Here is a 72,089-nt window from a genome sequence, read left to right as displayed (position 1 = left end):
GGCAATGAGGGGTTGGCAACTTTTGCTAGTTGGTTTACCTATTATATGTTTCCGGTGTATTTGATGGTTAAACCAATTTGATTCCAGTGGTAAGACATGTAGGGGACTTGTAAGTAATAATAGGCTGTTGGGCTATAATCATCTTCAGCGATGAGCAGTTTGCAACTTTTGCTAGTTCGTGTACCCATTATTTGTTTCCGGTGAACTTGATGTCTATCACGGGAGAGGGACTTGTAAGTAAGAATTTGCTCCTTTTGGGCTAGAAATTTGTGCAAATTTGTGCAAATTGTATTTGATCTCTTTAAATCTGACAAAATTAAGTGATTACGCAACGGGTAATAACGATAACGTAAAACAATGAGGTAGTTTCGTAATAATTCATGTAACCTATGGTATTTTAATCCATAGAAAGAGTATTCGATCTCTTTAAATCTTACTAAATTAAGTGTTTACGCAACGGGTACAAACGATAACGTTAAACAATGAGGTAGTTTCGTAATAAGTAGTGTAACCTATGGTATTTTAATCCCTGAAAAGAAACGGATAGCTTTATAATACCAACTGGATTATAAAAGATTTTTTTTCAAGTTTTCATCCGTCACGATATCTACGACTGAAAAGGATAAAGTTCAACTGGCTTCAAAGTTAATTTAGTCCCTGCTTTCGCTATTTTGTTGTTGTTTCTTCAACGCTGAGGAATAGCCTTTGGTCATGTGATAACTGATTGCGTTCTTGTTTGAACATACCGTTTTAAAAACTTCGATATGCTGACAATTTCATCATTGAACCGACAGTGAAGAAACAAGCACAAACGAGAATGTAAAACAATGAGATTGTTTCGTGATAATTAATAGAATGTCATCTAAGGTGTTTTGATCGTGATAAGTTAGGGATAGCTTTATAATAACAACTAGATTATAGAAGTTATTGTTCCGAGTTTTTGTCCGTCACGATGTCTACGATTGAAAAGGATGAAGTTCAACTGGCTGCAAAGTCAATTTAGTCCCGTCTTTCGATACTATTTTGTTGTTGCTTTTTCAACGCTGAGGAATAGCTTTTGATCATGTGATTACTGATTGATAGCGAAGAAACAAAACCAAAGTTTGGTTCTCGCAACACTTTAGTCGGCAAAGCCGGACAAAGGTTGCCACAACACTTCAAGTTGCCCAGGCTCGTAGGTCTAGTTCTTCTTGTTTTTTTTTGTTTTTTTTTATCAAACTCGAACATTTATCTATTACAAATCAGACCACATTATTTCTTCAAAATTACTGTTTTCATGGATAGAGTTCCTGGTAAATTCACTGTTTTCTCCCGATCAGTTCTGTGAATTTTTCCCTATTGTTTCAACTTTGAATTTTTTTTAAATACCAGAATATAATTAAATATAATTAAACTCACCGTATTGTTACATGTCGGTTTAAATGGGTAACAAAGATCTAAACAGGACGAGCACGCAATAGCTGCAATATAAATGTAGAGGTTAGTGAAAATTTTAGAGCCCGTTATAAAGAGGATATTGCACTGAAATATCATATACACAAAATATGCTAAAACATTTGTTAAAAAAATCTAGATACTGTGATACAGCGGTAAATCTGATCTCGCAAAAATGTAAATTAAGCAAATAAAAAATCTTTTTCAAATAGTAAGCCAGCTGATAGGAACCTTTCTTATATGCAAGTATTGGATCTGTTCTTGCTGCTTTATTATTTTTTATGGTATTATTAATAATTTATTATTTGTTACTATTATTTAAAATAATCTTATATTATTATTATTAAGTAATATTATTTAAAATAATATTATTTATTATAATTTGTATTTATTATTAGTTATGTTTTTATTATTTATTATGTTTTATTACGATAAAATTGAAAGAACTGACGGTACAATTATTAAATTACATTTTAATAGAAACAACAATCAAGAGCTCATAAGGCACTTGTGACGAGGTCAGAACCTAGTTCGAGAACTGATTCTCGAACTCGCCAAAGCACCACAAATCACCAAAATCCCCCAAAGAGATCGTATCTGGTCCGATTATATCAATCACATATCTTGAACTTGTGTTTATTCTTCCCATTGAGTTTCATCCCGATCTCCCCACACAGAGTTTTTCAAGGTTTCCAGTTTCCAAGATTTCTGTTTCCCCCCTCCATCTCCCAACGTCCCAAGATCCAATCCGAATTGGATCCGAGGGGATCCAATGAATTAGAATGGAATAGTTGTGGGCATCAAGTTATGGGTAATTGTAGAAAAAAGCCAAGACAGATAGTCCAATTGAGTGAGAAAAAAACCTGGCATTAATTCCCCCCTCCTCATCGCCAACGTTACCATTTCCCACCTATGCTACACCTCTCATGTCACTCCACAATGCCAAACTAGAATCAACTATATTTGGTTCTTGTTCACGGATTTGCAATTATAATGGAAAATTATCCATTATAATTTCTAGTGGTAATTATTGTAGATAATACGGTGGGAGAGTGGCAAATATATTGTAAAGTTGGACTTATACTGAAAAATGGATTTAAATTCCTGTCAAGAGTCTCATCAACAAATCACAAATTATTGGAGAATGGTCTGAAATATCATTAATCAAAGCAGTACTTTCATGTTCAACCAGAGAAGAAACTATATTATTTAATAAAGTAGCTGACTTATCAGTAACTTTAGTTGGAATCATGATCGTGGGTAAGAGGGAATGAGTCAGCATTGCTGAAAGAAAATCAGCCGGAAATCATGAGGTTTATGTCAAAATCACCCATTAATATTATTTCACAAGGCTGCTGATGCATAGACTCAATTACTTTATTAAACACTTTAACAAAACAAAACAAAGAAGAACCACTTCATGGTCTATACACTTCTCCTACAATTATCACCTCCCGGGATGAAGTATATACCTCAATGAACAAAGACTCGAAAATACGTTCAACATTTTTTGACACATCTTCGCGTACCTTATAATTCAAAATATCTAATATATAAATTGCAAGACCATCTTTGTGTTACGGGGGGTGGGGCTTAGGAAGATTTGTTAACAGGATGTACGAATCTAAACATGGGAGCAGGGTAGCTAAGGGATATAGACTAAGAGGGTTCTATAAACAAATCCCTATAACCATGGAGACAGAATCATTATCGTCATGTTCAGGTCTCCTGAGTTGTGCAGATTCCCATGGGAACCATCCAACAGACAATAGGAACTGTACCTGATATCTCGACTCATAGACAAAGACAATTACTGACAATAACTTTATTTTCTTACTTCAAATACAACTTCAGACAAGATGACTTCAGTAAGTGTTAGCTGTATGTAGTGCATCAACGACAGAACTTTACTGAATACTCTCCTGGCTTCCAGGTCCGCCTTATATATCCAGAATCAACCCGGATTTCTAAATTGAGCACTGGGTAGATTGACCTCAGAAATGTTGCGATACAACTGTTCTTTTTATTATCAAACATATGGTCTAACCTCCTTGCAAAAGATTTATTTTTACAACGAGGATTTTCACCTCTAGTTCGTTGACCAAACCAGTAATAGAAATCTGGTTTCTAGTTGGCTTTATTCAAAAGTTACATTTTTGAATCTAATTTTGATAGTTTAGAAAGTATAATTTTTTGCTTGCTGTAGAACTTGTGCCAAAAGCACGAATCCTATGGGATGATGAATTTTAACTTTAAAATCCTTAGACGTTTAAAAGAATCTTATTTTAAAACTTTCTAAAGTGAACAAATGAGGGATTTGGTTCTGAGTTCTGTAGGGGGGAGGGGGGTTGTTTGTCACATTTGCTCATAGTTATGCGTAGTCGCTTTTCGGAAACATACCTTGTAAACTCAAGAATTACGTCAGGTATTTTTGTGACAAAAATTTTGCAGAGATCGATGATATCTGGATAAGAACAATCCACACATAAAAGTTTCAATTTATCAAACAATGACGATAAACCTTGTGTATTAAGGTGTAGAATCACGACGTCTGGAAGCTTTTTCATTAACCCTGAGTTTATACTTAGCATTAAGCACATTATCAACCATTAAATTACAAACATTAGGGTTACTTCCCACTCGTCCATTTTAAATTTCAACTAAATTCAAGGTATTTTTTTCACGTAAATTTAGATAATTGGATCTCTCTAAGAAAATATTTGCGAAATTTCTACCCAGCTCTTTCGCTTTTCTCCCATCTAAGCAGAATAACATCATGTGTTCGCTTGTTCTCTTTCTGCAGCCACAGTAATTTGACTGTGATATAGATAATTTAAAAAAGAGTGTTATTGCTAATAAAAAAGGAAATTTTATTTTGGTTACTTTGTTAAAATATATTTTGAATCACTAAACTGTGTTTGTAAACCTTTTGAGGTTTGTGTTCTAGAATGATTCAAGAACATATCTTTCTGCAAACTTTTTTTCTAACAGGATATAATTGCTTTAGTGGTAGATAATCATGGCATTGAGCTTGATATTCTGCACATTTGCTGTAGAAATATCTTGTAGTAAAGATGGCTTTAAGTGTTATGTACATTGGGAGTGTTTCTTTTTTGATGGTTGCTAACTCGGAGAGAGCTACAGTTGATTAATATCATGTATAGGGAAAAGTGCTATTTCAGGGTTACCGGAAGAGGGTTGACATTTTGTGCCGCCTGTCTGTGGTTTCTGTAGTATACAAAGAGGTGACATTTTGTCAAGTCTTGAGATGGGAAGAAGTTCCATCTGGCTCAAAGAAGGATATTTAAGAAAAGACATGTGATTTATATAAACATTAAAAATTTATACCAGGTATATAAACATTGATACAGCAGAAATACAATTTAATTGCAAATCAAAAACATATATTGATTTTAAAAATAGATGTAAAATGTTAAGCCAAAAATTGATATCAGGAGGTTTTTCTGCAAATAAATTAACTTGGCAATTAAAAGAATTTAGTTTTCATTATAACGAACTTTTAAATAAATATCAAAAGAATTATCTAGAAATACTTAAAGAAATTTTTAACTAATTTCGGAGGTTCGAGAAATGTTGTCACAGCGCCATTTATTTTGAATTGTGTTTCTAATTGAGCGGATTTTCTAAAAAATTAGCCACATGGTAAAGATGAATTCTATAATTGTTTAGTTCATTCAGGTTTTTTGCATTGTGTTAATATTTGTGATTTGGTAAAATTTATAATATTTAGTTTACCTATTGTTGCTAAAGGGAGGGATATATTAACAAGATAAGCTTGTTTTTGGTTTTACTTGGTTGTTTTACATTTGCTGTTTTTTTTTTCATAGGCATGTATTTTGGGGGTGATACCTGACGCGGGGATGCCATGGATATTCTGTGGTAGCCACACCACTGTGCTGGGTAGAGAATTTAGAGTGGCGAAACCCTATATAGGCCAGTGTATTCTCCTGATGAGCCCTTATGTTGGGTGTTGCCTCTGAATTATTTGTCTATATTATTTTTTCTATTGTTTGGTAAATGACGACTTATACTTATTGACGACATGACTGCCTGTCCATGGATTATTCTTTATGGTTGATTGTGTATGGCTATGCTGTTTGACCTATGTGATTGTATAGATGAGTAGGGTTAAGGCCTCATTCAAGTGCTGGTCTATATTAATCACTAATTTAGGAAAACAGTCTTCCTTTTCTCCTTTTGTCTCCTTTTTTTTTTTTTTTTTTTTTTTTTTTGTGTTTGTGCTGTAGCATTGGTGATTTCTCTTTTCATTATATATTTCCAGGAGCAGAAGCCCAAACCAATGAAAAAATAATTTTCAGGTGTCATTGGAAAGCACACATAAGCCAGAGAGACTATGAACTAGTTATACACGGTTGCCAGTAGAGCAGCGCATTGTCCAGCATCACCAGGGGTTAGACCTTCAATTGTAAGATCACCATCACTTTTTAGGTCAAATCTTGGATTTGGGTTTCTCTCTAAATACATAATATTTTGCACTAGATTATCAAATAATATATTAAAACGGACTCCTCCGTTTATAATAGAGTCGTTACAGTTATTATAGTGGACTTTTCCTAGTTGCTGTATTATTCGAGAGCTATTGTGCTTACCATTTGATAAATCGTCTAAAATATTTTTAGTTTTAGCTTTTAACAATAGTGAATCTGCATTCCCTTTCTAAACTTTAATTTTTCCCTCCCCCTGCCATTGGAGCTTACTCAAATTTAATAATATTCCAGCATGATTTTCTTTATGATTTATATAAACATTAAAAATCTATACCAGGCACATAAACATTGATACAGCAGAATCACAATTTAATTGCAAATCAAAATCATATATTTCCAGGAGCACAAGCCCAAAACAATGGTAAAATAATTTTCAGGTGTCATTGGAAAGCACTTACATAAACTAGAGAGACTATAAACTAGATACACACGGTTGCCAGTAGAGTAACACATTGTCCAGCATCACCAGGGATTAGACCTTTAATTGTAAGATCACCATCACTTTTTAGACGAAATCTTGGATTTGGGGTTCTCTGAAAATACATAATATATTGCACTAGACTATCGAACAATATATTAAAACAGACTCCTCCGTTTATAATGGAGTCGTCTCAGTTATTATAGTGGACTCGTCCCAGTTGGTGTAGTATTCCAGAGCTATTTTGCTTAACAAATGATAAATCATCTGAAGTATTTTCAGTTTTAACTTTTAACAATAGTAAATCTGTATTCCCTTTATAAACTTTAACTTTTCCCTCCCCCTACCATTGGAGCTTACCCACATTGTAATACTATTTCTGCGTGATTTTCTTTAAAATTTCTAATATTTTCAATTTTCCCATGTAAAAGAACCATATTGGAGTCTATGATCGTGAACAAAGTGAAATTAGGATCTGCAATGATTCGGGCATATTCTTTTGGGTTGGTTACAAGGTGTCAATAAACGTCTTCATATGTGGCTTTTGATCAAAATGGAGGACTTTATGGATCTTTTTGACTTTTAGACCGTTGGCCAGCATCCACCGGAAAAGAGCATGATGTACAACAATATTCTGTTTTGGGTGAAGGTCGGCATTAAGCTTTTGTTTTGAAGGTGTTCAGCTCATACCCCCATCCTCTGCCAAAAGTGAATTAAATCAACTTGATGAATCCCTAGGGACCAGTATGCTTATGTACAGGAAAAGAAAGTCCTTCAACAAGTCATGAAGTTCCCCTGTGTTATGTACATGTATTTGTCATTACATTAGGCATTTTTTGTACGTAACTTCATCTTTACCCAACCACTTCTGTTAAATTTCTTTGCCTGCACCTTTAGTTGATGTTCTTATTAAACAAGAATCTTTAGTGATATGATTAGGTCTAATTGCAGGTTCTATAGACTTAATTATTTTAAGAATAGTTTTCAATTGTCTGAAATTCCTCTATTCTCACTAAAGTTCTTCCAGCCATCCTGTTTTGCTTTTGATCTCTGATATCTGTTTTGCTTTTGACCTCATATTTGTTTCTTCCGTACTTCATATTTTTGTCGCTTTCCCATAATTTCTCAATATTTTGTGACTGTGTTAGGCATGTCTATAAGGTTTACGTTTTGAAGATAAACCTTTATTCCACAATCTCGATCCTTTTTTGAACTAGGGATCATGGGTTTTTATTTCAGTTGATTCTACTGTTGCTTGCTGTATTAAATTCTTAAAATTATCTAAAGCAAAATTAATATTTTTTGTAAAAAGTCTTATAGTATGAACACTATATCACACAAAAGAAATGAACTAAAATTATCACAAATCGACTTCATATAATCAAATTTGCACTAAAGATAATTAACGTATTTGAAGCCTACTCCAACTAACACTCTTTAAGTCATGTTATTTGTTATCAATTACTGTTCTTTTATGTTTATCCAGTTTTCTATTAATGTTTTTTATTGTTCAGATTAGTCTTTCTTGGTTTGGTTAATCTAAAACTTGTTCAAATCATAAATTCACTTTTGCTGCCTCGTAATGGTTTATTCTACTCTTGAGTTCCTCATTGTTGCTATACATTAAGTTCTATAGGAATAACACAAGAAAAGAGAAAAAAATGCATTTAACATCAACACAAATAAATAAATATTACACTCAATGCGCTATGGCTACTCGGAGAAGAGGGTGGTTAACACCTAAGGTGGCAGAATTATTCTCTTGAAGACGGCTGCATTGTCTAAAAAAAACTTACAACATCTGGAGCGCCAAATATCCGTATAATCTTTCTATTACTGTATCTGCCAGGCATATACAATCAAAACTTGCAATATCGAAATACATAATTCTAATATCGATAATATTTCCTGGTTGAAAAAGGATATGAAGGCCAGATGCGAACAAAACTGAATGGTCACAAAAACTCGAGTGCAAATTAGGCAGTGCTTTTCTCTTATATCTTTCCCTATTGGAGAAAATTTTCGCGTACCCCAGTTTAAGCTTCTCTTTAATATCACTCAATACCCGAAAACAAAATAACGTAAGCGATTTGCAAATACTGATGTCAAGCCATTGGAAAGATTCGGCGTTGCAGAAGATTTTGAATTGAACACTAAATATTCGTATTTATCAAACAGTTCTTCGTAAAGAACTATAGTAAGGAGTGACCTGGCTCAATTTTTAACGAAACCATAAAACGGGTTATTACTTTTTAGCTGTTTAATAAAGTAGAATTGAGAGAAAGAGTCAAGCTTTAGCATAAAGAGTTGGGCGTTGATTCAAATTCTGAATATTTACTACTTTTTTTTCTTTCCTTTTGCTTTATTCTCCAAGCCTTCGAATATCGAATATATTAATGCTCACGAAATACTCGCAAAAAAATTAAATAAGAATCAAAGAAATTAAATAAAATCTTACTTGTTTAAGTTAGGTGTGTCATTTGTTCCACTATTTTGTGCTTTTTTTTAAACCTTCAAATTAAAGCACAAAGTAATTGTGCAGTATTTTGGACATTGGTAAGTCTAAACATTTTTCATCCTTAACATATGGTTTTAGTTTTAGATAAAAAGTGGAAAATGTTACCTCATTTGCTACAAAATTGTTGTGAATTTCATGTTCCTATAAAATGGATTTTTACTGTTTAATAAAATCGAATGGAGTAAAAGAGTCAAACTTTAGAGTGAAGAGTGGGGCGTTGAGAATGGAGCAGTCCCTTTCATACACAGAGTAATTTCTGTTTGTTTTAGGTTTTAATGTTGCTCCTTACTTTCAGTTAAAAAAAACTAGTTTCTTTATTTAATCTAGCTGGATGAAGCTGAGTTTCATCCATTCAATGATGTTGTCTTCAAACATTTTATTTAATTAAATTCAAAAACATATATTGCCAGGATCATAAGCACAAAACATTGCACAAAGCACTTACATGCAACATAGAGGCAACGAACTAGATATGTTTTGCAGCGAGTGGATACTGAGCAAACATATTGTCCAGCATCACAAGGGTTTAAATCCTCAATGATAAGGTTACCATCCCTTGCAACGCCCAATCCTGGATCTGTAGTTATCTGTAAATACAAAATAAATTGAACTAGATTATCGATTAATATATTAAGACGTTCACATCTTAATGAATGCACACAGGGAACTCAATGAAGGCCCACCTTGAAAAAACCTGTCTAAAATTGCAAATTTTCAATTCGTCTGCTTACAAAGATCCTTCAATGTCTTCAGTTCTAATTTTGGATATAAGTATATCAATGGCTATTTTTCTACTCTAGTAATAGTATGAGGCAACTATATGCATGTAATTTTTATTTATTACATAGTTGATGCTGCATAATCCATCTTATCTGAAATGATTTCCGCAATAATCATTCATTTTATTATTTAACAATATTCATATTGTGCTGTCTATAGTTTTCAATACATATTAAATTTTCTTGTATCCTAAATTATTAAAAAGATATTTGGGGATTTATGTTCAAAAATTTCTAGGTTTCAAATACTGAATATTTACGACTTTTTTTTCATTCCTTTTGCTTTATTCTCCAAGGCTTCGAATATAATAATGCTGACGAAACACTCACAAAGAATGAAATATGCAGTTTAAGTTAGGGGGGGTCATTTGTTCCACTATTTTGAACTCTTTTAAGCCTTCAAATTAAGCAGACAATAATTGTGCTTTATTTTGGACATTGGTAAGTCCAATCATTTTTCATACCTAACATATGGTTTTAGTTTTAGATTAAAAGCTGAAAATGTTACCTTATTTGATATAAAATTGTCGTGAATTTTCTGTTCCTACTACTTACTCAGTGACCCAGATTTGTTTCAAAAGATGCAGTAAAAACTAAACTGAAAGCTTTTTACTTATTATAAAACGAGAAATTTTAGCCCAACTGCAAGCAGCACACAAATAGAGAGGAAGAGGAGGTGTTGGAGATTTCAACAACTCCTTTCATGCCTTCAATAAAACAGATTGAGCCTACTTACATAATTTTGCTTTGAACAAGGAGAGATTCACCTGCTTTCCCGTAAAAAAAAGGAATGGTAGAAAGAGGAATAAGAGGACACTAGAGAGGTCATAGGACCAATTTGTGTTTCCTAATAATATTTACGTAAAACTTTTGTGAAATTTATGTTGAAACCAATACCAGCATATATTGTCTTATTGGTCCATGGTATCCAGTTTCAGCCACCAGTTTTAAAAACGAAGGATGTCCTTGGTCATTTTTTACCAGAGTCTTTACATAGTTTTTTTCTGGTACGTATTGCTACAAAATGTATGTCAAATTTCCAATTTGACAGCGTTAAAATTGAAAAGCGACATAAGCTATTTTCTAATATTTTAGGAACTTACACAAAAGATAATAGAAGAGAATGGCATGTAACCTTACCCTTTTTAACAAATGTGATTAATACAGCTTTCTCACCAGTTATACGTTATAACCCATTTTATAAAGTATTCGGACAAGATTTTCGAATACCGTACGATGAGTTTATAGAATCAAAACAATATTATAATGATTCCGTAGATTATAAACAAGAATTTATTAATAGAATGAGAAAGACTTATAAACTTGTAAGAAAAAAAATCGAAAAATAAAGAATAAAACAAGAAGCCAAAAACATCCCAAATATCAAGGGCGAATTTAATTTTCAAATAGGAGATTGTGTTTACATAAAAAAAGGAAAGAACAGCCGACGGGTAAAAGCTCTCTAATCGATATTTTGGACCTTACAGAATAATTAAAAAGTATGACTATAATGTTACATTTAAATTTTTAAACCCTAAATCTGGAAAAATCTATAAGATTCATATTAGTCGTATGAAAAGGGCGAAATTCTAAAAAGCATGGACCCCATGTCCTACAACATCAGAATCCTCCAATGACGAAAATAAACCACCCCAATCCATATTAAGGGAACTAAAACCTTTTCATTTTAAACAAGAATACTTTGAGAATAGTACTGACGAGGAAGAATTCGAAGAATTTTTAACAATGACAAATATGATTGCACCCAAAGTTAAGACCCCCATCATGCTAAAACGGAAAGAGAACGATTCATCTTCAAGCGAAGAGTCGGAAGAATTGAACTATACCATTTCCCCGAAACCCCGATTTTTTCACGATAGAATGTCAACTCCTTACCCCCGAAACGATTCCCAGACGATATGGTACCCCCTATCACACCCATAGATAGACCCCTAACATTATATGATGAATTAAATAAGTCTATAGAAACTTCCGGTGACAAAAAGTTAGAACAAGTCAAGCAAACCCAAAGAAAAACATTGCGAGAGGCCATGGACTTGATAAATTGTCCAATTAAGACAAGACTAAGTTCATTTGGAGCAAACCCGGTTTTAGAAAGTTTTAGAAAGTTTTAGACAGTTTTGATATTAGACTGCATTGTAGTTAGGCTGCTCAACCAAAATGGTAATAGAATCCATGTTTCTGATGAGCCTTCATTATTTTTGTTATACGCAGGAACTGCTGCACGACTCCTGCGTAGTCAAAGACCTGGAAAGATCTTGGACTCATTGACTCGGATATTGGTGTTTTCTACTGGCTTTTACCAATTTTCTCCATCTCATGTAACGTAAAGATTTTGTTACCAAGCAGATAAGTGGATTGCTACATTTAAACTGATGCTAAAGTTGACAATTGTGTTTAGTTCAATTATACTTGTTATGTCATCTCTTACCACTGCTTTTATTTGCTTTCCTTGCTTTGAACGTTGTAAAATGGTCCAGTAATGCAAAAGATAAATTACTTGAAAAGACTAAACTTTTGTTAATATGTGACAGTAGTTTATTGGCAAAAGTTCTACCCTCAGCTGTATTTACCAGCTACACATCTTTTATTGGATGTAGATCAGGGCCATCTGCTCTTTAAATAGATCAACACTTAAAAATATTTGCAGAAAAAAGGTTTTTAAAGAAGACGGGTCTACTTGTCCTCTTTGTAAATATGAGAATGATGATTCGATTCATTGCTTTACCCGGTTCCTGGGATTTCTACGGTAAAGAAAGGTAAAGTCGAAAAAAATGGAGTTGATACTTCCAAAATATCTTACTAAGTACGTGTCCACAGTTTATCATTAGAACAGCAAGGTATAAGGAAAATATGTTAATTAAAAGGAAATCGTATTTTACTGATTTAACAAAGAGTTAACTCTAACTGGACCTAACAGGGTATAAGTAGAAGTGAAAATCTATAGTCCATGCAAAACCGCTCTTAGATTTGGTGGTAGCCGGGAAAAAATTAACTGCAACACCCTCTCCCAACTCAAAGATAACAAAAAAACAAATCAAAGTGAAAAGTTGATCAAAATGATGTGTTAGGCCTGAAAAAGAGAAATATGCATAAGAGCGTTTGAGGTAGAGAAATTCTGTCACATTTGCATCCCGATAGAACTATTTCTCTCATCGATGACGGAACAGGTGGTTTCTTATTGTTCCCTTCTTTTGTTGTTGTTACCAATTTATTTATGTGAAGGAATGACACTAACTAAATAATAGGTTATTTTTGCCTCAAAATTGTCTTGATTATTACTTAATACTGTATTTGGGATCACAAAATAAAAAATGTTCTAGCAAGTGCTTTGCTCGTGATATATGCACTTTGGTTTTTTAACAATTTAGCAAACATAAAGCCAGAAAAATGACTTATTACTGAAAGTACGCAAATATGTCCTTTATTAGATGTGGGTAATCCAACAATAGTACCGTACAAATCAAAAGAAACTATATCGAATGGAAACCTAACTTTAGGTGTTCTTCCCATTGCTGGATTAGGGTAAATCTGAGGGTTTTTCCTAAAGTTACATGTTTCACAACTATTTAAGTAATCCTCCAATTTTTTTAAGGCTGAAGTAGCGAAAAAGTGCTGCTTTAGCTTATGGAAGGTTTTATTTATTCCTAAATGTCCGCCCATTTCTGAATGAAAAATTCTAACGCGGGGTTTTCTAGACTTTGGGGTAAAACTAGTATCATGGAAGTTTGGTTCCTATTATTATCATTTGTCACAATTCTACACGATATTTTTCATCTAAGTCATAGCAGAAATTGTCAATTTCTTTTTTAAAAGTTTTCACTGCATTAGGTAGTTTTTGTCGTATTGGATATAATCTATTAAGGCAGCACAAATTTTATCTTTCTTTTGACATATTTTTTATATTATTTAATGAAAGTTGACTGTCTTTGCAATTTTCCTTGATAGGATTATCTGTTTTTACTTTTAATTTATTTTTTAAGATTACATTTTTATTGGGCAAAATTGCTAAACTTCTTAAAAATAGCCAGACCAAACTCCCTCAGTCTTCGTTCGTAAATCCGTCGATGACATCTAGAATACCAGATAAAATTAAGTTTTGAAATCCTTCAAGATAAAAGCTACAAAACAACATTGCTGAAATGTCCACAGCTACGTGAAATGCAGCCAACAGTCAGCTCGAAATTTCTAAGGGATCAGGAAGTGATTTATTTGGCAGTTTACGATACAGAAAGTGCAGCAATTCACGCTAGAGAAAAATTTGATGGGTTTGGATTGTTTAGTGAACGACTCATTGTCACCATCCACGTACACTCTTTTTATTTTGTGCTTCATGCTTAATGCTTCTGAAAACTGCTCGTGCCAGCCAGAAGTCCCTTGTCTTTTATTAATTTATTGGCTTTTTTGGCTTGTAGCTTGATTAGCCTAGTTTAACTGGAGTTCATTTTAGCCTACATCATGGGTGATACCTCAAAAAAAGAGTTATAAACCTCCTAGTACCAGAGAGATACGATCAGACAGTTCCATGAAGTTCAGTGGTGCTGAATCTATTAAAGAGCAGATTGCTATGCTCATCTCATTTATTAACACCCTAAAGAGCAAGCAGTAACTGATTGCAGATTCACTGAATAATCAAACTACAATGGAAGAAGTTGTGAGTCAAGGACTGTCTTCCGAGGTTGGTCCTTTGGTTGAGGCCTCTGTTAAAAAACCTAAAAACAACATAAAACAACGAAAACATTTGAACAAATGTCGATCAATATAACAGAAGAAGAGCATTACAAGGATCGGGGTAGAAAGCGAGTAAGATTTTTGGATGAAACTCAGCAGGACGGGTCTAGAAGCTTTTTTGGACGAGATTGGAGGAGGCAAATGGCGATTGGAAGCGATTTCATAAGGAAGACAAAAGAGGAGACCAAAGGACAAATCTGAAAAGACAGGGGATCACCTGCCATTACTGCGGAAAGCCTAATCATTATGCTTCTGAATGTCGTACCAGATTTCGTAATGGATAAATAGGTTATAGAGAATATGGATACCAAAGGCAGGAAAATCAAACAAATTGTAGAACCAGAGGAAAACAATCCAAAGTCTCCTCGAGGAAGGGGCAAACAACGATTTTTCAGACCATTTAGTGCTAACAGGGACATCCCAGGACCAAGCAACACTTAGGCACATGGGAGAGATGGAGGACATTTTGTTAGACAATTCATCCTCAGAAACCAAAGAATTGTTCTGGCAAATGCAGCAGATGAATCAACAGACGATCCTACACCCAGCTCATTTTGGCCAAACTACATATCAGGAAACTATCATGGGGTGAATTTAAACAAAAAGCCCAGGCTTCGAGGGTCAAAAAGGCAGCGAGTCACATTAGACCCTTCAACAGTCTTCAATGTTGCAATTTTAACAATTCGACAAATTTACCCATAGTTTGTTGTTTTAGTATAGAGTGTCTTAAAAATGTACCTTGTCTAACTGATACGGGGGCCTCGACTTGAATGATCAGAGAGGAAATATTTAGCAAACAACCGTCAAATATACAAAATAAAATTCAAAAATGTAAGAATAGCCTAACATCAGTCAGTGGTCATCAGTTGAGTATTTTGGGCGAGTGCCAGCTAAAACTTCATACAGATAAAGAAAGGATCATCGTACGGATGATTATTTGCAGGAAACAGCCATCTCTGCCTGAATTTAAGACAATTGTACAATTGGAAATATTTAGCAAACAACCGTCAAATATACAAAATAAAATTCGAAAATGTAGGAATAGCCTAAAATCAGTCAGAGGTCATCAGTTGAGTACTTTGGGCGAATGTCAGTTAAAACTTCATACAGATAAAGAAAGGATCATCGTACGGATGATTATTTGCAGGAAACAGCCATTTCTGCCTGAATTTAAGACAATTGGACCATGAGGCAAGAGAAACTGCCATTTCCATGCATACTAGGGGTAGATACACTGCAAAAAGATGGTATAATTTGGAATCCGACCAGTAATGAAATCAAAATCGTTAGCCACACAGTAAAATCGGATTTTAATTGCACAACTTTGCAAGATACTGCAAAATATGAACTACAGCTCAATAACAAGGTAAAAATAGAGGCAGAGACTTGCATTCAGATTTTAGTAGCAACAAATACTGAGCCCAATCAGCGAATTACTGCTTTAGTAGAAGGTTTATACGGTAGAGAAATATCCTTCTATTTTCGTTGAAAGTCAGCTTTTGACCATACAAAGGGGAAAACGTACTTGAAAGTGTCAAATATGAGCAATCAAAAGTCCAAGATTCAAAAAATTAAGCTCAAGGTAGCAGAACAAATTTCTCATGAAAATATCAGGTCACTTGAAAATTCAAAGTTATGGGCGAATAACATACAGGATATATCTTTCAATACCCCACGATCAAAGCAGAAAAGAAGATTGAAAATGGAAAGAGGATTTAAGATGAACAAGATCATCTCTGCCGTTGGTTCAATGTCTCGGCCTAGTTACCCCTCATACATTTTTAAATGCCTGAATTTAAGACAATTGGACCAAGAGGCCAGAGACAGAGGAAAGAAGGCTTTGATAACCTGGCATTGCTCAGATACAAATGTAGAGAAAATCACTGTGGAAAGTGTGAGCATATATGAATAGATCACTGTGAATGAGCATATGGAAGCCGTAAAAATATTGTAAATAAATTACTTCAGGAAAGAAGTGAAAAAACCTTGATGAATTTATTAAAAAAAAGTATCTGAAGGACAGCAATATTGACAAAAAAGGACACAAGGAATATTAGTTAAAACTATTGAGATACACTATAGGAACTAGATTCACCATAGGTAATACATTGTAGAAGAGAGCGTGGACGTTTTCAGAAGAGCCGGATTGGTACTCACGGAGGTTTCCTTTTCTCTTAAATTGCGGAGAAAAGGTGTGATTTTCCTTAGTTCAGTATTTCGCAATAGTAAAGTCAGTGTCAATATAAAAAGGACAAATGTAACAATCTATTTCTTTAAAAGTTAATGTAATATTTAAGAAATCTCCTTGCTGTAATAACTTTTTCTTATTCATTCAAAAATTCAGGAAGACATCTATTTTTCTCTGGTGATCTCATTTGGAAAAAAAAAATTGAAAAAAAGAGATGTAAATGGGAATAAGAGATTAAAGTTATTTAAATTTTGTTTTACAAAAGTTAAAAAAATTTTCTTTAGGAGTTTCTTGGGAATTCGTTCTTTCGTACTAAGATCGTTACGGGTACCCTGCATCTTACATTTGATATGGGAAATAGAAATGTTTTTGTCGTAGACAAGAGTAGTTTCAGCATTAGCGATCTATTGACCCATATGATCAAAGGATCAAACAGAACGAATACCCTTGGAAAAGAAATCTATAAAATAATATTGATACTTAGCATAAAAGGCGGCGATGTCTTTTCCGTATGGGGGGAGTATTTTAATATGTAGAACTAAATGAATAGAAACTATTCTTTATTAGATGTTAAAAACCGTTCCTTTCCAAACTTATAATTAATAAATATTTATGGGCTGGAAAAACGTGGTTTTTTGGGAAAGTATAAAAAGTAAAGTTTTTTAGCTTTGGCGCTTGTTTTCTTAAGTATTTTTTCGAATGTGCCAATTTCAAAGTTTCTGAGGCAACTCCTTCTCTGCGAACTATCCTGGTCTAAAAAATAAGATTGAAAAGATAAAAATGATACTTTGTGCCCACAACATTATTTACTAAGAAAGCACTATCTCTCTGAGGGCGTTTCCTCCCTTTTCCAAAAGTTGGGCAAATATTTTCAGTGTCGTAACTTTTGGTGGGTAACACTAAATTTGATTAATTTTACATATTTGGAAAAAACATCACAATTTGATTATTTTTATGGATCTATTGTTATAAAGATTCTGATTGTTCGAGTTTCGGTTACTACTGAACCTCATCACTCCTTACTTAAAGCTCATTACCACAAAATCTTTGAAAACATTGGCCATAATTTTTCAATGATATCCATATATTTGGTATTGTCATCAAATTTGAAGCTTTTCCTAAACAATTTGAAAAGGATTTTAAATATTTCTCTAATCAAATTTTTTTGATTAGAAATTTTTGCCATTTTTTTTTTTTTACTTTCATAAGGGATGTTCTTGCATTTTTGAGCAGATGCGAAGAGCGATGTAATTAGAATTGAATCAAAAGCGTAAATAACGCTCATTGTTGTACAAAAAAAAACAGAATAAAAAAAGTAGCATAGATGAGCAATATGGTGTTTGGATATGCCATGGTGGGATATTGTCTTCTGAGAAAATTAAATAATTCAATTATTTCCATGATAAAACCCTAACTAATATTATTCGATTTGCCCACAAAAAGTATATAATTCAAACAGTTCTCTGTCCCAATGGTCATATCATTAAAAAAAAAGCCTGACACTTCGTCATTTATTCGCTAACAGTATCTTACAATAAGTTGCCAATATATATACTAATCAAATAAAAACTGTTGTTGAAAATACTGCTATGCAGCTAATGAACTTTAAACACTGTTTTATTTTATGGACGTGCCACATTTCATCAGATTTTTAACGTCGAATCTATAATAGCTAAATGATTGCGCAAAGTCAAGGCCTTTCCTTACGACTCGTGCATTAACCCATAGCCTTTCTTTTTTGATTAAATAAAAAAACTAGTTTTTTTTAACTGAAAGTAAGGAGTGACATTAAAACTTAAAACAAACAGAAATTACTCCGTATATGGAATGGGTTGCCCCCTCCACAATCCCTCGCTCTTTATGCTAAAGTTTTTAATTGTTTTAAAAGTAGAATTGTGGCAAAGAGTCAAACTCTAGCGTAAAGAGCGAGGGATTGCAGAGGGGGCAACCCATTTCATATACGGAGTAATTTCTATCCGTTTTAATTTTTAATGTTGCTCCTTACTTTCAGTTAAGAAAACTGGTTTTTTTTTATTTAATTTCGTTACGTTTTTTAATTAACGCATTGGCTCTCTGCACATAAATTATTAAAATGAAATTGGCATATTAATTTTTTTTTGGCTAAATGACTTTCTCTTAGTTTTGATCAGACTATTTTAAGAAATAAGGGGTGGGGAAGGAGCCCTGTTGCCCTCCAATCTTTCGGTTACTTAAAAAGGCAACTAGAACTTTTAATTTTTAACGAACATTTTTATTAGTAAAAAATATACGTAACTTTAGAATTAACTTACGTAACAAACTTTTATATTCTTATATTTTTATTATGTACATAAGGGGGTTTGTCCCCTTGTTAATACCTCGCTCTTTACACTAAATCTTAAGTTTTGTCCCAATTCTTTAAGAATAACCCCTGAATCAGAAAGGCCGTAGAATACATGTTTTAAATTACTAAAAATACTTTAGCATAAACAGCGAGGTATTTATCTTCTCCTATATACCTGGCTCTTTATACTATTTTTAGAACCCTCATATGCGTAATAATCTCTGTTCGTTTTAAGTTTTACTGCTACTCCTTACTTTCAATTGAAAAAAACCTTTTCATGTTTATTTTTTCATTGTTTCTTTATAGTAATGCTAGAAAATCCCGCACCCTTTTCATTGAATTTCTCTTCCCCCATGACAAATTCCTCCAAGGCAAGATCCTCCCACATAGCCCCCTCCCCTAAACCCCACCCCAAACCAAAAATATCCCACTGAAAACGTCTGTATTCTTCCCAATAACCATTATTGTATGTAAACACTGGTCTAAGTTTGTAACTTGAAGCCCCTCCCCCAGGGACTGTGGGGAGTAAATCATCCCCAAAGACATAGTTATTATGGTTTTCGACTATGCGGAACATAAAGGCAATTTTAAAATTTTGATCCGTTGACTTTGGGAAAAAAATGAGCATGGGAGGGGGCTTAGGTGCCCTCCAGTTTTTTGGTCACTTAAAAAGGGCATTAGAACTTTTCATTTCCGTTTGAATGAGCCTTCTTGTGACATTCTAGGACAACTTGGTCGATACGATGACCCCTTGAAAAAAAAACAAATAAACACGCACCCGTGATCTGTCTTCTGGCCAAAAATACGAAATTCCACATTTTTGTAGATAGGAGCTTGAAACTTTTACAGTAGGGTTCTCTGATACGCTGAATGCGATGGTGTGATTTTCGTTAAGATTCTATGACTCTTAGGGGGTGTTTTCCCCTATTTTCCAAAATGAAGCAAATTTTCTCAGGCTCATAACTTTTGATGACAAAGACTAAGTTTGATGAAACTTATATATTCAAAATCAGTATGAAAATCCAATTCTTTTGATGCATCTTCTAGTATCAAAATTCTGTTTTTTAGACTTTCGTTTACTATTGAGGTGGGTCGCTCCTTACTAAAGTTCGTTACCACGAACTGATTGAAAACAACCCTAAAAAGAGTAGTGATCTTAATGAAACTAACAGCACCAATTTCAGCATATCTTAGAATTCCTAAGCAGAGCTTTTTAGCCCCTGTCCACAACTATGCGACTTTTCTCATTTTCCAGACAGGGGTCGTAACAGACGCGTGTTTTTTCGTTTGAAGACTATTTTTGGTGTGACTGTATTGAATAAGTGGTCCTAAAAATAATCAGTAGAGAGATCCCTCAAACGAAATCGAAAATTCTAGTACCCTTTCGAAGTAACAGAAGAAAAAAAGTGGGATTTTTTTTTGCCATTTTGTGCAACCTAAGAAGGTTTTTCAGATGAATATGGAAGAAGAGGAATTTACCTTCCAATCTTCATTCTTTCTTGAGAATTAAATTGAAAAAAGACAAGTTTTTTTTTAACGGAAAGTAAGGAGCAACATTAAAACTTAAAACGAACAGAAATTACTTAGTATGTGAAAAAGGCTACTTCCTCATCAACACCCCGCTCTTTACGTTAAAGTTTGACTCTTTCTCTTAACTCTACTTTTCAAAACAGTAAAAATCTTTAACATAAAGAGTGGGGCGTTGATGAGGAAACAACCACTTTCAAATACTAAGTAATTTCTGTTCGTTTTAAGTTTTAATGTCGCTCCTTACTTTCCGTTAAAAAAACTTGTTTTTAAATTTAATTTCTGAACTTTTTTGAATCAATTCATGCTTTGATTTTGGCTCTCTGCAGATGAATAATTAAAACGAAATTTGTATATTTTTTTATGGGTAAATGGCTTTCTCATAGTTTTGATCGAACGATTTTGAGAAAAAAAGAGCGTCCGAACAAAATTTACAATAATTAAATATTTCTTTTTTGAGGTACAAAAGGCACAAAATATGGCAATTTCATTTGAAATGAGCCTTAAATGAATCATGATTGCCCCTCTTACTACGTTGCTGCTATGATGCAGCTACAGTCATGTTAACATTTTAATTACAATCGACTTGAGTTCTTTCTTTATTATAATATTTCTTACTTTATCATCTTGTCGAAAGAAAAGTGTGCATGACTATTATTTTCACTTATAACCTCATATATAGTTATAATCTAATTGATTATGACGTCATTTATTGGGTTTGTAAAAAGCAAATTTTAATAGAATAATAAAATAATTTTATTTAACTGGAAACTGCAAAACTATTCATGGGGTCTGAGAAATAATGTTCGATTTTTAATTCAAATCGAAAAATAGAAGTAAATATTTAAATTAGTATGTTGTTCCTCTTGCGACTCGTTACGTAATTTTGACTCGTTAAGAATAAATAAATGTGAAAAAAATTTTGCAGATCAAACAGAGATCGACATGTTTGTTGGTAGTGACAAATATCTTCAATTTGGGCTTGGTAATTGCAAAAACCTGGTTTTTCGCATATGATGATATGTTTAAAAAAAACCAAAGGGTATCATTATATCGGTGATTCTAACAATCATTTTAGATATAGTGATCCCACCGATTTTGAACTCCATGTTCCCACTGTATATAGGCTACAAACTCAGCGAGCCTATGGGATTCTTCATGTGTAATTGGTGCAAGCCAGATTTTAATCATGACGTTAAGTTCAAAAGAGATCAACTAAAAGCTGTAATTGCTTTGGCAAAAGAAGCAGATGAAATCAACTCCATGGAAGAAAAAATTTTGAGTTCGGCGTCAAATTTCTGTCAACTCACTGTGACTGATGTTATGAGGAAAATAGACATCTCGAACCATGAACACACAAATTCATGCATAAAAGAATGTTACAGATCCATTGGCACGGTCAAAAAAGTAGATATCCTTAGCCCTGAAACAATTTCTAAATATGTTTCCAGAGGGCATGCAGAAATTATTGTAAAAGACATACAAAATTTCTGCATAGGATATCTCCTACTGGAGGAAGTTTCCAAGTCCTGCTGTCCAAAAAACAAGAAAGGAAAACCTTTTTTTAAAGTTGATAAAGTAAGTGTGGTAGAAAAAAAGTCTTACAGAATTTAAGAGTATCGGAATTACTCAAAGAGTTTAAAAGAATCAGAAGTACAAGGGCATTTGTTATTAAAAAAGAAAATTCTAGAGAGAGAGACAATATTATAGGGTTAGTGTCACTCTATGATGTTTTGTTGAGTCTTTATAACCCTTATGATTTCTCAGCATTTCTTTGAGTTGTGTGTTGCAAACGCATGCACAACCTCTCTTCAATTTTCTAAATGAAAATACGCGGTGGCTTCAGACTTTGTGCTCAAATAATTTTACAAAAAGAAACGAAATTCTTTGATTCTAGATATTCATTTCCATATCGAGTGACATACACTGCAAACCTTGACATAGACTGATTTTGCATTTCAGTATATATGTGGAGCTACTTGAATATTTTATATGCCATAAATATGAATTACACTCTTTGTTATAAAAGTGTAAAATGGACTGGTATGTTTCGATGCTTTGATGTTATTACAATAATATGCTGAAAAGGATGCAACAAAGTGCAAAACTGTACTTTATTAGTAGGTTCATGTTGCAATATTAGATTTCGAAGTAAATTTGACCTTTTTACGGTCAAGGAATTTAGTTTGAAACCTTTACTCTTAAAAACTAAAACACAAATTTGAAATGATTGCAGTTTTTAATTTGTGTCATTGTTTGCTATTAATTTTAATCATCTCTAATATTATATTTGTCTTCACTATTAAACAATTAGATATGTTGATCTCCAAAGGCGAGAGAGGATTTCCATTCCCCCTTGTAATAGGGGAAGATATCTTATTAATTATATAAGCGAGGTTTCTATGAGACGGAGAAATAATATGTTTAATTTTGGTAAGGTATATTTAATGATAGAGTTCTGTCATATCCTTTTAACTATGAACAACTACCCGGTTAGGATAATGTTGTGCCTGATTCACATGGATTGGTGAAAATACTGGTATGGGTTTCAATTGAATATCTATATCCCTTGCCATGAAACGATTTTGCTAATGTTTTATTCTGATTCTAGCAATCGAAGGCTTTTCCGATACTCAAGCTGCTGATGAGACTTTTGAAGTTAAGCACAGAAGACGCCAAGGGTTTTTGTTCTCTAATCGGTACTTTAAAAGGAATTCTTGCCAAGTTAAAAAAAATCCCAGGAGGAAGGGATTATGCATTCGATATTTGTGAGCAAATTTAAATTTTATATCATCAGCGTTTAGAAGAAAACGAAAAAACTTCTGTGCAACGAGAACGATAATCTTCAAAATATAATGAAATTACACGAAAAATTGGAAAATAAAGATACAATCGTTCCATCCTTTCTTGAAAATCGTATATCGTACTCTAGTATTGTTAAAGATCCCAAGACCTTTAGTGTTATTCTTGAGCCAAGCAGTAATGAAGCAAAAGATCATAAGAAAGAGAGAACCTAGGGAAAAAAATAGCTAAAAAATTAGTAAAATAATCAGAGAAGATTCCCCCAAATTTTCTGCTAAAAATGTCAAACACGGGCGAGAAGGCAAAATGATTGTTGAGTTTAACTCAAAACAAGATTTAAACATTGCTCTAAGTGCTTTCAAAAAAAAGTTAGTAGAACTAAAATATAATTCGAACAAATTGAAAAAATGTCTGCCAAGAATGCTTGTGGACGGTGCCCCTATAATCAAAAATAAATCAAAGTACAAAGAATTTATAGAACACAGTAATCCAGACATAGAAAAACTTGTCATTGCTGGAGAAACCTTCGAAGTGGTGACTATTATTGAAAAAGGTAGAAGTTGCAGCGTCATATTAGAAATGAGCCCAAATATCAGAGGAGACAGTTTAAAAAGAGGAGGCCTCAATTTTGGATTTTTACGCGTACAATGCAAAGATTATATTAACCTTATACGATGCACGAATTGTTGCCTTTTCAGCCATAAGAAATCTGAGTGTAAGAGTGATTTCACCTGCTCTTGGTGTATGGTTTAAAATGTATCGGGTAAAGTACGGGTAAAATTTTACTTTAGCTACTTTTGGCTATCTTTGAAAGAGGTTAGGTTAGGAAAATGAAACTGTCAGGGATGTGTCTAGAGGCTAAAGTATGTCCCAGGAAGGTATTTTGAAGTACCTACATCCAATTCTTTTTCCTCTAAGGGGTCTTCAAATTTTTGGTTATCAGTTTCTTTAACTCTGGCTCTAGTTCTGAAAAGACAATTCCTGTTGATTGAGCAGAACTTTAAGCCATAACACCCGGTTTTTTCCAAATTTAGAAATAATCTTTTATGCCACCTCATTATAGTTTAAATATATGGCTGATATTATTTACTCTCCATGAATTTGTGTTTTATTTATTTCATTGATGTCAGTTGCTTTCTTTTAAAAATACATTTATTTTCTTACATCAAGCTTTTTCTTTTGTGAAAAAAATGGAATTGTTTTTCTTATTACATGTCATAAAATGTAAATTAATGCCTGGCCCTTCATTTCATAAATTTAACTAAAAGTCCTTGAGGAATCTTATATCAAAATACATCTGACACACTTTAATGGTAATATTTAGATGACATAGGACACTATTAACGTTTTGCCTTTACTTTGCTAAAAAATTGTTTAAAAAAGTTTAGAGAGTTATGTTAATATTCTTCTTGCTGATCAGTGTAATTATTTTTAAAATTCCTTCTGTTTAAAGCATTTTAGAGAGATTCTAAGCCAACCATGATATATTACTGTCACAAATGATTTTGCTCAAATGAGCTGGTGGAAAACAAATAAAACATATAATTTTTCTTTTGTTATTATTTCAAGACTAAAATATCACAAAACTAAGCATTCATATTGCTTATTGTATCTTAAGTAAATACAATCCCTGATGGAGTTTTGTTGATACTTGTCTTAAAATTTATCTGTCTAAATAAAATACATATTGTTTAAGGGACAGCAGTGAAAACTGGCAGCAACTATGACTTGAGGTGTTTTTTTTGGTATTATCTCTTTTCAAATGCTTTTTGTTCTCTGGTCACATTTGTGTTCCTTCCGAAGTGACTGGCACTCTAGGTTGAGAATCCTTTATCCAAAGGGCACAGGTTTAATTCCTGGCATTACCAGTTTATTTGGTTTGGGATAAAGGTAAGTGAACTGACTCTGTAAGTTCAGCCGGAATTGGCCCAACCTTATAAGGTTACCTAGAGAAATCTGGGGTCAGTAAGTAGGAAGGGCATGCAAAAGCACAGGATGACTGACCCCTAGCTTCCTATTACACTTCCTGGCTAAAGGACCACCTGGTCCTTTACTGGGCCTCTGACTTAGCCATAGAAGCTTTCTTTTAAACCCATTAAATATAAGTACAAAGGAAGAAATGCCAGTAAGGTGGCCCTTCCTTTTCAATGAATTGTTGATGTATAGACAAGAGTGTAGGTCATAAGAGATGGCTGGTGAGTGTATTGCAACGTTTAAAAATTTAGGGCAATTGCTCAGGTTGGCAACTGAGCACCAAAGTGAAATTTTGTGAATGGCTTTTCTTTGTGACACTGTTATATTTATCTAATATCAAGTATTTTAAACTTAATCTTCATTGTTTTGATTTCATGGCCATGGCCCTAGGACTTTAGTGTATAAAACCTACTTGTGTCCATCTATTTTCCTTTAAACAAACAGTAGTTCTATATTTCCTAGCTTCAATAAATATATGAGCAACTTTGAGACCAGGGGTTACAAAATAGGTCAAAACTTGCAAATGAAACTGTGTTATGACTAATTAATTTGTAAGAAATGTATATAAATTTAAAGATTAAAAACAATCATGTAGAAAACAAACAAGACAAATAAAAAAAAGTATCCCTTTACAACCATCTAATGAAGTGTCACAAATGTAGGTCACCCTTAAGATTGAAATGAACAAAGCTTCAATTATGAATCTGTTTTCTTTACAGACTAAAGGGGCAAACCTCCAAGATCTGACAACTTCAATCTCACTTTTGAGCTCTTTCCTTTTCAATGGGAACTTTCTTCGGATTTTTTTCAACCAAGTAAATAGTAGGGACAGGATCAGGTACAAGTGACCTTCCACTTAGCCTATATACCCTGGGGGAAATCATGCAGCTCTAGACTAATAATTGGTAAATTTGTTGTTGTTTATTATTTTTTACTTACAAATAAAGTGAGCATACCCCTTGATGCCTTTTTTATGTTCTTTACAAATATAATAAGTGCTTCAATTGCAAGTTAGAATTCAAGCACTTTTTGAGCTCTTGAAAATGACCAAAATATTTCTAGTTTCTGGTTATAAAAAAAAAATTAAAACATTGGTCTCAAACATTGGTCTCATTATTACTCCATTTTTAAAACGTTATATAATCCATAAGAACTGATTTTCCACAATTAATTTGGATAAATAAACTTTACAATATCATGCTGTTTTCTTCTTCTTTGATGCAAATTTTCAATTAAAGTATGTATTTTTGGTCATTTTTGGCAAAATAATGTGTGCTTTTGGTCATTTTTGGCAAAATAATGTATGTTTTTCACTGCCAAAATTGGTTATGTTAGGTAAGGTGAATAAGTACTTAAATTTGAATTAGCAATATAAGCAATTATTATATTCGTAAAGAACATACAAAAATGCATCAAGTGGTATATTCACTTTATTTTTAAGTCAAAATATAAACAACAACAAATTTACCCCCAACATGCCTAATTTACAAATATATAGCACAAATTATATATTTTCAATGTATTCTGCCACCTGATACTTGTTTTTCCAGTTCTTGTTTTGCCACAGTAGGTAAAGGTAAAATGTTGGGTAAAATTTTAGTTGTGTGGCTTCTAGCTATCTCAGAAAGGGGTTAGGTTAGGAAAATGAATGTTTCACGGATGGGTCTATAGGCTAAATTATATCAACGGAAGGTATTTTAAAGTAACCACCTCTACTCTTTCTCTCTCTAGAGAGCCCTGACATTTGCCTACATTACAGGTCTATACCTATTGAAATTTAGACAAAACAACATTTTACCTTAATTTTTAGTTACCAGTTGCTTTTTCTCTGCCTTTATTGCTGAAAATGCAGTTCCTGTTATTTGATTAGAATTCTGACCCATATCAATGTTTTTTTTTCCAAATTTAAGAAATGCATTTGCATATATTTAAAACCTTATAAATTTGGATTGAGCAAAGCTGTGAAGCTGAAAATAATTTTGTTGTACTTCATTCAAGCAGAAGATCTATTTTGCAAGATTTCACTTTTATAACACAAATATTTTTGAAAATCATCAAAGGTCAGGGCCCTCAAGAGGGAGAAGCAGTAGAGGTAGGTACTTCAAAATACCTTCCCGGGACATACTTTAGCCTGTAGACCCATCCCTGAAAGTTTCATTTTCCTAACCTAACCCATTTCCAAGATAGCAAGAAGTCAATCAACTATAATTTTATCCAATTTTGTTGTACTTCATTCAAGCAGAAGATCTATTTTGCAAGATTTCACTTTTATAACACACATTTTCAAGGTCATCAAAAGTCAGGGCTCTCTAGAGGGAGAAGGAGTGGAGGTAGGTACTTCAAAATACCTTCCCAGGACACACTTTAGCCTGTAGATGCTTCCCTGAAAGTTTCATTATCTTAACATAACTCCTTTCTGAGATAGCAAGAAGTCAATCAGCTAGAATTTTACCAAGTTATTTTCTTTCAAATAAAATTGATCTACCCTAAATAGGGTGATAATCCTGTCTTCAAGCAATCATCACATTTAAGTTGCAAACCCATTGTTATCATCACAATGCAAATAAGCTGAAATAGCCATATAATTGACTAAGTATCAGTGCAGTATTAGTATTTTAACCATGGTGTAGCTCCTTTAGAATTATGTTTGAGTAACCTGATGTCAGCTACCTCTTCTAATCACGATAGGGCTTTAAACTAATTTCCCAGGGATCAAAAATATAACATATTTTCCTTTAACTACATATCTTTAACTATATTGTGTATCATATTGTGTATGTGTATCATAAATATTTATTTTTAAGCTTTCTGATCTAAAGGATTTTTTTAAACTTGGTCAACTATCAGAGACAGCACCTTACCTATTCTTGAAATTATATTAAACAAATCTGATAAATTCTAGTAGGATCCAGTTTGGTGATATTTTTGTATGTACATTTATTCCATCTTTCATTTAAATTTGATACTCCTTTCACTAACTTCAGCAAATCAACAAAAAATTCTACTTTTTGTGTATAGAACCCCCTCCTCTTTCCTTATTTGACCTAAAGGTCAATGAAAAAAACTTTAAAAATCTTAGCCTTTTTGACCTAGGGTCATAGTCTCAATCAAACAGATGGATAAACAAATAGATATTGCAATGTCTGTGTTATCTATAGCTAACACATTTGATCCCAGAAAAGATTTAACAAAATTTTATCATTGTCACATCAAATTTAGCATGCTGATGAACCTGATATTTGCCTAGTAGTGTCCTTTTTTTAATAATATTTATCAAAAATGAAAAAAGTCTTTTATTTTTGCTGTTTGAGATGTTTATGATTTTACCGAATGTTATATTTGAGTGTGGGTGTGTGCTAGGATTAACAATGCTTATGACAGCAAATGTCCTTCCATTGGTGGCACCATAGAGTATTGAATCTCTGACCCTGAACTCCTGAGTCAACTGTCATATTTGACATATGTGAAAAAATGTATTTAATTTTTTTGGCTCCTAAAGGGATGATTGAAAATAGTCAGAGCTTTGGTGTGTGAATCCCATAATTGGTCCTGTTGGAAGGAGGCTAGTACTCTACTTGCAATTTTCATAGTTTCTTGTTAATCTTATAATTTCAATTTTTGCAATTTTCTTGTTTCTTTACCACTTCAATGGAATTTAATGAACCTGTTCTTGTTCTTTGTAATATGCCCTTACTGTATTTGGGATATACCTGTAGGCTTCTCTTTGATTCTCTTCTCTACAATACCATCCTTATTTAGATCAGGTTGCATGTTGCTTTTTCTAAATGTTGTCGAGTCTCTTAAGTCACTTATACCTGATGCTTTTCCTAATGTTTTTAATTGGTAAAAAAATCCAAATAAATCTGATATATGGACCAGCAGCCCCCCCCCTCCCCCTTACAGAACTCAAAACCAAATCTCTCATTCGTTCACTTTAGAAGATTTTAAAATAAGATCTCTTATACATCTAAAGATTTTAAAAGTGTAAATTCATCATCTCATAGGATTTGTCCTTTTTGGCACAAGTTATACAGCAAGCAAAAAAATGATACTTTTTACCTTTGGTACAAGTCTTACAGCAAGCAAAAACCGATACTTTTAAGACTATCAAAATTGGATTCAAACTTTTGATAAGAGCCAATTAGAAACCAGATTTCTATTTCTGGTCTGGTCAACAAACTGGAGGTGAAAACCCTCGTTGTAATAAATCTTTGCACGGAGGTTATGCCATATGTTGTATAATTAAAAGAAGAGTTGTATTGCAACATTTCTGAGGTCAGTCTACCCAGTGCTTAATTTAGAAATCTGGGTTGATTCTGGATATATAAGGTAGACCAAAAGCTAGGAGTATTATTCAGTATTAATTCAGTCCTGATTCAGTCTTTATTCTGTACTCAGTCTTTGATGTGCATTATACTGCTATCTCTCATTGAAGTCATTTTACCTGAAGTTGTATATGAAGTAAGAAAATAAAATTATTGTCAATAATTGTGTTTGTCTTTGAGTCAAGGTACCAGGTACACTTCCTATTGTCTACTGGATCGTTCCCAAGGGAATCTGCCCAACTCGGGAGACCTGAATGTCATGATAATGATTTTGTCTCCATAGTTATAGAGACTTGTCAATAGAACCCTCTCAGTCGATGTTCCTTAACTATAAGGCTCCCATGTTACAAACAACTTAACTTTAAAAGAACCCCCCCCCATAACAGGTGGTAAAGTATGTATGTAAAATGTGTTAAGTACAATTATTCAGCATATTATGAAGTGAGTGGCACATAATACACAAGTACCATATTCAGTAAGAGAATAAAAAATGGCATTAAGCAGTATAGTCACTTTATTTTTAGGTCAATCTATGATCTGCTCAGCAGATACCAATTTGCCAATTTGATATGTCTATAGGCTACCTACTGAAATTTTAACAAAACAATATTTTACCTTAATTTTCAGTTATCTGTTTCTTTTTCTCTGGTTTTATTTCTGAAAATTCACTCCCTGTTATTTAAGTAGATTTTAAGCCATTTCAATGGGTCTTTTCAAAATTTACCAAATGTATTGAGGATTGATCAAAGTTATGAAAATGAAAACAGTTTCTTTTTGTACTTCATTTAAGCAGAAGATCTGTTTTTCAAGGTTTCACTTTCATATCACAAGGATTTTTAAAGATTGTCAAAGGTCATTGTCCTCTAGAGGGAGAATCAGTGGAGATAGACTAAGAACTTCCAAATACCTTCCCATGACAAACTTTAATTTGCAAAAGTATTCCTGAAAGTTCCATTTCTCTAACTCAACCCCTTTCCAAGATAGGGTAAATGTTTAGTTTTGTTCAAAGTGCATATTAGTACATAGGCCTATAGCAAGATTCTGATGATTGAATATTGTTTCTTTGTCATTACTAGAGAAGTATATGCAAGTTAGTTATGCAAGTACATGCAAGTTAGTTATGCAAGTTGGAATGCATGAATCTGAATCACTTTTGAATCTTAAAAAGAACACTTTAACTTCAAATTTCCAATCAAATGAGCCCTATCCAAAGTTTTTGCGATCTCCCATTTCATAAAACCTTATATGCCTTCGGGGCATGACTTACAACCCTTGACCCCAGGTTCTGAGCGAATATTTCAACCCTGAAGGCCTTTTCATATGATCTTTGGACTATTTTGAAGAAAGGGTCATTTCAAAATTTCTATCAGATGCATTTGGGGAAAAGAAGACTTAGGGCGGGGCTAGTTGCCTTCTTATCACTTTTAACTCTTAAAGAGGACACTAGGGCTTCTGATTACCAATTGAACTAGCAACATCTGAAGTTTATACGACCGCCTTTTCCACGAAAACCCTAAATGTTAACAATGGGCAACTAATATAACTTATAACTGCTGTTCTGAGGGCCATGGAGAGGCGGTGTCATCCCAAAAGACATGGCTAATGGCCTTTCAAATATGTTTAACAAAATGGCTATCTCAAACATTGAATTGGATGTTTTGCGAAAATTATGTGCGAGGGGGTCCTCGAATCACTTTTTACAATTAAAAAGCGAACTAAAACGTTCAGTTCAAAGCTTCATTCCAAGTTTATACGACCAGCCTTTCCATATAAAAATTATATTTCCCCGAGGCATAACTTACATCCTTTGCCCTATGGGCTCTATGGGGGCTGATCTTCAAAGACATAATTATTGAGCCCTAAATTTGATTGGATTTATTTAGGGAAATGATTGGCGTGGGGGGATGGTTGCCCTCCAGTCACTTTGAACTATCAGAAAGGGCAATAGAATTTACAGTTTTCAATCGAATGAGCCCCTTTCGAAGTTTCTACGACAATTCCTACTGTACAAAATGACCTGTTCTAAAAAAAATACATTGTGCCCACAACACTCTTTACTTAGGCAGCGCAACTGAGCTGCCTATGATCTTAGAACTATTTTTTTAATAAATGGCAATCTCAAAATTTCTGTCAGGTGCATTTTGAGAAAATACAACATGTGGGGGGGGGGGGCTGCCCTCCGAACACTTCGACCCTTAAAAAGGGCACTAGGACTCCTGAATACCACTTACCCCAGAGGTATAAACGACCACCATTTCTATAAAAGCTTTATATACCCCCGGGCATAGCTCACAACCCTTGACTTTGGGGCTGTGGAGAGGGAAAAGGTGGGTTGTTATCCTCAAAACATAATTTCTGGACCTTTCAACTATACTGAATAAAATGGCTATCTCAAAATTTTGTTTGGATGTGCTTAGAGAAATGATGGGCATGGGAGGGGGATGGCCGCCTTAAAATTACTTTCAATTATTGAAAGAGGCACTAGCCATTTCAATTTCAAATCGAATGTGCCAATTTCGAAGTTTCTGAGACAACTCTTTCTCTGCGAACTATCCTGGTCTAAAAAATAAGAAAGAAAAGATAAAAATGATACTTTGTGCCCACACCATTATTTACTAAGAAAGCACTATCTCTCTGAGGGTGTTTCCTCCCTTTTCCAAAAGTTGGGCAAATATTTTCAGTGTCGTAACTTTTGGTGGGTAACACTAAATTTGATTAATTTTATATATTTTGAAAAAACATCACAATTTGAATATTTTTATGGATATATTGTTATAAAGATTCTGATTGTTCGAGTTTCGGTTACTACTGAACCTCATCACTCCTTACTTAAAGCTCATTACCACAAAATCTTTGAAAACATTGGCCATACTTTTTCAATGATATCCATATATTTGGTATTGTCATCAAATTTGAAGCTTTTCCAAAACAATTTGAAAAAGATTTTAAATATTTCTCTAATTAAATTCTGGAAATTTTTACCATTTTTTTTTTACTTTCATAAGGGATTTTCTTGCATTTTTTAGCAGATGCAAAGAGCGATGTAATTAGAATTGAATCAAAAGCGTAAATAACGCTCATTGTTGTGCAAAAAAAAAACAGGATAAAAAAAGTAGCATAGATGAGCAATATGGTGTTTGGATATGCAATGGTGGGATATTGTCTTCTGAGAAAATTAAATAATTCAATTATTTCCATGATAAAACCCTAACTAATATTATTCAAAATCACATCGATTTGCCCACAAAAAGTATATAATTCTAACAGTTCTCTGTCCCAATGGTCATATCATTAAAAAAAAGCCTGACACTTCGTCATTTATTCGCTAACAGTATCTTACAATAAGTTGCCAATATATTTACTAATCAAATAAAAACTGTTGTTGAAAATACTGCTATGCAGCTAATGAACTTTAAACACTGTTTTATTTTATGGACGTGCCACATTTCATCAGATTTTTAACGTCGAATCTATAATAGCTAAATGATTGCGCAAAGTCAAGGCCTTTCCTTACGACTCGTGCATTAACCCATAGCCTTTCTTTTGTGATTAAATAAAAAAAAACTAGTTTTTTTTAACTGAAAGTAAGGAGCGACATTAAAACTTAAAACAAACAGAAATTACTCCGTATATGGAATGGGTTGCCCCCTCCACAATCCCCCGCTCTTTATGCTAAAGTTTTTAATTGTTTTAAAAAGTAGAATTGTGGCAAAGAGTCAAACTCTAGCGTAAAGAGCGAGGGATTGCGGAGGGGGCAACCCATTTCATATACGGAGTAATTTCTATCCGTTTTAATTTTTAATGTTGCTCCTTACTTTCAGTTAAGAAAACTGGGTTTTTTTTATTTAATTTCTGAACGTTTTTTAATTAACGCATTGGCTCTCTGCACATAAATTATTAAAATGAAATTGGCATATTAATTTTTTTTTTGGCTAAATGGCTTTCTCTTAGTTTTGATCAGACTATTTTAAGAAATAAGGGGTGGGGAAGGAGCCCTGTTGCCCTCCAATCTTTCGGTTACTTAAAAAGGCAACTAGAACTTTTAATTTTTAACGAACATTTTTATTAGTAAGAAATATACGTAACTTTAGAATTAACTTACGTAACAAACTTTTATATTCTTATATTTTTATTATGTACATAAGGGGGTTTGTCCCCTTGTTAATACCTCGCTCTTTACACTAAATCTTAAGTTTTGTCCCAATTCTTTAAGAATAACCTCTGAATCAGAAAGGCCGGAGAATACATGGTTTAAATTACTAAAAATACTTTAGCATAAACAGCGAGGTATTTATCTTCTCCTAAATACTTGGCTCTTTATACTATTTTTAGAACCCTCATATGCGTAATAATCTCTGTTCGTTTTAAGTTTTACTGCTACTCCTTACTTTCAATTGAAAAAATCTTTTCATGTTTATTTTTTCATTGTTTCTTTATAGTAATGCTAAAAAATCCCGCGCCCTTTTCATTGAATTTCTCTTCGCCCATGACAAATTCCTCCAAGGAAAGATCCTCCCACATAGCCCTGTCCCCTAAACCCCACCCCCAAACCAAAAAAATCCCACTGAAAACGTCTGTATGCTTCCCAATAACCATTATTGTATGTAAACACTGGTCTAAGCTTGTAACTTGCAGCCCCTCCCCCAGGGACTGTGTGGAGTAAGTCATCCCCAAAGACATAGTTATTATGGTTTTAGACTATGCGGATCATAAAGGCAATTTTAAAATTTTGATCCATTGACTTTGGGGGAAAAATGAGCATGGGAGGGGGCTTAAGTGCCCTCCAATTTTTGGGTCACTTAAAAAGGGCCTTAGAACTTTTCATTTCCGTTAGAATGAGCCTTCTTGTGATATTCTAGGACCACTTGGTCGATACGATGACCCCTGGAAAAAAATCAAATAAACACGCACCCGTGATCTGTCTTCTGGCCAAAAATACGAAATTCCACATTTTTGTAGATAGGAGCTTAAAACTTTTACAGTAGGGTTCTCTGATACGCTGAATGCGATGGTGTGATTTTCGTTAACGTCATAAATAGTTATAATCTAATTGATTATGACGTCATTTATTGGGTTTGTAAAAAACAAATTTTAATAGAATAATAAAATAATTTTATTTAACTGGAAACTGCAAAACTATTCATGGGGTCTGAGAAATAATGTTCTATTTTTAATTCAAACCGAAAAATACAAGTAAATATTTAAATTAGTATGTTTTTCCTCTTGCGACTCGTTACGTAATTTTGACTCGTTACGAATAAATAAAGAAAAGACTAGATACTTGTAAAAACCATGAATGTTCAAAACAGAATGTACCCGGTCGCTTGTTCTTGGGTTTTCGCGGCATTAATTTCAATATTTTCATTCATATACAGTCTCATAGTTTGTTCCATTGTGAATCCTGATAAACTTGATCTTGAAATCAAACAGAAGACAACCAGCCAAAATTCAAGAAAATATGTGAAAAAATTTTTTTGCAGATTAAACAGAGATCGACATGTTTGTTGGTAGTGACAAATATCTTCAATTTGGGCTTGGTATTTGCAAAAACCTGGTTTTTCGCATATGATGATATGTTTAAGGAAAACCCAAAGGGTGTCATTATATCGGTGATTCTAACAATCATTTTATATATAGTGATCCCACCGATTTTGAACTCCATGTTCCCACTGTATATAGGCTACAAACTCAGCGAGCTCATGGGATTCTTCATGTGTAATTGGTGCAAGCCAGATTTTAATCATGACGTTAAGTTCAAAAGAGATCAACTAAAAGCTGTAATTGCTTTGGCAAAAGAAGCAGATGAAATCAACTCCATGGAAGAAAAAATTTTGAGTTCGGCGTCAAATTTCTGTCAACTCACTGTGACTGATGTTATGAAGAAAATAGACATCTCGAACCATGAACACACAAATTCATGCACAAAAGAATGTTACAGATCCATTGGCACGGTCAAAAAAGGAGATATCCTTAGCCCTGAAACAATTTGTAAATATGTTTCCAGAGGGCATGCAGAAATTATTGTAAAAGACATACAAAATTTCTGCATAGGATATCTCTTACTGGAGGAAGTTTCCAAGTCCTGCTGTCGAAAAAACAAGAAAGGAAAACCTTTTTTTAAAGTTGATAAAGTAAGTGTGGTAGAAAAAAAAAGTCTTACAGAATTTAAGAGTATCGGAATTACTCAAAGAGTTTAAAAGAAGCAGAAGTACAAGGGCATTTGTTATTAAAAAAGAAAATTCTAGAGAGAGAGACAATATTATAGGGTTAGTGTCACTCTATGATGTTTTGTTGAGTCTTTATAACCCTTATGATTTCTCAGCATTTCTTTGAGTTGTGTGTTGCAAACGCATGCACAACCTCTCTTCAATTTTCTAAATGAAAATACGCGGTGGCTTCACACTTTGTGCTCAAATAATTTTACAAAAAGAAACGAAATTCTTTGATTCTAGAGATTCATTTCCATATCGGGTGACATAGACTGCAAACCTTGACATAGACTGATTTTGCATTTCAGTATATATGTGGAGCTACTTGAATATTTTATATGCCATAAATATGAATTACACTCTTTGTTATAAAAGTGTAAAATGGACTGGTATGTTTCGATGCTTTGATGTTATTACAATACTATGCTGAAAAGGATGCAACAAAGTGCAAAACTGTACTTTATTAGTAGGTTCATGTTGCAATATTAGATTTCGAAGTAAATTTGACCTTTTTACGGTCAAGGAATTTAGTTTGAAACCTTTACTCTTAAAAACTAAAACACAAATTTGAAATGATTGCAGTTTTTAATTTGTGTCATTGTTTGCTATTAATTTTAATCATCTCTAATATTATATTTGTCTTCACTATTAAACAATTAGATATGTTGATCTCCGAAGGCGAGAGAGGATTTCCATTCCCCCTTTTAATAGGGGAAGATATCTTATTAATTATATAAGCGAGGTTTCTATGAGACGGAGAAGTAATATGTTTAATTTTGGTAAGGTATATTTAATGATAGAGTTCTGTCATATCCTTTTAACTATGAACAACTACCCGGTTAGGATAATGTTGTGCCTGATTCACATGGATTGGTGAAAATGTTGATATGGGTTTCAGTTGAATATCTATATCCCTTGCCATGAAACGATTTTGCTAGTGTTTTATTTTGATTCTAGCAATCGAAGGCTTTTCCGATACTCAAGCTGCTGATGAGACTTTTGAAGTTAAGCACAGAAGACGCCAAGGGTTTTTGTTCTCTAATCGGTACTTTAAAAGGAATTCTTGCCAAGTTAAAAAAATCCCAGGAGGAAGGGATTATGCATTCGATATTTGTGAGCAAATTTAAATTTTATATCATCAGCGTTTAGAAGAAAACGAAAAAACTTCTGTGCAACGAGAACGATAATCTTCAAAATATAATGAAATTCCACGAAAAATTGGAAAATAAAGATACAATCGTTCCATCCTTTCTTGAAAATCGTATATCGTACTCTAGTATTGTTAAAGATCCTAAGACCTTTAGGGTTATTCTTGGGCCAAGCAGTAATGAAGCAAAAAAAAAAGAAAGAGAGAACCTAGGGAAAAAATAGCTAAAAAAATTAGTAAAATAATCAGAGAAGATTCCCCCAAATTTTCTGCTAAAAATGTCAAACACGGGCGAGAAGGCAAAATGATTGTTGAGTTTAACTCAAAACAAGATTTAAACATTGCTCTTAGTGCTTTCAAGAAAAAGTCAGTAGCACTAAAATATACTTCGAACAAATTGAAAAAATGTCTGCCAAGAATGCTTGTGAACGGTGCCCCTATAATCAAAAATAAATCAAAGTACAAAGAATTTATAGAACACAGTAATCCAGACATAGAAAAAATTGTCATTGCTGGAGAAACCTTCGAAGTGGTGACTGTTATTGAAAAAGGCAAAAGTTGCAGCGTCATATTAGAAATGAGCCCAAAAATCAGAGGAGACAGTTTAAAAAGAGGAGGCCTCAATTTTGGATTTTTACGCGTACAATGCAAAGATTATATTAACCTTATACGATGCACGAATTGTTGCCTTTTCAGCCATAAGAAATCTGAGTGTAAGAGTGATTTCACCTGCTCTTGGTGTATGGGGTAAAATGTATGGGGTAAAGTACGGGTAAAATTTTACTTTAGCTACTTTTGGCTATCTTTGAAAGAGGTTAGGTTAGGAAAATGAAACTGTCAGGGATGTGTCTAGAGGCTAAAGTATGTCCCAGGAAGGTATTTTGAAGTACCTACATCCAATTCTTTTTCCTCTAAGGGGTCTTGAAATTTTGGGTACCTTAATTTTTGGTTATCAGTTTCTTTAACTCTGGCTCTAGTTCTGAAAAGACAATTCCTGTTGATTGAGCAGAACTTTAAGCCATAACACCCGGTTTTTTCCAAATTTAGAAATAATCTTTTATGCCACCTCATTATAGTTTAAATATATGGCTGATATTATTTACTCTCCATGAATTTGTGTTTTATTTATTTCATTGATGTCAGTTGCTTTCTTTTAAAAATACATTTATTTTCTTACATCAAGCTTTTTCTTTTGTGAAAAAAATGGAATTGTTTTTCTTATTACATGTCATAAAATGTAAATTAATGCCTGGCCCTTCATTTCATAAATTTAACTAAAAGTCTTTGAGGAATCTTATATCAAAATACATCTGACACACTTTAATGGTAATATTTAGATGACATAAGACACTATTAACGTTTTGCCTTTACTTTGCTAAAAAATTGTCTTAAAAAATCCTAAGTTTAGAGAGTTATGTTAATATTCTTCTTGCTGATCAGTGTAATTATTTTTAAAATTCCTTCTGTTTAAAGCATTTTAGAGAGATTCTAAGCCAACCATGATATATTACTGTCACAAATGATTTTGCTCAAATGAGCTGGTGGAAAACAAATAAAACATATAATTTTTCTTTTGTTATTATTTCAAGACTAAATATCACAAAACTAAGCATTCATATTGCTTATTGTATCTTAAGTAAATACAATCCCTGATGGAGTATTGTTGATACTTGTCTTAAAATTTATCTGTCTAAATAAAATACATATTGTTTAAGGGACAGCAGTGAAAACTGGCAGCAACTATGACTTGAGGTGTTTTTTTTTAGTATTATCTCTTTTCAAATGCTTTTTGTTCTCTGGTCACATTTGTGTTCCTTCCGAAGTGACTGGCACTCTAGGTTGAGAATCCTTTATCCAAAGGGCACAGGTTTATTTCCTGGCATTACCAGTTTATTTGGTTTGGGATAAAGGTCAGTGAACTGACTCTGTAAGTTCAGCCGGAATTGGCCCAACCTTATAAGGTTACCTAGAGAAATCTGGGGTCAGTAAGTAGGAAGGGCATGCAAAAGCACAGGATGACTGGCCCCTAGCTTCCTATTACACTTCCTGGCTAAAGGACCACCTGGTCCTTTACTGGGCCTCTGACTTAGCCATAGAAGCTTTCTTTTAAACCATTAAATATAAGTACAAAGGAAGAAATGCCAGTAAGGTGGCCCTTCCTTTTCAATGAATTGTTGATGTATAGACAAGAGTGTAGGTCATAAGAGATGGCTGGTGAGTGTATTGCAACGTTTAAAAATTTAGGGCAATTGCTCAGGTTGGCAACTGAGCACCAAAGTGAAATTTTGTGAATGGCTTTTCTTTGTGACACTGTTATATTTATCTAATATCAAGTATTTTAAACTTAATCTTCATTGTTTTGTTTTAATGGCCATGGCCCTAGGACTTTAGTGCATAAAACCTACTTGTGTCCATCCATTTTCCTTTAAACAAACAGTAGTTCTATATTTCCTAGCTTCAATAAATATATGAGCAACTTTGAGACCAGGGGTTACAAAATAGGTCAAAACTTGCAAATGAAACTGTGTTATGACTAATTAATTTGTAAGAAATGTATATAAATTTAAAGATTAAAAAAATCATGTAGAAAACAAACAAGACAAATAAAAAAAAGTATCCCTTTACAACCATCTAATGAAGTGTTATAAATGTAGGTCACCCTTAAGATTGAAATGAACAAAGCTTCAATTATGAATCTGTTTTCTTTAAACAGACTGAAGGGGCAAACCTCCAAGCTCTGACAAATTCAATCTCACTTTTGAGCTCTTTCCTTTTCAATGGGAACTTTCTTTGGATTTTTTTCAACCAAGTAAATAGTAGGGACAGGATCAGGTACAAGTGACCTTCCACTTAGCCTATATACCCTGGGGGAAATCATGCAGCTCTAGACTAATAATTGGTAAATTTGTTGTTGTTTATATTTTTGACTTACAAATAAAGTGAGCATACCCCTTGATGCCTCTTTTATGTTCTTTACAAATATAATAAGTGCTTTAATTGCAAGTTAGAATTTAAGCACTTTTTGAGCTCTTGAAAATGACCAAAATATTTCTAGTTTCTGGTTATAAAAAAAAGATTAAAACATTGGTCTCAAACATTGGTCTCATTATTACTCCATTTTTAAAACGTTATATAATCCATAAGAACTGATTTTCCACAATTAATTTGGATTAATAAACTTTACAATATCATGCTGTTTTCTTCTTCCTTGATGCAAATTTTCAATTAAAGTATGTATTTTTGGTCATTTTTGGCAAAATAATGTGTGCTTTTGGTCATTTTTGGCAAAATAATGTATGTTTTTCACTGCCAAAATTGGTTATGTTAGGTAAGGTGAATAAGTACTTAAATTTGAATTAGCAATATAAGCAATTATTATATTCGTAAAGAACATACAAAAAGGCATCAAGTGGTATATTCACTTTATTTTTAAGTCAAAATATGAACAACAACAAATTTACCCCCAACATGCCTAATTTACAAATATATAGCACAAATTATATATTTTCAATGTATTCTGCCACCTGATACTTGTTTTTCCAGTTCTTGTTTTGCCACAGTAGGTAAAGGTAAAATGTTGGGTAAAATTTTAGTTGTGTGGCTTCTAGCTATCTCAGAAAGGGGTTAGGTTAGGAAAATGAAACTTTCAGGGATGGGTCTATAGGCTAAATTATATCAACGGAAGGTATTTTAAAGTAACCACCTCTACTCTTTCTCTCTCTAGAGAGCCCTGACATTTGCCTACATTACATCTCTATACCTATTGAAATTTAGACAAAACAACATTTTACCTTAATTTTTAGTTACCAGTTGCTTTTTCTCTGCCTTTATTGCTGAAAATGCAGTTCCTGTTATTTGATTAGAATTCTGACCCATATCAATGTTTTTTTTTCCAAATTTAAGAAATGCATTTGCATATATTTAAAACCTTATAAATTTGGATTGAGCAAAGCTGTGAAGCTGAAAATAATTTTGTTGTACTTCATTCAAGCAGAAGATCTATTTTGCAAGATTTCACTTTTATAACACAAATATTTTTGAAAATCATCAAAGGTCAGGGCCCTCAAGAGGGAGAAGCAGTAGAGGTAGGTACTTCAAAATACCTTCCCGGGACATACTTTAGCCTGTAGACCCATCCCTGAAAGTTTCATTTTCCTAACCTAACCCATTTCCAAGATAGCAAGAAGTCAATCAACTATAATTTTACCCAATTTTGTTGTACTTCATTCAAGCAGAAGATTTATTTTGCAAGATTTCACTTTTATAACACACATTTTGAAGGTCATCAAAAGTCAGGGCTCTCTAGAGGGAGAAGGAGTGGAGGTAGGTACTTCAAAATACCTTCCCAGGACACACTTTAGCCTGTAGATGCTTCCCTGAAAGTTTCATTATCTTAACATAACTCCTTTCTGAGATAGCAAGAAGTCAATCAGCTAGAATTTTACCAAGTTATTTTCTTTCAAATAAAATTGATCTACCCTAAATAGGGTGATAATCCTGTCTTCAAGCAATCATCACATTAAAGTTGCAAACCCATTGTTATCATCACAATGCAAATAAGCTGAAATAGCCATATAATTGACTAAGTATCAGTGCAGTATTAGTATTTTAACCATGGTGTAGCTCCTTTAGAATTATGTTTGAGTAACCTGATGTCAGCTACCTCTTCTAATCACGATAGGGCTTTAAACTAATTTCCCAGGGATCAAAAATATAACATATTTTCCTTTAACTACATATCTTTAACTATATTGTGTATCATATTGTGTATGTGTATCATAAATATTTATTTTTAAGCTTTCTGATCTAAAGGATTTTTTTAAACTTGGTCAACTATCAGAGACAGCACCTTACCTATTCTTGAAATTATATTAAACAAATCTGATAAATTCTAGTAGGATCCAGTTTGGTGAAATTTTTGTATGTACATTTATTCCATCTTTCATTTAAATTTGATACTCCTTTCACTAACTTCAGCAAATCAACAAAAAATTCTACTTTTTGTGTATAGAACCCCCTCCTCTTTCCTTATTTGACCTAAAGGTCAATGAAAAAAACTTTAAAAATCTTAGCCTTTTTGACCTAGGGTCATAGTCTCAATCAAACAGATGGATAAACAAATAGATATTGCAATGTCTGTGTTATCTATAGCTAACACATTTGATCCCAGAAAAGATTTAACAAAATTTTATCATTGTCACATCAAATTTAGCATGCTGATGAACCTGATATTTGCCTTGTAGTGTCCTTTTTTAAATAATATTTATCAAAAATGAAAAAAGTCTTTTATTTTTGCTGTTTGAGATGTTTATGATTTTACCGAATGTTATATTTGAGTGTGGGTGTGTGCTAGGATTAACAATGCTTATGACAGCAAATGTCCTTCCATTGGTGGCACCATAGAGTATTGAATCTCTTACCCTGAACTCCTGAGTCAACTGTCATATTTGACATATGTGAAAAAATGTATTTAATTTTTTTGGCTCCTAAAGGGATGATTGAAAATAGTCAGAGCTTTGGTGTGTGAATCCCATAATTTGTCCTGTTGGAAGGAGGCTAGTACTCTACTTGCAATTTTCATAGTTTCTTGTTAATCTTATAATCTCAATTTTTGCAATTTTCTTGTTTCTTTACCACTTCAATGGAATTTAATGAACCTGTTCTTGTTCTTTGTAATATGCCCTTACTGTATTTGGGATATACCTGTAGGCTTCTCTTTGATTCTCTTCTCTACAATACCATCCTTATTTAGATCAGGTTGCATGTTGCTTTTTCTAAATGTTGTCGAGTCTCTTAAGTCACTTATACCTGATGCTTTTCCTACTGTTTTTAGTTGGTAAAAAAAAATCCAAATAAATCTGATATATGGACCAGCAGCCCCCCCCCCCTCCCCCTTACAGAACTCAAAACCAAATCTCTCATTCGTTCACTTTAGAAGCTTTTAAAGTAAGATCTCTTATACATCTAAAGATTTTAAAAGTGTAAATTCATCATCTCATAGGATTTGTGCTTTTTGGCACAAGTTATACAGCAAGCAAAAAAATGATACTTTTTACCTTTGGTACAAGTCTTACAGCGAGCAAAAACCGATACTTTTAAGACTATCAAAATTGGATTCAAACTTTTGATAAAAGCCAATTAGAAACCAGATTTCTATTTCTGGTCTGGTCAACAAACTGGAGGTGAAAGCCCTCGTTGTAATAAATCTTTGCAAGGAGGTTATGCCATATGTTGTATAATTAAAAGAAGAGTTGTATTGCAACATTTCTGAGGTCAGTCTACCCAGTGCTTAATTTAGAAATCTGGGTTGATTCTGGATATATAAGGTAGACCAAAAGCTAGGAGTATTATTCAGTATTAATTCAGTCCTGATTCAGTCTTTATTCTGTACTCAGTCTTTGATGTGCATTATACTGCTATCTCTCATTGAAGTCATTTTACCTGAAGTTGTATATGAAGTAAGAAAATAAAATTATTGTCAATAATTGTGTTTGTCTTTGAGTCAAGGTACCAGGTACACTTCCTATTGTCTACTGGATCGTTCCCAAGGGAATCTGCCCAACTCGGGAGACCTGAATGTCATGATAATGATTTTGTCTCCGTAGTTATAGAGACTTGTCAATAGAACCCTCTCAGTCGATGCTCCTTAACTATAAGGCTCCCATGTTACAAACAACTTAACTTTAAAAGAACCCCCCCCCCCATAACAGGTGGTAAAGTATGTATGTAAAATGTGTTAAGTACAATTATTCAGCATATTATGAAGTGAGTGGCACATAATACACAAGTACCATATTCAGTAAGAGGATAAAAAATGGCATTAAGCAGTATAGTCACTTTATTTTTAGGTCAATCTATAATCTGCTCAGCAGATACCAATTTGCCAATTTGATATGTCTATAGGCTACCTACTGAAATTTTAACAAAACAATATTTTACCTTAATTTTCAGTTATCAGTTTCTTTTTCTCTGGTTTTATTTCTGAAAATTCACTCCCTGTTATTTAAGTAGATTTTAAGCCATTTCAATGGGTCTTTTCAAAATTTACCAAATGTATTGAGGATTGATCAAAGTTATGAACATGAAAACAGTTTCTTTTTGTACTTCATTTAAGCAGAAGATCTGTTTTTCAAGGTTTCACTTTCATATCACAAGGATTTTTAAAGATTGTCAAAGGTCATTGTCCTCTAGAGGGAGAATCAGTGGAGATAGACTAAGAACTTCCAAATACCTTCCCATGACAAACTTTAATTTGCAAAAGTATTCCTGAAAGTTCCATTTCTCTAACTCAACCCCTTTCCAAGATAGGGTAAATGTTTAGTTTTGTTCAAAGTGCATATTAGTACATAGGCCTATAGCAAGATTCTGATGATTGAATATTGTTTCTTTGTCATTACTAGAGAAGTATATGCAAGTTAGTTATGCAAGTATAAGCAAGTTAGTTATGCAAGTTGGAATGCATGCAGAAGGTAATGTTCCTCAAGCGAGCATTGTTGAAAGAAAATGCAAGGACGAGAATGACCTTCGGTCACATAAATTAAGGTTGAAGTCACCCATATTGACAAGTTTACATGAATGAAGCTGGATTATTTCCAAAACCTCATCAGGAATCTGAAGAAAAAAAGGAACAGACCTACTAGGACACATATATGTATTACCAACAATCAAAGTTTTAGCTTGGATTTTAATCTCAATAAACACGGATTTAAAAATTCCTTCTTCATTTCTTGACAGGTCACGTCTAACAGAATATGGAGGATATTTCAAAGAAAAATAGGATAAGAGAAAAATGTGTATACAAAATGAATAAACACAAAACATATCTAAATATCAAAATCCAGGAGAAATATTTATATATCATATCTTACGAAAAGAAAAACTAACAAACATCAAACGAATAACTAAAAACTGAACGAATCACACCAATTACTCATCACCTTCGACTGATACATTAGGCTGGGCAACCACAGAGGCTATATATCTAGATTGTTTAAAGGGATCGGAACATGTCCCCAATACGCAACCAAGCCTTACTTGGTTGTCAAGTCTTACTTAAAGGGCTTTTTCGCTTCTATCCATACACTAATCCCATTTATTATCACTCGGGTTTCAGCAACTTTTATTGAAGTGTTAGATGACGTACGCAGACTGTGGCCGAAAAATTGCAGTTCTTTTCTAAGGCGTGACAATTCACGCAGGAGGTAAGAAGTAATACTTTTTCCCGATCTTAGTAATTTTTCATAATACGTCTTTATCTGTTAAATTAGCCAAAGCCACGAAAACTGGCCGGTTTTGATGTAGTCCTAGACGTCACCTTAGTATTAGAGCCTGATGGTTTATTTCCCTTCAAACCATAGCACTTAACTAAGGGCAATGAATTCGTGCTACTGACCAATTCCAACCTTATTTTCCCCAAATGCGTCCAATCGAATTTCTTATACGGCTATTTTGTTCGAAATTGACCAGAAATCATATAATCTCACAATCCAGGGATAACAAAGTCCACCCCAGAGCCCAGGGGCAAGTGTAGTAATCTATGCCTCCAAGGCATATAAGTTAATATGGAAGGGATGGTAGCATAAACTCCAGAGTTAGCCCATTCGATTGCAAATTGGAATTTCTAGTGCCATTTTTAAGAGTCAAAAGTGATCAGAGGATAACTAGTCTCCCCAAGGCCCCTTTTTCCCAAACACATCAAATCAAAATATTGGAATAGCCATTTTTTCACAATAGTTTAAAGATAAAGCAGAAAAACTCCGGGTTAGCAACAACCTCCAGAGCAAGTAGGCAATTGTTGTAAGTTATGCATCGGGGGCATATGAGTTTCTTTTGGAAGGAATGATTGTAAAAATTCTTCGGAGGCTCATTCGATTAGAAACGGAAAGTTCTAGTTTTCTTTATAAGAGTCAAAAGGGATCGGAGGGCTGCTAACCATCCTTTTTATCCCAAATGCATCCTGTTGAATTTTTGAGATAGCCATTTTGTTAAATTAAGTCAAAAGATTGCATAACAAAAACACCAGGGTCAACACACACCCCAGAGCCCTAGAGTAAGTGTTGTATGTGATGTCCGGTGAGCATATAAGGTTCTTCTGTGATGATTTTAATGATAGTACATAGTTCAAATAGACCAAACCACCCACCCTAATCAAAAAACTTGTGAACGATGTTTTATTCTAAAACTATAGCGAGCTGACCCCTGGCCTTCTCTGTATGGCACAAACCCCCCTCCAAAAAAACAACTTACAAGCAATAATCATGGTCCTCCATGGCCCAATACCCCTCCCTACCCCAAACAATATCGATGGCATATCATGAAAACTAGCCCCTAACCCTCCCCACAATGGTCAGATCCCCCTGCCCCAAATGAAACACTTATTAACGTAATTTTAGTCCAAAAATCACAACAGCTAACCCCTGGCTTTCACTCCTGGCCCCTCCCCTAATCAAAAAACTTATCAAAACTCTTCATTTGGGCAAGTTGAAGATTTTTGATGAATAAGAATTTTTGAATAAATGAAACCTCACCCAAAGTAAATATCACCTCACCCAAAAGCTATGACCTCTGTCCACGTAATATTTCAGCTAAATCTAATGAACCGGAACCCAAAAGGTCAAAGAGATTGGCTTCCGCCGTTTCATTAAAAAAATTAGAGCAATAAACTATATGTAATAGTTTATTAGGTGTAAATTTTGTATGGCTTTATTCATATCTTTTAGTTTTACTGCTGATGATGAATACTGTATATGTGTTCGAAATATCCAGTTAAATTTTATATCTGTTCACTGTTAATAAAAAGGTTTCATCCCTATTTTGAACTGTTTTACTTTCGTCATGGAGAAGCAGAGTGGTCTTCAAAGTTATCTACGTCTAGTATATGGGGATAATATGACCAAGGAGGTGTTTAAATATATTAGCACCAATAAGAGACACACAAACATTATAAATCAACAAGATTTTCTTCATCAATGTAAGAAAAAAAGGATTTTGCCACCTTCAATAAAATTCAATCTACATTTAGGCACTTTTAAAGGAAGAAAGTTCGAGCAAGGTCTACAATTTAAGACTTTAAACCATCTGATTAAAGATAAAAGGAGAAAAAGAGCTTTATTAGTGAAAGATTATTTTTGTTTTATTCAACAAACAGCAAGAAATCATTTCAATCATGACTTTCACCTTTCCGGAGAAAGATTACTTAAAAAGTTTTCAAAATTATCTGAACATAAAGCCGTAATACCTTCGTCATCTCTTGGACCAGGTTTCATTAATTTTTCATCAAGGACCTTAACGTTACAAAAAAAGTCCGTATTAGAAAAAGGTCCAAAATTTTGCTTTAGAACTAATAAAGTCCCAGTAGAAGAAATTATCTCTTCAATAGAAACATCTTTACATAGAAACCCCATCCTAATCAAAGATGTTAGCCTACTAAGAGCTTCTACAGTTAAAACCCTGTCAGAGTTTGCTTTAAAACCAGAAATCCCTAACAATTCTATCAAAGACATAAAAATTCTTAATAATTTAAGAAGGGATGAATCTATTATTATTACAAAAGCAGACAAGGGTAAAACTTTAGTGGTAATGGAAACCAAAGACTACGATTCAAAATTAAACGCTTTACAGAAAGATGAAAAAACACACCAAAGACTTTCTTTTGACCCGACGGACTCATACACAAAGAAGTTTAAGAACGAGTTAAAGAGTTTGAAGGATGAAAGGAAGATTATACCTTAACTTTTCTACTTTTTCTACTTTTCTACATTTCTAACTTTTCTAACTTTTCTACTTTTCTTAACTTTTTTTCTATGATTACATATTTAATTTCTGTTTGCTTAAGGTTTCATTTATTCTCCGATAGAGATTTTTGGTCGTTTTGAGTTTGAGTAATTGTAGGTTTCCATTTATTTTGATCTTAAGTTTAATATGGCATTTATTGTCTTTAGGAAGCTTCTTTTTTGTAATTTTTTTTAAAATTAATTTCTGTTCGTTTTTTATTACCAAATTTTCAAGTTTTCCAAAATTCCCTATTTTAAAAATATTTTTTATTCCAAAATTAAATTAACAGTTTTGGCAAGAACTAATAATATTAAACTGAGTATTTAATTTACAATGATATTAGTTGTCAGAAGCTCATCAGTTCAAGATTTTGTTTAACTAAGGTCCGGATTTAAAGCTTTGTAGCTTCTAGGCCCAAGCTTTTTTACAACTCCATTTTTGCAAGATTTTTGGGGAATCCTAAAAATTTCGAGAATAGTGAAAGCTACAGGGCCTAGTGGGCCTATTGGCGAATATTGGTCTGGTTTCACTGAAATGTTCATTTTATTTTCTATGTTTTACTAAGTAAAAAAGTAAATATCTGTAAGAAAAGTGGTTTTAGTAAAGAGCCAAATACGCAGTAGGCCTTATGCTTTTACTCTTAGGGAAATGGGCAGTAGCCCTAATCTTGTTTGTAGTGAAGAATAGAGGTGTGTCTGAGCAGTTTTGGAAAGATCTAATAAAATTAAACTGAATACCTATGATTTTGGAATAGAAAACCGTTGATAAGTTTTTTGATTAGGGGAGGGGCCAGGAGTGAAAGCCAGGGGTTAGCTGTTATGATTTTTGGACTGAAATTACGTTAATAAGTGTTTCATTTGGGGCAGGGGGATCTGACCATTGTGGGGAGGCTTAGGGGCTAGTTTTCATGATATGCCATCGATATTGTTTGTGGTAGGGAGGGGTATTGGGCCATGGAGGACCATGATTATTGCTTGTAAGTTTTTTTTTGGAGGGGGGTTTGTGCCATACAGAGAAGGCCAGGGGTCAGCTCGCTTTAGTTTTGGAATAAAACATCGTTCACAAGTTTTTTGATTAGGGTGGGTGGTTTGGTCTATTTGAACTATGTACTATCATTAAAACCATCACAGAAGAACCTTATATGCTCACCGGACATAACATACAACACTTACTCTAGGGCTCTGGGGTGTGTGTTGACCCTGGTGTTTTTGTTATGCAATCTTTTGACTTAATTTAACAAAATGGCCATCTCAAAAGTTCAACCGGATGCATTTGGGATAATGCATCCGGCTAATTAAACATGGCTAATTTAACAGATAAAGACGCTATTATGAAAAATTACTAAGATCTGGAAAAAGTATTACTTCTTACCTCCTGCGTGAATTGTAATGCCGTAGAAAAGAACTGCTATTTTTCGGCCACAGTCTGCGTACGTCATCTAACACTTCAATAAAAGTTGCTGAAACCCGAGTGATAATAAATGGGATTAGTGTATGGATAGAAGCAAAAAAGCCCTTTAAGTAAGACTTGACAACCAAGTAAGGCTTGGTGCGTATTGGGGACATGTTTCGATCCCTTTAAACAATCTAGATATATAGCCTCTGTGGTTGCCCAGCCTAATGTATCAGTCGGAGGTGATGAGTAATTGGTGTGATTCGTTCAGTTTTTAGTTATTCGTTTGATGTTTGTTAGTTTTTCTTTTCGTAAGATATGATATATAAATATTTCTCCTGGATTTTGATATTTAGATATGTTTTGTGTTTATTCATTTTGTATACAAATTTTTCTCTTATCCTATTTTTCTGTTTTTTTGGGCTTTATTTCTTCTGTTTTAGTTTCATTTGTCTCAAAAAGTGAATTCATCGTTCTGTTTGTCTAGTTGCTTTCCGTATGTCATTGACATGAATTTACCAAGCTGGGTGGAGAGTTGCGTGTGACAAATCATAGTTTGTAATTATTTTTGAATTTGTTTGACTCTTAGTTTTGGTGAAATCTGCTCCTTAGGTGAGCGACTATTTCATCTTCAAAATAACCCAATTGATGTTCTTAGTTTGATAAATAATTCAGTAGGTCAGTCTAATAAATCACCATCAAATCCGTATTTTTTGTTAATAGTAAGTATGTATCGGATTTAGATCGAGTATCCAAACGAGATGGTAGTTTCTCTGTACTTCAGCTTAATGTTCGTGGTCTTTGTTCTTCATTTTATTAGTTGAAAAAGATTGTGTGTAGTGGACACCCTGAATTTACTGGTCTTTGAGAGACTTCTCTTGATTCGAAAAACGAGTCTCAATTGCATCTCCTTGGGTATAAGATGGAATATTTGAATCGAAGTAGGATGATTAAAGGTGGTATTGCTGTTCATGTTTTGAAATATCCTCAGTATTCTGTTAGACGTGACCTGTCAAGAAATGAAGAAGGAATTTTTAAATCCATGTTTATTGAGATTAAAATCCAAGCTAAAACTTTGATTGTTGGTAATACATATATGTGTCCTAGTAGGTCTGTTCCTTTTTTTTCTTCAGATTCCTGATGAGGTTTTGGAAATAATCCAGCTTCATTCATGTAAATTTGTCATTATGGGTGACTTCAACCTTAATTTATGTGACCGAAGGTCATTCTCGTCCTTGCATTTTCTTTCAACAATGCTCGCTTGAGGAACATTACCTTCTGCATGCATTCCAACTTGCATAACTAAAACTACCACTTCTTTGCTTGATAAAATTTTTTCATCGTTGACCTTGGTGGAAAATTTTCTATTGAAGAGTGATATCTCAGACCATTTTCCTTTTTTTCCATGCCTAATTTTTCCGATTGCTCGCCTGGAAGAAGTTTAGGAGCTGGTTTTTCCTCTTTATAACCAAATGATCAGGGTTTGCATATTCTTAGGTCATGGTTGGCCTAAGAATATAGGCCAACCTATATTCTTACTAATAGTCTCCAACCTAGTCTGATATAGACCCTTTGTTTACTTTGTTTCATGACTCTTCGAAATTAGTTACCTTGGATAAATGTGATGCACCCCAGTCAAATCTCGTATCGAAGAAAATAGCCCATTTGAATCCTTGGATAACTTCTAGACTCCTTAAAAGTTGGAGGAAGAAAAATAATCTTTGGAAGGCTAACAAGTCCTTTAGGCCATTTTCGCGTGATTCTCGGCTTCAACTTTTCAAAGCTTATAGAAGGATTTACAATTTGCTTTCCCGAAAGCCTAAATCGCTATTTTATTATAGAGAATTCTTTGCGTGTGGTAAAGGCATTAGGGAGACATGGAAAGTGATCAATTCTGTTATCAGGCTATCTTGACTGCTTCCTCCTGCCCTATCAAGTGATGTGATTGGCGGCAAAAATGAAGAAGATGAGCTAAAAGTTCAACTTCGTATTTTGCTAATATTGGCAAAGCTACAGCCTCTTCGGTAAGTCGTTCTTCTTCTCTACTTGATTTTAGGTCATACCTTGGATCTCCTTGCCCTTAATCAATGGAATTTTAACCTGTCTCTGCAGCTGAAATAGTCAGAATTGTCAATGGTTTGAGGAGTTTTTTAGCTTCTGACTAAGACCGTATTCAGAACCCTCTCTGCCTCGACAACCTCAAAAGGCAAACCCTGGTCCGGCATTTCTACTGGCGAAAGATAGTTGACCATTTTTTTCCAGTGGTTTTTGGAGGTATAATTTGCAATCATGCTGAAGAGTAGAGTGATAATGGTTAAATTTGAAAAATAAATTTGGATCAATATCATCCAATCCTTTAAGTATACAAAACACATTTATAAAGTCACTACGGCGTCTACGATATATCAACAACGGGAGTTGAAGCATGGAAAGTCTCTGCGGATAGGAAAGGCACTGAAGGTATGGGACCAACCTAGTGGCCCTTTTCTGAACCTTTTCTACCCTGTGCTCATCCGGTAGATTTAATGGAGACCAATCCGAAGTATTATGCTCAAGAAGAGGCGGACCATTTATTTATATAGTAATAAGAAATTACGAAAGTTAAACTTACTAAAGCTTCTCTTTATAGACGACAAACAATAATTTGCATTCTTAACAATTCCTAAAACATGCTTATCAAATTTCAATTAGGTATCAAAGTAAACGCTAAGGTCACGCACTATTTCGTTAGAAGGGACTCGTATGCCTGACAGCTGGTAAGTATGCACAGGCTGGAATTTACAAGCATAGTGTAGAACAGCACACTTAGAAAGGCTTATGAACATAGAATTAGATTCGCACCAATAAGTGAGAGAGTCAAGATCCTCCTGTAAAAGCTGCACATTGTTTTTGTCACGTACTGGTAGATGAAGTTTTACATCATCCGTGAACATCTTGACAGTAGAATGCTGAACAGAGGAAGGCAGATCTTTGATAAATAAACAAAATAAAATTAGACCGAGGAAGCTACCCTAAGAGACTCTGCTTAACACATCAATTGAGGATGACATAGCTTCACCAACGACAATCTACTGAGTTCTTCCACTTAGATAATCAGCAATTAATGGAATTATTTTTTTTTTTACCCAATTTATAAGCTGCATAATTTTAAAGAAGGATGGGTATTGAAAATTTGTCAAATGCCTTCGAGAAGTCGATATAAATGCAATCAAATGGTATAGCTAAATGTATATATATATACATACATATATATATATATATATATATATATATATATATATATATATATATATATATATATATATATATATATATATATATATATATATATATCACAGGTGGTACACAGGGACACAACTACAATGGCGCGTAACTAATATGGCGCGTAACGACTTACGTTCGCGGGGTAATGGGGGGCCTGCAGCGCCCCACCAACTAAGTGTTGGGGTGGCGCTAAGCGCCACCCCAACAGCTAGTATATATATATATATATATATATATATATATATATATATATATATATATATATATATATATATATATATATATATATATATATATATATATATATATATATATATATATATATATATATATATATATAATATGATTATTCGGTTCCCCATGAATCGTTCTAGCCTGATTTTGGACATTAGTCTGCATTATTACAAAATTGCATAGGGGACATAGGATGATTTTAATCTATAAACCTTAGTAAGTTTCAAATGAATCCTAATGTGACACAGGTTTCTTTGACGAAAGCAAGGGGATTAAAATAGTTCATTAATTATAATGTTTTATAAAAAGTTTGTGGTAACGAGTTGTAAAAAGGAGTGAGCCGGCTCAATAGTAAGTGAAACTCTAAAAAATGGAATTTTGATATCAATAGATGCATAAAAAGAATCATATATTTATACTGATTTAGATATATAAGTTTCATTAAGTTTAGTTTTCACCATAAAAAGATATTAGCCTGAGAAAGCTTGCCTTATTTTCGAAAATAACGAGAAACAACGAATTAACTACGAATTAACTTAGGTAACGTACATCTATATCCGTGTATTTTTATTATGTATATGAGGGGTTTACCCCTCGTCAATATTTTTCTTTGTCTGCATTATTACAAAATAGCATAGGGGACATACGATGATTTTAATCTATAAACCTTTGTAAGTTTCAAATGAATCCTAATGTGACACAGGTTTCTTTGACGAATGCAAGGGGCTTAAAAATAGTTCATTAATTATAATGTTTTATAAAAAGTTTGTGGTAACGAGTTGTAAAAAGGAGCGAGCCGGCTCAATAGTAAGTGAAACTCTAAAAAATGGAATTTTGATATCAATAGATGCATAAAAAGAATCATGTTTTTATACTGATTTAGATATATAAGTTTCATTAAGTTTAGTTTTCACTATAAAAAGATATTAGCCTGAGAAAGCTTGCCTTATTTTCGAAAACAACGGGAAACACCGAATTAACTATGAATTAACTTAGGTAACGTACATCTATATCCGTGTATTTTTTTATGTATATGAGGGGTTTACCCCTCGTCAATATTTTTCTTTTTCCACTAAAGTTTAAATTTTGGTTCAATTGTTTAGAAATGACTTCAGAATCACAAAGGCCGTATAATTATGATAAATAGCTCTTTTGAAAATACTAAAAATACTTTAGCGCAAACAGCGAGGCAGTGAAGAGGAGACGAACCCTCTTATATATGTAGTAATTTCTGTTTGCTTTAAGTTTTAATGCTGCTTCTTACCTTCAGCTGAAAAAACTGTATTTATTTATTTTCTCATTATTTTTTAAGTAATGCTGGAAAGTCTAGCGGCCCCTTTGTAGGAATTCTTTTCCCCCATGATAAATTCCTCCCTGTGAGGATACTCCCACGTAACCCTCTCCCTCGCCCCCCACCAGAAGAAAATCCCCTGAAAACGTCCGTATACTTCCCAATGGCTAACTGGGCAAAGTTCATAAATTGCAGCCCTTTCCCTGGGGAATTTGGGAGAATAAGTCGTCCTCAAAGACATAATTACTAGATTTTTCGACTATGCCGATCAAAATGGCCATTTAAAAATTTTGTTCTAGTGACTTTGGGAAAATAAGCGGTGGAGAGCGCTTAGTTGCCCTACAATTTTTTCGTCACTTAAAAAGGGCACTAGAACATTTTAATTTCCGTTAAAATAAGCCCTCTTGCAACATTCTATGACTACTAGGTTGATACGGTCACCCTGGGGAAAAAAACAAATAAACACGCATCCGTGGTCTGTCTTCTGGCAAAAAAAAACTCCACATTTTTGCAAATAGGAGCTTGAAACACAAGAAAGAAAATAGAGAGATATTAAATCAAGTAAGAGTTTAAGTTAAGATTGGTTAGTTTCCTGAATAAGAGTCATCGATTTATCATAAAGTTTTGAAAGTGGCTTCAGAGACGAAGGAAATGTTGACATCCTAACAACACAACAATATGAAACATTAGACTGAACTATGCTGCAGAACAAGATTCTTAGAATCAACCTTAGAAATATGTGTTTGAGCTTTCTAAGGATTCCAAGACTCCTGGAAACTTTTATTTTAAAGAGGTCAATATGATGCTTGAAGGAAAGATTTTTGTTAAGCAAGATGGCAAGGAATTGAATGTCACGATTCTTAGGTCTACTTAGAGCACCTCTTGATAATTGTATTTTATTTAAGTCAGGGCAAGTCTTTGAGACTTTGGAGAAAAATGAGAAAACACGACTTCCCGACATTTAAGGCAAGATAATTTACATCAAACCACCGAATAACTCTTTCAAAAAGTGATATCAACTTTGAACGAAGATTAGACTGTGCCAAGAGTACTGTCATCAGCAAAAGCAAAAAATCGTAAAATCAGCAAAAGTAATAATCGTAGAAATAAACCTAAACTTCCAAGACTCATACTCCAAGCAATACGTGAAAAAAAAGTCTTTGGTGGTCGTATATTGAGTCACAACATAGTATAGTAGTCAGGCAAGGACATTCGGATGCTCAGTTGCAAGAGGATCCAGGTGAATGGCATGCGTATGCACTAGCGAGAAACAAGGTTACTTGGCTTCTTAGGACTAATCGTGAAGAGCTTAAGTCGCGTATTATTCACTCAAGCACCGTATCACCTAAAATATTTTAGAAACATGTAAATAGGAGTAAGCCTAGCCTTGCTCCATCCACATCTTCGTTCACAAATCAGGATACATACCAAAAGATTGATAGCGATTTTGAGAATGCTTTTATTTTCAGGCAATTTTTTTTACAGTTTTTGCCAAAACACAGCCAATTCATTCAAATGAAGCTAATTTTGAATCTCAAGTAGAGTCTATTGGGTCAGATTGAATTGCTACAACAAAGATGTTTTTACTCTGTTTAAGCTGACGGACGAACAACTTAAGCGCGAAAAATTCAGACAAGTTCTAGACATCCGAAGTATGGGGATGAACCGATATATTTTTTTGTATCCTGGTTTATAAGTGCATTAAAGGTTATTAGTTTTGTATGAAAAAAAATGTAATATATAGGCCAACACCAGATGTCCTCTTCAATTAGAGTCTCAACTATAGACTTCTATGATTTAAGTAACAAAAACGTAAAAGAACCCTACTCAGTCGATTTAAATAGAAAAAGAGGGCATGTTCTTAAAGTAAACGTTCAAGTATTTATCAACTCTTATGGTCCGACAAGAGAGGGCTCGGAAATAGATGTTTTAAACTTGAGGAACCTGTTTGAAGATCTTAAATTTACTGTGGTGGTGAAAGACAATCTCAACGCCGATTATATGCGCAGTGCAATTAAGGAGTTTGCAAATAGGAAGGATCATACCTGTAGTTTTGTATTTATATTATCACATGGTACAAAATCACATGGTGTCGACGGTAAATGGGAAATCCTTTGTTCAGATGATAAATCGGTTGCAATTGACGATGTTATGACAATGCTCTCAAATAAAGAAGCTAATCATCTGAGCGGGAAACCCCGATGCATAGTAGTGAATATATGCAGTGAAATAACTTGTGGCAGATCAGCTGCTAATCCCAGTCCCAATCCAGTGTCAAATCCAGTTCCAAATGTTTATGGCAGCCCATCTATTCGTGAAAGCAACATATCAGTGGATAATATGACTAAATTTATTTCGATTGCACCAGGATGCGCATCTTCCCATGATAAAAAACTTGGATCCATTTTATTTCGAGCCTTTGTAAGGTTTTCACATTGAATTGCTACAACAAAGATATTTTTACTCTGTTTAAGCTAACGGACGAACAACTTAAGCGCGAAAAATTTAGACAAGTTCTAGACATCCGAAGTATGGGGATGAACCGATATATTTTTTTGTATCCTGGTTTATAAGTGTATTAAAGGTTATTAGTTTTGTATGAAAGAAAATGTAACATATAGGCCAGCACCAGATGTGCTCTTCAATTAGAGCCTCAACTATATACTTCTATGATTTAAGTAACAAAAACGTAAAAGAATCCTACTCAGTCGATTTAAATAGAAAAAGAGGGCATGTTCTTATAGTAAACGTTCTAGTATTTACCAACTCTTATGTTCCGACAAGACAGGGCTCAGAAATAGATGTTTTACACTTGAGGAACCTGTTTGAAGATCTTAAATTTACTGTGGTGGTGAAAGAAAATCTCAAGGCCGATGATATGCGCAGTGCAATTAAGGAGTTTGCAAATAGGAAGGATCATACCTTTAGTTTTGTATTTATATTATCACATGGTACAAAATCATATGGTGTCGACGGTAAATGGGAAATCCTTTGTTCAGATGATAAAGCAGTTGCAATTGACGAAGTTTTGACAATGCTCTCAAATAAAGAAGCTAATCATCTGAGCGGGAAACCCCGATGCATAGTAGTGAATATATGCAGTGAAATAACTTGTGACAGATCAGCTGCTAATCCCAGACCCAATCCAGTGTCAAATCCAGTTCCAAATGTTTGTGGCAACCCATCTATTCATGAAAGCAACAGATCAGTGGATGATATGACTCTAGTTATTTCGATTGCACTAGGATGCGCATCTTCCCATGATAAAAAACTTGGATCCGTTTTATTTCGAGTCTTTGTAAGGTTTTCAAATTGAATTGCTACAACAAAGATGTTTTTACTCTGTTCAAGCTGACGGACGAAAAACTCAAGCGCGAAAAATTAAGACTAGTTTTAGACATCCGAAGTATGATGAACCGATATATTTTTTTTTTGTATCCTGGCTTATAAGTGCATTAAAGGTTATTAGTTTTGTATGAAAAAAAATGTAAGATATAGGCCAGCACCAGATATCCTCTTCATTTAGAGCCTCAACTATAGACTTCTATGATTTAAGTAACAAAAATGTAAAAGAATCCTACTTAGTCGATTTAAATAGAAAAAGATGGCATGTTCTTATAGTAAACGTTCAAGTATTTACCAATTCTTATGTTCCGACAAGAGAGGGCTCGGAAATAGATGTTTTACACTTGAGGAGCCTGTTTGAAGATCTTAAATTTACTGTGCTGGTGAAAGACAATCTCAGCGCCGATGATATGCGCAGTGCAATTAAGGAGTTTGCAAATAGGAAGGATCATACCTGTAGTTTTGTATTTATATTAAAATATGGTACAAAATCACATGGTGTCGACGGTAAATGGGAAATCCTTTGTTCAGATGATAAAGCAGTTGCAATTGACGAAGTTATGACAATGCTCTCAAATAAAGAAGCTAATCATCTGAGCGGGAAACCCCGATGCATAGTAGTGAATATATGCAGTGAAATAACTTTTGACAGATCAGCTGCTAATCCCAGTCCCAATCCAGTGTCAAATCCAGTTCCAAATGTTTGTGGCAGCCCATCTATTCGTGAGAGCAACAGATCAGTGGATGATATGACTCTAGTTATTTCGATTGTACCAGGATATGCATCTTCCCATGATAAAAAACTTGGATACATTTTATTTCGAGCCTTGGTAAGGTTTTCAAATTGAATTGCTACAACAGAGATGTTTTTACTCTGTTTAAGCTGACGAACGAACAACTTAAGCGCGAAAAATTTAGACAAGTTCTAGACATCCGAAGTATGGGGATGAACCGATATATTTTTTGTATCCTGGTTTATAAGTGCATTAAAGGTTATTAGTTTTGTATGAAAAAAAAATGTAACATATAGGCCAGCACCATATGTGCTCTTCAATTAAGGCCTTAACTATTGACTTCTATGATTTAAGTAACAAAAACGTAAAAGAATCCTACTCAGTCGATTTAAATAGAAAAAGAGGGCATGTTCTTATAGTAAACGTTCAAGTATTTACCAACTCTTAAGTTCCGACAAGAGAGGGCTCGGAAATAGATGTTTTACACTTGAGGAACCTGTTTGAAGATCTTAAATTTACTGTGGTGATGAAAGGCAATTTCAACGCCGATGATATGCGCAGTGCAATTAAGGAGTTTGCAAATAGGAAGGATCATACCTGTAGTTTTTTTAATTTATATTATCGCGTGGTACAAAATCACATGGTGTCGACGGTAAATGGGAAATCCTTTGTTCAGATGATAAAGCAGTTGCAATTGTCGAAGTTATGACAATACTCTCAAATAAAGAAGCTAATCATCTGAGTGGGAAACCCCGATGCATAGTAGTGAATATATGCAGTGAAATAACTTGTGACAGATCAGCTGCTAATCCCAGTCCCAATCCAGTGTCAAATCTAGTTCCAAATGTTTGTGGCAGCCCATCTATTCGTGAAAGCAACATATCAGTGGATGATATGACTCTAGTTATTTTGATTGCACCAGGATGCGCATCTTCCCATGATAAAAAACTTGGATCCATTTTATTTCGAGCCTTTGTAAGGTTTTCAAATTGAATTGCTACAACAAAGATGTTTTTACTCTGTTTAAGCTGACGGACGAACAACTTAAGCGCGAAAAATTTAGACAAGTTCTAGACATCCGAAGTATGGGGATGAACCGATATATTTTTTGTATTCTGGTTTATAAATGCATTAAAGGTTATTAGTTTTGTATGAAAAAAAAATGTAACATATAGGTCAGCACCAGATATGCTCTTCAATTAGAGCCTCAACTATAGGTTTCTATGATTTAAGTAACAAAAACGTAAAAGAATCCTACTCAGTCGATTTAAATAGAAAAAGAGGGCATGTTCTTATAGTAAACGTTCTAGTATTTACCAACTCTTATGTTCCGACAAGAGAGGGCTCAGAAATAGATGTTTTACACTTGAGGAACCTGTTTGAAGATCTTAAATTTACTGTGGTGGTGAAAAACAATCTCAAGGCCAATGATATGCGCAGTGAAATTAAGGAGTTTGCAAATAGGAAGGATCATACCTCTAGTTTTGTATTTATATAATCACATGGTACAAAATCATATGGTGTTGACGGTAAATGGGAAATCCTTTGTTCAGATGATAAAGCAGTTGCAATTGACGAAGTTATGACAATGCTCTCAAATAAAGAAGCTAATCATCTGAGCGGGAAACCCCGATGCATAGTAGTGAATATATGCAGTGAAATAACCTGTGACAGATCAGCTGCTAATCCCAGACCCAATCCAGTGTCAAATCCAGTTCCAAATGTTTGTGGCAAACCATCTATTCGTGAAAGCAACAGATCAGTGGATGATATGACTCTAGTTATTTCGATTGCACCAGGATGCGTATCTTCCCATGATAAAAAACTTGGATCCGTTTTATTTCGAGCCTTTGTAAGGTTTTCAAATTGAATTGCTACAACAAAGATAATTTTACTCTGTTCAAGCTGACGGACGAAAAACTCAAGCGCGAAAAATTTAGACAAGTTCTAGAAATCCGAAGTATGATGAACCGATATATTTTTTTTGTATCCTGGCTTATAAGTGCATTAAAGGTTATTAGTTTTGTATGAAAAAAATGTAACATATAGGCCAGCACCAGATGTCTTCTTCATTTAGAGCCTCAACTTTAGACTTCTATGATTTAAGTAACAAAAACGTAAAAGAATCCTACTCAGTCGATTTCAATAGAAAAAGAGGGCATGTTCTTATAGTAAACGTTCAAGTATTTACCAATTCTTATGTTCCGACAAGAGAGGGCTCGGAAATGGATGTTTTACACTTGAGGAGCCTGTTTGAAGATCTTAAATTTACTGTGCTGGTGAAAGACAATCTCAACGCCGATGATATGCGCAGTGCAATTAAGGAGTTTGCAAATAGGAAGGATCATACCTGTAGTTTTGTATTTATATTATCACATGGTACAAAATCACATGGTGTCGACGGTAAATGGGAAATCCTTTGTTCAGATGATAAAGCAGTTGCAATTGTCGAAGTTATGACAATACTCTCAAATAAAGAAGCTAATCATCTGAGTGGGAAACCCCGATGCATAGTAGTGAATATATGCAGTGAAATAACTTGTGACAGATCAGCTGCTAATCCCAGTCCCAATCGCAGTGCAATTAAGGAGTTTGCAAATAGGAAGGATCATACATGTAGTTTTGTATTTATATTATCACGTGGTACAAAATCACATGGTGTTGACGGTAAATGGGAAATCCTTTGTTCAGATGATAAAGCAGTTGCAATTGACGAAGTTATGACAATACTCTCAAATAAAGAAGCTAATCATCTGAGTGGGAAACCCCGATGCATAGTAGTGAATATATACAGTGAAATAACTTGTGACAGATCAGCTGCTAATCCCAGTCCCAATCCAGTGTCAAATCTAGTTCCAAATGTTTGTGGCAGCCCATCTATTCGTGAAAGCAACATATCAGTGGATGATATGACTATAGCTGCTTTTCCCTACGTGGATAAGTAGCGACAATTGTATTTATTATATTTGGTGGTGGTTTTTATTTGTTTTTAGATTAGTTTTTCTTTTAATTTTCTATCTTGTGCTGAAGACGCCTTGTTTTATACAGGCGAAATATCCGCGTTGTTTTAGTCTTTTAATTTTACTGGCCGTCGTCTCGTTTGAAGTTTTCTTTTTTAGAGTTTTATCTCTCTTGATTGTTTATTCCCAAATACTTCTTAGCGACAATCCTCCCTCAAAGCAAACACCCACATAAACTTATTTAGCCAAATCCCCCCTTGAGTAAAACAACAACCCTCTTAAATTATATTTAACCAGCCCCCCCCCCGTACCAATTTAATAAAGCTAAAGAATCATCTGATGTTATATGCTGATGATTAAGCTACTAGGGCTAGCCAAATGTAATGAAGAACTGTCACTATTAAGCGAAACCTCAACATGCTTTCAAGGTGGTCTTAAGACCGGAGACTGCAGTTTAAGGCATCAAATGTAGTTCTTCATCTTGGTGGGAAAAAAAAATAATGAAAAGTAGACTTCAACCAGAATACAAAAACAATTTTCTTGTCTTACAAAGTCAGTTCTCCAGTAGTTGCATTTCACCAACATTGGAAGGGGAGGAACTAAAATTATTCTTAATATCTGGGGGGTTGTAAACATGTCACTTTTTCAATTTCAATCAATCATAATGCCAAAAAATATCATATTTAGGCGTGGGCTTTAATGTGAAGATGTGTTGAAGTGTAAAAATAAAGTTACCGCTTGATGCTGTTTTATCCTTAATTTATACTCATTTTCTGTTTCAGGCATCAATCAGAGTACTTAATCACAAAGTGAAAATTCACCCGGGATTCAAAACCACGCTATCCATTGGAAATATCCAGCAAGTAGCTGTCAAAAAATAGATTATTGATGTTAGTGTTTTGCGCAATGGCGACCAGGCTGATATTGTGTTTTGTTTCACTGAAAGGGTGAAATATATTCAGCCTTGTTCGCGATTGTATTTCAGAACAGGAAAAAAACAGGTGTAGGTAAAGTGACTGCTTTCCATTAGGACAAATGCGCCTACAACAAATTTTGCATAAAGGAAAATAATTGATAGTCCAGTTGCTCAGTAGATAGCCCAGGCTAGAGGAAACTATAGAGGAGATTATAGAGGAATCTTTAGCGTCCATGGAAGATTAGAATTCTTTTTATGATAAGTTTTGTTCCATTGAGAATAGTAAATGTTGAGGCATTAGCATTGATTCGATAGGAAGCAAATTGTTTAGCGCTTTGGTACTTATTACACACTCTAGATGTAAGTTATATGGAAACAGATATATAAAAATCTTTTGGCAGTAAGCCTTAAAGGCTTTTTGTAACATATTCGCTGCTATTGTCTATTGACTTCATGCATCAATCAAGAGTACTTAATCACAAAGTGGAAATTCACCCGGGATTCAAAACCCTGCTAAACATTGGAAATATCCAGCAACTTATTACCACAGGTGTTGGTAAAGTGACTGCTATCTATTAGGACAAATGCGCCAACTACATTTTGTATAGAGGAAAATTATTGATAGTCCAGTTGCTCAGTAGACAGCCCAGGCTATTAGACAATCATGTTTCCATTATAATTTTGAATGGCCAAATAGGCGTGAGCCTTAATGTGAATTTTGTGTGCAACTTTAATTTCAAATAATCGACAAAAATAATTTATCCGGATATATAACGGTCCTTGAAAGAATTGTCCAGAGAGGCTCTTTGAAAGAAGGAAGCGAACTTCTGATCGGTAAGTAAAAGTAAAAAAGTTTGAATAGAGGTCAGAGGAAACTACGGCGTCCTTGGAAGATTAAATATCTTTTTATGATAAATTTTGTTTTATTGAGAATAGTAAATGTTGAGACATTAGCATTGATTCAATAGGAAGCAAACTGCTTTGCGTTTTGGTACTTATTAAACACTGTAGATGTAAGTTATATGTAAACAGATATATAAAAATCTTTTGGCAGTAAGCCTTAAAGGCTTTTTTGTAACAGATTCGCTACTATTGTCTTTTGATTTCAGTCTTCAACCAAAGTAATTAATCACAAACTGGAAATGCTATACATTAGAAATATCCAGCAAGTAGCTGTCATAAAATCAATTATTGATGTTAGTATTTTTCTCAAATATATAATAGAAAATTATACAGCGTGAAAACTCACCATATTAGACTGTTCCGATTTCACTCACCGACCTAGGTTTATTTCCTTTAAAAAGATGGGTTCTTTTCTTTTATTTCATCAAATGGAAAATACCAAGTTCAATGCCACGTTCATCTATTTTGTTATCTAACCAAAAGTTTCTACCTAATATTGTTTACCCAGCCTTATATGCTATTTATTCGTTCTATATTATTTTGCATTTATGTTTGATCTATTTTCTCAATAAAAAAATACTACCTTGGATCTTATTAGCTTACTAAAGCAGCCTTATATGAATTAAATGTCTTTAACTAAAATTTCCAGGGCAAAAGAAATAAAATGTTAGAAAAATTAATTATAATTGATTTAACTATACAACCAAGCTATGCTTTGAGAACAGTAAAATGAAGGCTAAATGACGTTGTAACCGACAAACAAATCTCAGTTCCTTATGCCTTAAGACAAATCCCTAAATGCACCTAAAATCCCTTTATTCATAAGCAAAATCCATGCATTGCTATAAAAGTAATATTTTTTTGTTTATGGTGCTTTCTGCGCTGCACATTTTCCTTCTGCTTAACGAAAAGCATTACCTTATAAGAAAATACTTAATTAGGTTTAGAAACAAAATAATTTGGTACAGAACAAGGACGAAGAAAAATTCGCAGGATCTCGTCAAACTAATATACAAATAATCGTTATAGCCCATAATTATTACGGAAAAAAAGATGTATTTAAATGAACATTGCGTAACAAAAACCACAAATTATTCATATGAAACCTTCAAAGAATATTAGGAGGAGTATTAAAACAAATGTGTATCCAAGCCTGTAGATCTTGAAAAAACTAAATTAATTTTACCTAATATTCATTTGGAATAAAATTTAAAAACATGGAGCCATCAGGATAAAAAAAATTGATAGCCAAATACTAGTGTGATTATCTGACTTATCTGGTTTTTCGCTGTAAAGAATATAGTCAACCAATGTCCCATCAGCTTGATAAGTCGAAACCATATGAGCTCTTGGAGATTTATTTAAATTTAAACACTTTTGATGGCAAATGCATGCGTCAATGTACGAAAGGATTGCTTGTTCAATGTAATTATTTTCTTTTAGTGCCTTTGAGTGTTGATTAGAAACAGAAATATCTTTGGAGGAAAGGTCTTCCCAATTAAAAAAAACTAAATAGCTAGTTTTCTCTGTTCTAAATGTTCATACTCAGGCCTTTATTGACTTATAAAAGAATAAATTACTTCAAGAAATCATATTCAAATCCCTGCAGAATATAACTGAAAAATAAATAGCATTTTTTAAAAGCTTTTTTTTCTGCATAAAATAATTGGAAATGGGCCAAGAGAATGTTCTCATTATATAGCAAATGCGTGTTTACAATACGTATCCTTTATTAGTTTTTAAATGGGGTGAAAATATAAATAGCTGCAATACTATCTCGATTAAAAATATTTATCGATTATAAATATTCATTTATCTGTTGCATTTTCACACTTTCTGATTTCTAACAGACTCATTTTTTTAGAATTTGTACCTCTTTGAATTTAGAAGTCTTAACACCAACTCGTCGTTTGATTTATTTATCCAACTCAAATGATAGCGTGATCTTGATTTAGTTATCAGCGACATCCAAATGCTAGCGTGCTTTCCTACTATTTTAGAATAATGAAGAAACTATCTACTTACTCAAAATCTAAAGAAACTTTAGATCAGAAATTTTACGTGTTAAAATAAAGTTTACATTGAATTGACCAATGTTAGCTTTCTAACCAAAAAAAAACAAATTGTCTAAAAATCATCATTTAAATAAAAAAAAATAAATAAATAAGGAAAGAGAAATTTTCTTTTTGCTAACATCAGTGACAATATTTTTTATTGTCAACAAGTAGTGTGGTCAAAGTTGTACCACACCTCCCTACCTTATGTTTAAGAATTTATTTAAATCAGTTTTATAAACTAACGCTGTTAACATTTAATCTTCCGCTTTAACTTTTTCAAGGTAGTGTAGCACCGACATAGCCTAAACTCACCCCAGCTAAATTGAAAAAAGAATCATTGATAATGGATAGTGCTTTAAAGTTTTATTTTTTCCCAATATGTAACACAGAATCAATGGTTAAGCTGAAAAAAATTAAATTCATAAACTTTTAAATAAATGAAATGAAAATTTTATTTAAACTAATCACCAAATTAACATTTTCTAGAAAGAGAATGAAGTTGATAAAAATGTAATTGACCATGTGTATAGATTCCAAAACACAAGACATCGTAAAACATGGAATAATATTCAAGCATGAGAATTTACATCTAACCAGTAACAACCCATGAAAAATATTTATGAAACTAGATCCTAAACCATACGAAACGTTATTTCAACAAGTAACAAGACTGGAGAAAAATATCAATGACAGAAGGAATTATAAATATTCATTTATCTGTTGCATTTTCACACTTTCTGATTTCTAACTAACTAAACAAATCTCAGTTCCTTATCCCTTAAAACAAATCCCTAAATGCACCTAAAATCCCTTTATTCATAAGCAAAATCCATGCATTGCTATAAAAGAAACATTTTTTTTTGTATTTTTTTTGTTTACGGTGCTTTCTGCGCTGCACATTTTCCTTCTGCTTAACGAAAAGCATTACCTTATCAGAAAATACTTAATTAGGTTTAGAAATAAAATAATTTGGTACAGAACAAGGATGAAGAAAAATTCGCAGGATGTCGTCAAACTAATATAAAAATTATCGCCAATAATTATTACAGAAAAAAAGATGTATTTAAATGAACCTTGCGTAACAAAAACCACAAATCATTCATGTGAAACCTTCACGGAATATTAGGAGGAGTATTAAAACAAATGTGTATCCAAGCCTGTAGATCTTGAAGTAACTAAATTAATTTTACCTAATATTCATTTGGAATAAAATTTAAAAACATGGAGCCATCAGGATAAAAAGAAATTGACAGCCAAATACAAGTGTGATTTTCTGACTTATTTAATTTTTCGCTGTAAAGAATATAGTCAGCCAATGTCCCATCAGTTTTATAAGTCGAAACCATATGAGCTTTTGGAGATTTATTTAAATTTAAACACTTTTGAAGGCAAATGCATGCGTCAATGTACCGGACGAAAAGATTGCTTGTTCAATGCAATTTTTCTTTTAGTGCTTTTGAGTGTTGATTAGAAATAGAAATATCTTTGGAGGAAAGGTCTTCCCAATTAAAAAAAAACTTAATAGTTAGTTTTCTCTGTTCTAAATGTTCATACTCAGGCCTTCATTGACTTATAAAAGAATAAATTACTTCAAGAAATCATATTCAAATCCCTGCAGAATATAACTGAAAAATAAATAGCATTTTTTAAAAGCTTTTTTTTCTGCATAAAATAATTGGAAATGGGCCAAGAGAATGTTCTCATTATATAGCAAATGCGTGTTTACAATATGTATCCTTTATTAGTTTTTAAATGGGGAAGGGAAATAAAAATAAGTGCAATACTATCTCGATTAAAAATATTTATCGATCATAAATATTCATTTATCTGTTGCATTTTCACACTTTCTGATTTCTAGCAGACTCTTTTTTTCGAATTTGTACCTCTTTGAATATAGAAGTCTTACCACCAACTCGTCGTTTAATTTAATTATCTAACTCAAATGATAGCGTGATCTTGATTTAGTTATCAGCGACATCCAAATGCTAGCGTGTTTTCCTACTATTTTAGAATAATGAAGAAACTATTTACTTACTTAAAATCTAAAGAAACTTTAGATCAGAAATTTTACATATTAAAATAAAGTTTACATTGAATTGACCAAATGTTTTCTTTCTAACCAAAAAAAAAATTGTCTAAAAATCACCATTTAAATCAAAAAATAAATAAAAAAGGAAAGATAAATTTTCTTTTTGCTAATATCAGTAACAATAAATTTTTCATCGTCAACAAGTAGTGAGGTCAGAGTAGTACCACACCTCCCTACTTTATGTTTAAGAATTTATTTAAATCAGTTTTATAAACTAACGCTGTTAACATTTAATCTTCCGCTTTAACTTTTTCAAGGTAGTGTAGCTCCAACACAGCCTAAACTTACCCCAGCTAAATTCAAAAAAGAATCATTGATAATGGATAATACTTTAAAGTTTTATTTTTTCCCAATATATAACACAGAATCAATGGTTAAGCTGACAAAATTAAATTCATAAACCTTTAAATAAATGAAATGAAAATTTTATTTAAACTAATCACCAAATTAACATTTTCTAGAAAGAGAATGAAGATGATAAAAATGTAGTTCACCATGTGTATAGATTCCAAAACACAAGACATCGTAAAACATGGAATAATATTCAAGCATGAGAATTTACATCTAACCAGTAACAACCCATGGAAAATATTTATGAAACTAGATCCTAAACCATACAAAACGTTATTTCAACAAGTAACAAGACTGGAGAAAAATACCAATGACAGAAGGAATCAATTTCTCAATTCCTAAGACCGGACAAGGGACAACAATCAAGCAAAAGTTCTCATAAGGAGAAAAAAGATACGCCGCAACTTACCCCAAACTCAAAACGATGTAAACAATATATGATTTTGACGTAAAAATTGCTGAGATTGATAAACCCATAGGACTTAGAAAAGCCATAGAAAAGAGAAGAGAGAGATTGACTAATGAAAACCAAAACCCAGATACAAGTGATATAGAGATCCCAAATATAAAAAAAACAATTAAAACCTAATTTAGACAAAGGAAATTTTATGATGGACAACAGGTACTATTAAACAAATTACCCACAGTATGGAATTTCTTCAGTGTTATGGAATAGACCAAAATCACCTAATGCAGCTGAAAAGAAACCAACAAAAGAAGAAAAAATTTGTCTGAAATAAAACCAACCTAGGTCCAAACAAAACATGCAAAATATTCCTTTAAATACACAAGAAACCGCTCCAACTGAAATCCAAACAAGCATAATTGAGTCTAACATTATAACACGAAGAAATAAAATACAAGAAACAATAAAGGGTATAGAAGACATAGAAGTAACGTCCAATACTACCAACGGTATTACCAAACCAAAATATAAATTTAAGTGCCAGTACTTTTGTAGGATAATAAACGCTAAAACGGAAATAACAAAAGGAAACATAAGTTCCCCGGTACTCAATATTACTAATAATAATCATATAGAAATAACCACTAATAAGGCGTTACAAATCTTAAAATGTACATCAAAGAAATATACAAGTACCTCTACCCTCTGGGAATCAAACTCCCAAAACGAAGAGACTACAGCCGAAACTGAATATATAAGAACAACAGACATGGAAGAAACAAACCCCCACAAGAATACCGACAACTACCGATCCTCAACCAATGGAATTAGATGCCTCAGTTTCAGAAATTACTACGGAAGTCATCCCTAACATATTAATTACATAAAAATAACTAGTTTTTCTTAACTGAAAGTAAGGAGCGACATTAAAACTTAAAACGAACAGAAATTACTCCGTATATGAAATGGATTGTTCCCTCCGCAATCCCTCGCTCTTTACGCTAAAGCTTTCAATTGTTTTAAAAAGCAGAATTGTGGCAAAGAGTCAAACTTTAGCGTAAAGAGCGAGGGATTGCGGAGGGAACAATCTATTTCATATACGGAGTAATTTCTGTTCGTTTTAAGTTTTAATGTCGCTCCTTACGTTCAGTTAAGAAAAACTAGTTTTTTTTATGTAATTTCTGAACGTTTTTGAATTAATGCATGTTTGATTTTGACTCTCCACACGTAGACTATTCAAATGAAATTTACATATTAATTCCTTTTTTGGCTAAATGGCTTTCTCTTAGTTTTGATCATACGATTTTGAGAAATATGGGATGGGGAAGGAGGCCTAGTTGCCATGCAATTTTTCGGTTACATAAAAAGGCAACTATTAATTTTAATTTTAACGATTTTTTTTTATTAGTAAAAAATATACGTAACTTTAGAATTAACTTACGTAACAAACTTTTATATTCTTTAATTATTATTATGTATATGAGGGGGTTTGTACCCTCGTTAATACCTCGTTCTTTACACTAAATCGTAAGTTTTGTCACAATTCTTTAAGAATGACCCCTGAATCAGAAAGGCCGTAGAATAAATATTTGAAATTACTAAAAATACTTTAGCATAAAGAGCGAGGTATATATCTCCTCCTAAATACCTCGCTCTTTATGCTAAAGTATTTTTAGAACCCCTCATATGCGTAATAATCTCTGTTCGTTTTAAGTTTCAATGCTACTTCTTCCTTTCATTTTAAAAAACGTTTTCAGGTTTATTTTTCATTGTTTTCTTATAGTAATGCTAGAGAATCCTGCGCCCTTTTCATTGAATTTTTCTTCCCCCATGACAAATTCCTCCAAGGAAAGATCCTCCAACATAGCCCCCTCTCCTCAGCCCCACCCCCAAACAAAATAAAATCCCCCTGAAAACGTCTGTACACTTCCCAATAACCATTACTATATGTAAACACTGGTCAAAGTTTGTAACTTGCAGCGCCTCCCCCAGGGATTGTGGGGGAGTAAGTCATCCCCAAAGACATAGTTATTATGGTTTTTGACTATGCTGAACAAAATGGCTATCTCAAAATTTTGATCCATTGACTTTGGGTAAAAAATGAGCGTGGGAGGGGGCCTAGATGCCCTCCAATTTTTTTGGTCACTTAAAAAGGGCACTAGAACTTTTCATTTCCGAATGAGCCCTCTTGCGACATTCTAGGACCACTTGGTCGATACGATGACCCCTGGGGAAAAGAAAAAAAAAAACAAACAAATAAACACGCACCCCTGATTTGTCTCCTGGCAAAAAATACAAAATTCCACACTTTTGTAGATAGGAGCTTGAAACTTCTACAGTAGGGTTTTCTGATACGGTGAATCTGATGGTGTCATTTTCGCTAAGATCCTACGACTTTTAGGGGGTGTTTCCCCCTATTTTCCTAAATAGGGCAAATTTTCTCAGGCTCGTAACTTTTGATGGGTAAAACTAAACTTGATGAAATTTATTTATTTAAAATCAGCATTAAAATGCGATTCTTTTGATGTAGCTATTGATATCAAAATTCATTTTTTAGAGTTTTGGTTACTATTGAGCCGGGTCGCTCCTTACTACAGTTCGTTACCACGAACTGTTTGATACCGAATAACAAAGATGATATCTTACTAAAAGTGAGACAAAAAGTAAGATCCACTAGTTGGATATGGACATCTTCAGGGAAAGGAAGGGTACAAGTTAGATGGCAAATCACATTTGTTGATACCGATTATGGTAGAACGCATTGCTTTGATGGAGACAGAAATTGCCAGGATGATAATTACAAAAGGGAATGTTGGAAAATTGATGGGAAAAAAACCTGTGCTTGACTGGCCATGGCTGACGAGCCATCAGAAATGAAAGGGAACCCCTCCCAGATTTAACCATAGAAAATACTCATAAAATATCTACTCGTCAAGCCTTCCTGATATTATACAGGCAAAGACTAGAAGCATTATTTGAACTATTTAATGCAGAAATACAAAAACTTAAACAAAGAACGACAAGTATATTTAAAGTATTTTTCCGTAGAAGTAAATATAAAAGATCGACAAACTTAATTCCAATAATTGGGGAACTTGCTTCTCGCTTGTTCATTTTGTCCACCAAAGAAGATTTAAATATATCAAGAGATAATTTTAAAAGACTAAATACAGCCATGAATACAACATTACATGTACAAAAAATACAAGCGAGTGTAGCCAACTATCAAAAAGATAAAATTGAAGCCATATCCAAGAAAATCTCAAGAACGGGTAACACAATAAAATATTTAAAAACTGAGGTTGACAGAGTGATCTCTGATTCAAGTTTAACGATGGTTTCAATTGATATTGTAATAATGTCATTATTGAACTTAGCTATTGATGTCATTAAATTTAAATTCGCACTAATTGAACTAACAGGAGGATCCCTTTCCTACGACGTAGTAGACCCCTCTAACCTAAAAAATATCCTAAACGAAATAAAAACCCATTTAATATATTGGTCTCTATTTACCAGTAGAACCAAAAATTAATAATCTATTAATATATTATACCCAACTAAAGGTGAATATCACCGAAATTAATGAACAACTTTTTGCAGTGGTCACAATTCCATTAATTAATCAACAGTCCATATATGACCTATACAAGATATTTACCTTCCCCATTAACATTAAAGAGACCAACTCCTTCATGAGCATAATACCAGAAGCAAAATGTATGCTAATTTATGAAGACAGAAGCTACACACTAGCTAACGCCCAGGAATGAAAGGAATGCGTATCATTTAAAAATTTAGTCTGCCAACTAACATTACCCATATATAACGTAAAAACACGGTCATGCATGCTAGATCTCTTTCTAAAGGAAACACAGCAACAAAACATTCCTAACTCATGTGAAACTCTAATAAGAAGCACAAAAAGAGAAACCTTTATTAATTTGCGTAACGATTTATGGTTATTTACAGTATCATAGATGACAGAAAGCACATTCAAGCTGACTTAGGACAAAATTATCACTGCAAAGTATTCTTTTGTAACGTTTTGAGTGTAACATGCTTGGGGATTATAAAGTCCATCTTCATCTGTTTCAAACACAATTTCAAGAAAAAAGTATTTGGTGTCTTACCTTTTGTAGATGAAAAGTTTCTAATCAATAGTTGTAACTAGTAATCTGCCGTAATAAATAGTTCTTTGTGATTCACTTTACTTATTTTCTTCTTCTTTTTTAGTGAATCGTAGGGTATAGTTAAACTTTTCCCTAAATCTGTTCGCTTGCTTTCCTCGAAAGTTTTGTAAAAGAACGAACTTGAAAAAATAAAAAAAATTAATAAACATTAGTTTTTGGAGTAGAAAAAGCCCAAAACAAGCCAAACTAAAAATAATAAGCCCAATTTCTTGTCCCAAGTCCGAAGAAGAAAAAAACCGCCCAAGCACAGAGAAAT

The 72,089-nt window shown here is 33.5% G+C and overlaps 4 protein-coding genes across 4 annotated transcripts; all 4 read left to right on the top strand.

Annotated features, from left to right (window-relative positions):
• Window positions 1–46,759: 46,759 nt before the first annotated feature.
• LOC136028559 (uncharacterized) lies at window positions 46,760–47,656 on the top strand. The gene has a single exon (XM_065706404.1). The coding sequence runs from the start codon at window positions 46,760–46,762 to the stop codon at window positions 47,654–47,656; it is 897 nt and encodes a 298-aa protein (XP_065562476.1).
• A 7,978-nt stretch (window positions 47,657–55,634) lies between these two features.
• On the top strand, window positions 55,635–56,318 carry LOC136028557 (caspase A-like). The gene has a single exon (XM_065706403.1). It carries the CDS (start codon window positions 55,635–55,637, stop codon window positions 56,316–56,318), a length of 684 nt encoding a protein of 227 aa, XP_065562475.1.
• A 193-nt stretch (window positions 56,319–56,511) lies between these two features.
• LOC136028556 (caspase-12-like) lies at window positions 56,512–57,195 on the top strand. Its single transcript, XM_065706402.1, has one exon. It carries the CDS (start codon window positions 56,512–56,514, stop codon window positions 57,193–57,195), a length of 684 nt encoding a protein of 227 aa, XP_065562474.1.
• A 2,823-nt stretch (window positions 57,196–60,018) lies between these two features.
• Window positions 60,019–60,903, top strand: LOC136028555 (uncharacterized). Its single transcript, XM_065706401.1, has one exon. The coding sequence runs from the start codon at window positions 60,019–60,021 to the stop codon at window positions 60,901–60,903; it is 885 nt and encodes a 294-aa protein (XP_065562473.1).
• The last annotated feature ends 11,186 nt before the right edge of the window (window positions 60,904–72,089 follow it).

This window comes from Artemia franciscana, chromosome 6, assembly GCF_032884065.1.
Source record: "Artemia franciscana chromosome 6, ASM3288406v1, whole genome shotgun sequence".
Lineage (NCBI taxonomy): Eukaryota > Metazoa > Arthropoda > Branchiopoda > Anostraca > Artemiidae > Artemia > Artemia franciscana.
Note: the sequence above shows the minus strand (reverse complement) of the source record. Positions and strands in the feature narration are given on the sequence as shown.

What these genes read in the sequence shown, in the direction of transcription:
- LOC136028559 (XM_065706404.1), top strand. Translation starts at nt 46,760, where the DNA reads ATGGAGAAGCAGAGTGGTCTTCAAAGTTATCTACGTCTAGTATATGGG.
- LOC136028555 (XM_065706401.1), top strand. Translation starts at nt 60,019, where the DNA reads ATGTCTTCTTCATTTAGAGCCTCAACTTTAGACTTCTATGATTTAAGT.
- LOC136028556 (XM_065706402.1), top strand. Translation starts at nt 56,512, where the DNA reads ATGTGCTCTTCAATTAGAGCCTCAACTATATACTTCTATGATTTAAGT.
- LOC136028557 (XM_065706403.1), top strand. Translation starts at nt 55,635, where the DNA reads ATGTCCTCTTCAATTAGAGTCTCAACTATAGACTTCTATGATTTAAGT.